Below are 72,089 nucleotides of genomic sequence, written 5' to 3' on the forward strand. Positions count from 1 at the left end.
GCCATGGTTGGTGAGTAGCATGTGCAAACTTACTAATATACAGGAAAAACTCTTTGAACATCAACATCCATGATAAATCTCATTGTTACCCATTGATGATATAAAAATAGACAGGAAACAACTAGATAAAAAACATATTAAAAAAAATATATACAGAAGGTATTTACACTATTAAAAAACTATGAAAAAACTACTACAAAATGAGAAATCAATAAACACAAAACCCACAAAAGTTGAATATGAAAAAATTTCAAAAATAGGGGAATACCAAAAAGATTCCGAAAACAAACCTGCGATCAAAGAGGAGCACTATCCTAATCATTTTTTTTGAGCAGGAGCATGAGAAATTTTTTTATGGGCAGCAACCTTTGATTTCTTTTTAGGAGGAGCTCGCTCACGTTTTGACAATTGAGGAGCAAAATCGGAGTCATCATCGTCTTGAATAACAGGACATTTGCCCTTATTCCTATTAGCTACAGATTTCAATCCCATTTTAGAACTTTTCTTTGGCACAGGGGAAGGAGAAGAGTTCAACTATGGGGGTTTTATTTAAAAAATAAAAAACTGAAAAGAAATTGAAAATAATAAAAAAAAAAAGAAGAGAAAAAGAGAGGAAAATGATGTAAGGTATGATTGATATAAGTTATCAATGGAGGTTATAAGATATTTAAAAAAAAAAAAACTGAAAAGAAATGAAAAATCAAAGGAAAAAATGAAAATAGAGAGGGAAGTGATTGATGGTTGATTGAAGAGGGATACGGGAGATGCACGTGTCATATGCATGGGGGGAGTGTGCATGTGGTATATATGTAATAAAATAAAGAGAAAATGTAAAAATGTTGAGGTAACCGTGTGTAAGTATTTATGTAATAAAAATTCTATTTTGTATTTTTGGTGTAAAAATTTCTAAGTTATATTTTAGAATTTCGATAAGTATCTAGTCATCAAGTATAAATTATTATCCACGTGTCATTTTTTTTATGGGATAAGTTGAAGAATATCTTTTTTTTTTTTTTTTTTTTTTTTTGTATCCATTAACTAAAAATACTCTCATATTATATTTTATTAAAATATACTCACTTTTATAAGTGATTTGCCCAATATACTCTCATTTTCTACTTAAATCTAGCATATAATTTACATTAACCTAAAAGGTTTAATGGGGACATTATCTATAAAAGTGATTATATTTTAAAGAATGTGAAAATAAAAGTAAAAATTAAAACAAGTAAAGTAAAGTGGGTATACAATGCAATTTCATCTCTTTTTTTTTATTGGTATATTAAATTAATTTTTAAATAAAAATAAAAATTTAATAACTTGACCAGGGACTATAATGTGACCATTGACTTGACACTTAACAGCTAGGTGCCTACAGAAGTTTTGAAAATATAACTTGAGTATTATTACCACCGAAAATTAAATTTAGAGTATTTATCTATACAAAGAATTAAAATTAAATATTTATGTTACAAATTACTCTAAAATATATATCTTCTTTATTAAATGATACGTAAGTGTGGACCATTCATTGATTCAACATGCATGTGAGTTTGTCCATTTCCTTTTCCTTACCTTTCATCTTTTTTAATAGAGCATTGCTATTAGGTTTAATGGGGACATTATCTATAAAAGTGATTATATTTTAAAGAATGTGAAAATAAAAGTAAAAATTAAAACAAGTAAAGTAAAGTGGGTATACAATGCAATTTCATCTCTTTTTTTTTTTATTGGTATATTAAATTAATTTTTAAATAAAAATAAAAATTTAATAACTTGACCAGGGACTATAATGTGACCATTGACTTGACACTTAACAGCTAGGTGCCTACAGAAGTTTTGAAAATATAACTTGAGTATTATTACCACCGAAAATTAAATTTAGAGTATTTATCTATACAAAGAATTAAAATTAAATATTTATGTTACAAATTACTCTAAAATATATATCTTCTTTATTAAATGATACGTAAGTGTGGACCATTCATTGATTCAACATGCATGTGAGTTTGTCCATTTCCTTTTCCTTACCTTTCATCTTTTTTAATAGAGCATTGCTATTAGACACCAGTGGTACCTAACACCTTTTCGACATGTCGCGTTGCGATTGACTAGCGATACTCCTTAAAAACTATTATATTAAATTATATGGGACCCGATACTTAATTGGACCACTAGCGATATTAACACATAGGAGGGTGCTAGGCACCACTGGTGCCCTTTAACATTTCTCTTTTTAATAGAGCAAACGTAAGATACCTTTCCTTTCATTGATTGCATGATGCAGGTGTTGGAAAATTGTTGTGCTCTAATAGAAATATATCAAACCAACAAGATTACAACTCAATGACAAAAATATAGATTAAATAATACTACAACACTAAACAAAATATACACATAAAATAAATAATATAGAGATGAGGAGAAGAATTACAACTCAAAGCAATAAGCTACACATAAACACAATATATAAATAAATAGCATATATATATAAGAAATGCGAGAGCAATCTCAACACCACATACACCACAAGTGTATAATAGGAGAATCACCAAACTTGAACAAGGTTTTACACCTTTGTCCAAAAGCTTATTTCCCCCTACCACAAGCACTTAGGGAAAAGAAAAAAATGGAAATAACTTTCTGGATTTATCAAGCCTAAAGTGTTTCTAGCAATGTGCTCTTTTGATAGAAACTTGTTCACTCTCAAAGTGAATTTAAGACCTCTATGTATAGTGTTTTGAGGATCACATATGAAAATCAAAGTCTCTTCACCACATGACTGTTACCAACACTTTAATTGGTGTTTAATGGGAGAAAAACGTTGGACAAGAGAACTGGAAACATGCTTAATCAATTTATGTACGTTTATGGACGTTTTCAAAAACTGATTCCAGGTGTTCGTAAAACAACCATAAAACAACATAAAAATAACTGTTTCCAAAAAAAAAATTAAAATTTGGTTTTTGTAACTTCTCTCCGAATTAAATCTTTCTCCAACGTCTCAATACTCATTTAAACGATATAATTGAGTATTGTAACAGTTTCTAACAATTAGAAACTTATCCCATTGCTCCATAACTTCCATATGTAATAACTCACTTAATTACATATAATCCTTAAGTTATTATCTATTTTTCAGATTTGTAACTCCTCATATGTTACAACTTTTAGTGTATTATTATACTATATATGATATAATACAACCTCCAACACATAATATATATTAATCTCATATTAATATATAATATGTTACATTTAAATATTTCAATCTATATTATATTATAACAAATAATATAACAACAGGTGGAATAGTAATTATTGTGAGTGTGTACTACTCTTAACCCACACACTATGGAAGAGGCACCAAACTAATGAAAACGTTGAGGCCTTTCTTAATAAGAAGGACTAATTTTTTGATGACAGCGATAACTCTAATGAGTGTTTTAGTGATTTTCTTAGTGACAATGTTAATTTTGGTGACTTTTTCGATATTGGCAGCAACTCCAACGACTTTTCGACACTGATAATAATTCTGATGAATTTTCTTACACTGACTGTTGACTTTTCAATCGCCGGTGACAATTCTGACGATCAATGTACTTTCATTTGTTTCTAAAGTTTTATTAGAAAAATATGAAAGGGATTTTGATATTTTTTTTATGATAATACAAGTGACATATTCTATATATATGTTAAGTTTTTTTATTTTAAATGCATATTTTGTTTATTAAGTTTTCTTACTTTAAATATGTCATACTTTTTTTTTGAAAGTGATCTGAATCATACTATGACAATCGTTGATGCATAGGAATTTCTCATCATAAGTTAATTATCTAGCCAAAGATATACAAACTCAGAATTTGAATCGCTACAAACAAAATGACTTATATAAGACTAAGTTATCTCAGAAATTTAGACAAAATAACTTGAGACCACCTTCAAGAAACATCCGATCTAAATAACCAATTTGACCAAAATTACATATAAAATAAATAAATAGAGAAAAGTGAATTATCACTATACAAGGATAATGTATTGAATTTTTAAATTAAGATAAAACACAATTATTATTTTAACAAGAAAAACTTATCTTTGAAGGTTTTTTTATTAAGGTTGTCACCATTGTATCGAAACTAATTTTTTATTACCAACTATTAGAGCTAAGTCTTTAAAGGAATATACTAGTCAATATAACTTGCACTATATATAAAATTTGAGAGATTACAAATTCAATAAATTATAAAATACCAATTAAGATTAACTATTTTGCCAAAAAAGATAACAAAACTAAATTAGCTTACAAGTAAAAGATAAGAAAACAATGAAATAAAATAATAGAAAGAAAATTCTTCTAAATTTATTAATATAAAATTAAAAAAACAAAATCCAAATTTATTTGTAAAAATCTGTAATAGCACTTTTAGAAGTTGTATCAATGAACCATCGAGCCAATAATATGCGGCAAACCAACCAAATAATATATTATAAAATAGCCAAAACAAAATGGCACAAACTAGCTAAAAATATGGCACAATCCAACCAAACTCAAAAAAACAAACCAAATATAGAACTAAATAATCAAACAAAAAGAATACTCACATGTTGTAATATATAAACGCTTAAATAAAAAAAAAATATCTATTCTATATAAAGTGTGCCTGTATAACAGAATTCTTAATTTATGAGAAATTCATGAGTGACTTTTTATTTATATTAAAAATAAAATAGTTTATTATTAAAAATAAAATGATTTATGAGAAATTCATGGGTCCCTCACTTAATAATTATTTTCAAAATAATTAGTAATTTTACCTTTTAAATTTTCGACATTACTAATTTTACATTTTAATTTAGCTTTTCAATATTTTTCAATTTTCCTATAAAAAACACTCATTAAAAGAAAAAGTTATATTTTAGCACATACAGTGTAATTAAGAAGCCATAAAATTTATAATTTCGTCTTCTTTTAAATAAAAATAAAAGTAACTTAAAGTATTATTATAATTATGCTGCTTTGTACTGTTGGGTTTTATGCCCTAAATAAAACCCATTTCAATATAATCAGATTTACTTATTAATATAGATCCGAAATAACATTTAATGTTGCATGGTTCACATGATTTATTTCATGATTATATGTACATAATGTATAAATTCATCTGAAACCCTTTTCACATACTCGATCCTGTTTATTGTGCGGTCAACACATTGGAAAGTAAACATGACTATGTGAATAAAGTTTCCTAGATTTATCAGACATAGGGTTTTACTGATATGATAATCTACAACAGAGTTTACTTGCATTTGGAGAAGTGCTATGTTCTTTCCAGAGCATTGGTTAAAGTAAAGCTCAGGTTGGATGCATGGAGTATGCATCGGAAGGGACCGATATTGAACTTTGACTTAGATTTATTAAACTTACCGTAATATCTATTCAAGTCAATATCGCCTAGTTGATCCTAGATCAAATGATCTTCATCCTGTTATGACTAGGCTCGATCTCGAGAGGCTATTCGTGTTCTTTGATTTGTTAGTTAAGCGTACTTTTGGGTCAGGGTGATACGTACATTTTGGGAACACGGTAGTGCAATTGAGTGGGAGCGCTATCATAAACACGAAATCTATAGCTTCTATCTGGCGAATAGTAAGTAAAGGATGATCTCCTTCGAGCTTGACCAAACAAAAATAAATGGTGGAGATCTCATTTCACATAAGCTAAAATATCATTTATACGGGGTTAAGTGTTTTAAGGATTAAATACATTGTAGGGTGTAACGGTCATCTAATCCCCTTACAGTGTAGATCATTCATATAGAGGATCATTGATCAAATTAGGATTATAACAATGGATAACTAATGATGTGTCTATATGGTGGAACATATAGAGCATTCTATATACTGAGAGTGCAATTCTAAGTTCTATGCGTGGATTCAATGAAGAATTAATAAGTTAGTGAATTTTAGTAATAAATTCTTGATTTGCTTATTGGAAGCTCGGTTATATAGACCCATGGTCCCCGCACTAGTTGAGATAATATTGCTTGTAAGACTCATATAATTGGTTTTGATTAATCAATTATAATTCTCAAATTAGACTATGTCTATTTGTGAATTTTTCTCTAAGTAAGGGCGAAATTGTAAAGAAAGAGTTTTAGGGGCATATTTGTTAATTATGATACTTTGTATGGTTCAATTAATAAATATGATAAATGACAATATTATTTAATAATTATCTATAGTTATTAAATAGTTAGAATTGGCATTTTAATGGTTGAATTAGAAAATTGGCGTTTTTGAGAAAATCAGATGCTATAAAGATAAAACTGTAAAATTGCAAAAAGTGAGGCCCAAATCCACTTGTATAGGGCCGGTCACTTTTGTAGGGAATTCAAAATGATATTTTCATTATTTTAATGCCAAATAATTCAAACTTAACCCTAGTGGAATGCTATAAATAGATAGTGAAGGCTTCAGGAAAATTACACTTCTGATTCAGAAAAAAACTGAGCCTCTCTCTCCCCCTATCTTTGGCCGACCTCTTCTCCTCTTTCATTTCATTGAAATTTCAAAATTCTTAGTGTTAGAGTAGTGCCCACACACAGCAAGTGATACCTCAATCATAGTGAGGAAGATCGTGAAGAAAGACTTTCAGCAAGAAGGAGTTTCAGCACTAAAGATTCAGAGAAAGAGATCCAGGTTCAGATATTGATAATGCTCTGCTACAGAAAGGAATCAAGGGCTAGATATCTGAACGGAAGGAGTCATTATATTCCGCTGCACCCAATGTAAGGTTTCCTAAACTTTATATGTGTTTATTTCATCGTTTTAGAAAGTTCATATTTAGGGTGTTAATCAACATACTTGTGAGTAGATCTAAAATCCTGGTAAAATAATTTCCAACATGTACATGCTGCAACAAAAAGGAATGTCAATCTTATTAATTTCTCCATGTTCTAGCTATTAATGCAAACTAGAAAAAGAAAAACATTTACTAAAACCTACCAAAACTTATCATAATTAAACCTGAGGCATTAGATGCAAAAAAAAAAAAAACAAATCAGAGAGTACATTACAGCACTGTTTTTGATCACGTGCTCATAAATTAGAAGCACGTTTAAATATATTAACGAAATAGTGAATAACATCCAAATTTCAGAGTTGACGAAAAATCTACAACTGAATGAGGTAAAGACTACTACAATATTTACTTTATAAAACTTTTGTTTCAATATCTTACTATTATTAACACCATTTGGATGTAGAAAAAATATTTTTAGATTGAGGCGGCAATAAAAATAACTGATATTGTCCAGAGTTTTTATTACATGTCATGTGATGCATTTCATAAAAAAAATAGATTTATACAATCGCAATGAAAAAATTATATGTGATAAGCCAACATGCGGCCAGGAAGGATTTCCTACACCACGGTATATTACAAAAAATATATGATGTTATTGAAATTAAGTTAAAAATAATAATAAAAAAAGATACTAACAATCTTATTATGCATTTTACAGTGCTATAACATATGTTGAACTTGATGATAATACAAAGAGCCTATCTGCTGTCATGTTCGCAGATATTGTGGAAAAAATATTTTCATGTACTGCTGCCCAACTAATGAAATATACTGCAGAGGTGTAGTTTTAAAAAAATAAAATAATTTTACATGCCTTTCATAAGTTGATTTTTTTAATTATATAAGTTATGCACACCACGTCTAATCATCTTAAATGAAAATACATCATGGTTTGCAGGAACACCGCTGCTTTGTCGACACTACCATATTCAATTTATCAACGAAAAAAATGGACAATATAGATGTATGCGGACCCAGCTAGAATGAAAAGTGCAAAATACAAAAATTACACTATAGTCTCTATCGAAGCAAATGAAGATTGAAATCCACCAATGACTACCATTAGTTTTCTTATCTACAATTTTTAGACAAATGCTATCTTCAATTATCAACAATTTAGAGATTGATTTTTAATTTTCTTTTTATCTTACACCCATTTAAGTAATGTTTCTTTAATTATTGGAACTGATTTTTAATTTTCTTTTTATCTTACACCCATTTAAGTAATGCTTCTTTAAGTATTGGAACATCAATTTTTAATTTATTTTTGGATTAACTTAAAAATATATTTAAATCTTCAAGCTTTCTTAAACACTAATATATTGCATTCGGTATTCACTTTTAATTGACAACATTATAAACTATAATATTTAGATACACATAATAATAATCTCACCTAATAACTAATAATATTTTTTCTTTAATTTTTAATTGTATCACTTTCAACTAACATAGAAAAAAACTAGCATAAAATTTAGTATAATATATATATATATATATAACATATCATATATGTTAAAGAACAAACAATTAAAGTTAATACATTTAATTAAAATAAAACTTAATCTAGAAACTAAAATTTATATGGAACAATAATATGACTAATTAGTCAAACCTAACAAAATTGGTAGGAAAAATGAGTCACTAGAAACCACCACTTTTTGAATACATCAGATTCTTCAACTACGATTCTTCAACTTCGATTCTTTCAACTACTATAACGGATCAATCATATTAAGCAGATTGTTTAATAAAAAACCAATCTTCTATAATAACCCAAAAAAAAAAAAACATATATAGGTAATAAATTTTGAATAACTTTTATACTGTTATTATACTGAAGTTCAGTTATTGACCAGAAGGTAATACATGTCTTACAAAAGGAATATAAATCAGCTCAAAGAATATAAATAATTAAATTGCATTATTTAATGTGGTTTAATTAACTCGTTCTAATTAATTAAAATTGATATAAAAATTTAAACTCGCTGACTATATAAGCATACACGAGATAAGAATAATAACTATTGACAATATAGTTGACGAGACAATATGTCAATCTCGGAAAAAATAGAGCATCCTAATAAGATCCTACAAGACGAGACATCAAGAAGCTTGCAACTCATTGACCCACGTATTTTATAGAGAATATAAATACATTCACTGATCTCGCTCTTTATATAACAAAGTAGCTACCTTGTAAATAACTCTATGATATATATACTTAGCGTTTTCTCTTATAAAAACAGATAAAAAGAATAACTCACATTTAACGAGAAATAACATTTTTAGTCAGCATATATAACGGTTTAAAGGATAAAGACAAAAAGTAGTTGGGTAGTTATTAGATATTATCCCATGTGCATATAAATGAAATGTAGGGAGTGTCCATGTTTCATGAGCAGTTGTAAGTGAATTATAGATCCTAATAAAAATAACTTTCATCTTATACACCTATAAATAGAAACAAAATTCATAGAAAAATGGGCGGCAAATTAAGAGAAAATACTATTATTCTTACCTTTATTAAACATTATACTATGTATTAAAATAAATATTCATACTAAAAAGGACTCGTGTAGTATATATGTAGATTTTAACTACAAAATCACGTAAAATATCTAAAATTCATATTATTACTATTATTAAATTTTGTAGTAAATTTATTAGCTAAAAAATTATATATTTAGGTGTCGTTTGGTAACACTTTTGTTTTTTAGTTTTTTAATCACAAAATGAAAGTAAAATTTTTGTTTTTAAAAAATTTATTTTTGAAAAACAAAAATGTGTTCTGTAACCAACTTTGTTTTTTAATTTTAAAAATAGAAAACAAAAGTGTGTTCTGTAAAGGTTATTTTTATTTTTATTTTTTTATTTTATTTAAGTCGGGTCTAGGTCCGGGGTCGGATTCGGGTTCAATTCAGAAGCCAGGTTCAACGCCAGGGCCGTGGGAGGGAATTTGGGTCCGGGTCTGATCGTAATCCAAAAGATTGATTAAGAAAAAAAAAACAGTTTAAAAAAATATTGAAAGTGATTTTTTTTTGTTTTTAAAATTTTGATTTCTAATTATAAAATTGAAAAGTAAAAACAGTTTTATAGAACATGTTTTTGAAAAATATTTTAACTTTTCTACTTTTAAAAACAGAAAACTGATTAAAAAAGTGTTACCAATCCTACCAAACCATATGACTCTAACTCCACTTTCGGCCATAATTAAATATCCAACTTAGCATTTCCTCTTAGAAAAGTACGTGGCAATTATTGTTAGACGTAGGATGATAACAATTTAGCTATATATATATATATTATAAGTTGTTTGTATATACTACTCACTACTCAACTCAACCATGGCCATGGCCTCACTGAAAATACTCGAGGAAACTCATGTGGCTCCATATAGTGTCACCACCACCACCACCAACTTCACTCTCCCATTAACCAGCTTCGACACCTACTGGTTCAAATTCCCACCAGCCCAATGTCTATTTCTCTATTCTCTTCCCAAAGACACTACATTTTTCTTGAACTCTCTTCTCCCAAAACTCAAACACTCACTCTCTCTCACACTCCAACACTTTCTACCTCTAGCCGGAAAGCTAACATGGCCTCAACATTCCCCCAAACCAGTAGCTCTCTACACACCGGGCGACGTCGTTTCACTCACAATCGCCGAATCCAATGCTGACTTTGACACCCTTTCTGGAAACAAACCCTTCCATGCCTCAAAGGTTCGACCTTTGGTTTCTCCATTACATGTTTCGGAAACAGGGGTTTCGATAATGGCTCTTCAAATCACTGTTTTCCCTAATAAGGGATTTTGTATTGGCCTCACTAACCATCATGGTCTTGTAGATGGGAAATCCGCCGCTATGTTTATGAAATCGTGGGCTTACTTAACTAAAGAGAATAATCCGCCATTGTTACCGGAGAAGCTTACACCGTTTTATGATCGGACCGTTATAAAAGACCCATCTGGGTTTGAAATGAAGGTCTTGAATTATATAATAGGGGACAATCCTGGATCAACGTCCTCAGATTGTAGAAACAACCCAAAACTGTTTGAATTTGAATCGTTTCAAAGCTCTGATCTTGATGAATTATATAGAGCCATTTTCGAACTAAGTCGATCAGATATAGATAAACTCCGTCGAAAGGTGTCAAATTCAAATCCAAATAACCTTCATTTATCCTCTGTTGTTCTTACTTACGCTTACATATTCGATTGTTTTCTCAAAGCAACAAATGAAGATAAAACTAAAAGTAAAGTCTTTATAATATTGGCGGCCGATTACCGTAATCGTTTGACACCTCCGGTGCCGGAAAATTACTTGGGCAATTGTGTGGTAGCCAAGATCAATTTCGACGACATGAGGGAGCACGTGATCGGTAAGGAGAAAGAGGGGGTGGACTCATTCACTGCTATTGTGATGATAGTAAGTGATTTAGTGAAAAGTGTGGGAAAAGAAAAGGATTTATATTGCGAAATAGAGAATGAAATAGTGACTTTCCCGGCGACGGAGTCTGATAATTCTTGCCACGTTGGAGTAGCTGGGTCGCCGAGTTTGGGCTTTTACAATACAGATTTTGGATGGGGTCGTCCTGAAAAATTTGTTGTGGTTTCTATAGAGAATGGTGCCATTTCAATGGCGGAATGTGGAGATGGAAGTGGTGGCATTGAGGTTGGTTTAGTTTTGAAGAAGCATCAAATGGATCATTTTGCTTCCCTCTTCCACAATGGTCTTTCCCATAATAATAATATTGTTTGATTTTGTTTACTACAATCTAAAGATTATTATTTTGATGGAGTTCACATCTAAAGGTGCATCTTATTTTTCGGCAAACCATCACAAAATAACTAATTTCAGGATGAATTTCAGGATGGGTCAGCTCCTGAGAAATTTTTACGAGAAGTGTGCGAGTGAGAATAAAACACGCTAAAAAGACTCATGTTAGTTTATAAGGTCAGTCATTAGTGCATGAAGCAGCCAGAGTAACGTATTTTGATTTTATATATTGATCGATTTTTGTTACTTATTTGGATGAGTTACTTTTAAAGTTTTAGATTCAGTCTAATATTGTTGTATGTGTTTTAATGCTTTAAGATACATTTAAATTTTATTTATTTTGTTAGTTTTTGTATTACCTTATTTAAACTTTAATTAAAAAATATAATGAGTTAAATAAATTTTAAGAAACTACAAAATAATTTCTGAACAAAAATAGTTTAGGCATTTTTTTTAATATATATTATTTTATGATGTTATTTAAGATACCATTTTTATTTTAGAAACCAATCAAAATAGTTCTATAAAATTAGTTTATTTAGAATTCAATAAAAATATTTCTTTTAAGAAAAATGAGAAGACATTAAATTTATCTTCAAATAATTGAGTAAGGAAAGAAAAAAAAAATGATAGAAAAAAAAAAATTAGACACGTGATATGTTGGCATCAGAGCTGACAAAAAATGAGCCCAATACCATTTTGATAAAATTAAAAAAAAATGGCCTATTTTTATGTATATATATTTTTAAAAAATATATATTACATCATTTATATATAAGTGTAATTTTCAATAAAATTAAAATACTACTTAGTAAAATAAATACATTTTAAACTAATATATCAACACATATACTTAAAAAATTCAATATATTACTGAAATATTATAGGTCTTGCATTTTTAGATGCAAAAGTATTAATTAAATTTACATAGTTAAGTTTTGCATTCATATCCTTTTTAATAGATAACATAGTTAAACCACTCAATCTTTCTTAAGACATGGTTGATTGGAGATAATATTTGATCAATGTCAGTTTGGAAAAACTTGTTCAGTATGCGCAACAGTGACATGAATAGTTAGCAAAATCCTATAAGTAATCCAAGCATTTGGATAACTACCATCCACTTCTTTTATGTAGCTCAACACATCAATAACTCTTTTAGTTTTCTTTTGGTAAACTTGGACGCAACATATATAACTCTTGGTATAGGTCATCACTGTCAAGATCTGAAATCGCACCATTCTTCATTAAGTTTGTAAGACTGATACAAAATCTCTTCAAATCATCGTTCGTCATGCACAAACTTTAATTTTTCAAAATTAAACAAAAGTCCAAAATTTGACTCAAAATTTTGAAATTTCTCAAATCTATATTAACAATAATTATCTTTATTAGTTAATATGGTATTAATAGTAAAAGATAATTTTAAATAAACACCATGAAAGTATGCATACATGTTTTAATGATGAAATAGCTTGATCAATTATGTAGAGAAAATAGTCAATTTTAAAGGACTGTTTTCCTGATTGTGTCACCGCCTCATTGGCACTTTCATCGAACTGCTATTTTCTATAAATTTTTTGTTTTTCCATATATACAGGTTCAACTTGTATCATACTTGCAATTTCAGTAGCTTTAGTCATAGCCTCCTCAAAACCAGTTTCTCAATACTTTTCAAGAAATAAAAGTAGAATCTTTAACTCTTTGATAGCAACATCAATTTGCATTTATTCACTTTCCAGGATCTTGCTAATATTATTAACAGTAAACAACGAATCATACCAAATAACCATGATCAACAAGAACACGAAATTCTGAATATTATATGCTGCTAAAGTCTCAGCATCATTTTTTATTTTAGCATCTTCATATTGCTTTCAGCCAAGTAAATTTCTTTGGATCCATAAAATATTATTAAATGGATCTTTGAGGATATCATTGATTTGTCTTTTCCTTTTATTGATTGCATGATGCAGGTGGAATAGTAATTATTGTTAGTGTAATCCCCTCGTAGCCGACATACTGTGGAAGAAGCATCAAATTAATGAAAACGTTGAGGTTTTTTTTAATAACTATGGCCCCATTCAAGTTAGAAGGTATAGTTATTCCAAAATTAAGAAAATGACAAACTTATTCACTCAAAAATTAGGCCAAGGAGGTTTTGGTGATATCTACAAAGGAAACTTGGATGATGGCTCTCTTGTTGTAGTGAAGGTTTTGAACAAATCCAAAGATAAAGATGGCGAAGATTTCATGAATGAGGTAGCAACCATAAGCAGAACTTCCCATGTCAATATTGTCACTTTGTTGGGATTTTGCTTTGAACGTTCTAAAAGAGCTCTAATATACGAGTTCATGCCCAATGGATCTCTTGAGAAGTTTATATTTGATGACAATACAACTAATGAAAACAGTCATCAGTTGGATTGGAAAATATACTATCAAATTTCACTCGGCATTGCCAGAGGACTCGAGTATTTGCATCGCGGTTGCAACACAAGAATCTTACATTTTGACATGAAACCTCATAATATTCTTCTTGATGCTGGCTTTATTGTCCCCAAAATTTCGGATTTTGGCTTCGCCAAAATTTGTAAAAGAGAAGAAAGTATTGTTTCAGTGTTAGGTCCAAGACAGTTGGATACATTGCTCCTGAAGTTTTTAACAGAAGCTTTGGAAGCGTGTCACATAAGTCGGATGTTTACAGTTATGGAATGATGGTTTTAGAAATGATAGGAAGAAGAAAAATTATTAATGTGGAAGCTAATAATACAAGTGAGATATATTTCTCACATTGGATATATAAGCGCCTTGAGATATATGAGGATATTGGATTGAAGAGAATTGTTAATGAAGAATGTAAGGAATGCAGCTTCGATTTGTTGCCTTATGTAACCTAAGTTCTTGGACAGAACTCTAACCCAGTAACCAACCAACTAAGAAAACAGAGTAATCAAACAATAACTTGTAAAAGTGTATTGAATCTTATTGAAAGAATCAAGATTGTATTTACATATATACACAAGTGTCTTCAAAGAATAGGCTAGCTGAAACTAGTATTAACTAATGCCTTATATACACGACATTAGTTAGTTAAAACAATTAGAAAAGTTAACTAACTCTTATGACACCTAGACAGTTAAGAAATAACTGTCAACCACTAACAGTAAATGACAACTATCTCACAGATTTCCACCTTAGTTGTTGTTTAAGTTGGCCTCATGGTAGTGATTAAGCTAGCTCAGAAATTCCAAGTTGATCTCGAAATTTATTGAACTTTGCTGTGGTCACTACCTTTGTGAGTATGTCTGATGGATTACCCTCAGATGCTATCTTCTCGAGCTTTACTTTGCCTTCTGCAAGTATATCTCTGATGAAGTGTAGCCGAACATCAATGTGCTTGGTCCTCTCGTGATACATCTGGTTCTTGCTTAAGTGTAAGGCACTTTGGCTGTCACATGAAACTGTGATACATTTCTGATCGATATTCATTTCCCTGCTCAAGCCTTTAAGCCAAATTGTTTCTTTTATTGCTTCTGTACAAGCAATGTATTCTGCTTCAGTTGTAGACAATGCAACTATAGATTGTAGATTGGCTTTCCAGCTTATGGCACACTGGTTTAGGGTGAAAATGTAACCAGTTTGTGACCTTCGAGTATTTGCATCTCCTGCATAATCAGAGTTGACATAGCCCTGCACTTCTTGCTTGAATGACACTGATTTGTACTTGAGTCCCATGCCTAATGTTCCCATGACGTATCTCATAACCCATTTAACTGCATTCCAGTGCTTCAGACCTGGATTTCCCATGAACCTACTGATCACACTTAAGCTGTGGCAAAGATCAGGCCTAATACATACCATAATGTACATTAGACTTCCCACTAGATTAGTGTATGGAATTGACTCCATTTGCTTCTGCTCCTCATCTGTGGTAGGTGACTGAGTTTTTGAAAGTTTAAAGTGTTGTGCCAAGGGTGCACTGACTGGTTTAGCATCAGAGAACCCAAATCGATGCAACACTTTTGAGATATAGTCACTTTGAGATAGAATTAGACTTTTATCATTTCTATCTCTTAGTATTTCAATCCTAAGAATTTTATTGGCTGGACCAAGATCTTTCATCTCAAACTCAGAGTTTACCAACCTTTTTACTTTCTTAATCTCTTCACTGCACTTGCTTGCTATTAACATCTCATCCACGTACAGCAAGAGATACACCACAGATCTAACACCTGCACTCTTGACATAGACACAGCAGTCATAGACACTTTTCTTAAATCCAGATTTGGTGATAGATTCATCAAATCTTTTGTACCATTGTCTAGGAGAGTGCTTGAGACCATAGAGTGATTTCTTGAGTAAGCAGACATAGTCTTCCTTCCCCTTTTCTTCATAACCTTCAGGCTGCTTCATGTGGATTTCCTCATCTAATTCCCCATGCAAAAAGGTTGTTTTTACATCCATTTTCTCCAATTCTAAGTCATCCAAAGCTGTCAAAGCTAATAACATTTGAATTGAGGTGTGCTTTACCAATGGTGAGAATATCTCAGTATAATCTATACCCTCTCTTTGTGTAAATCCTCTTGCTACCAGTCTAGCCTTAAACCTGGCTGAATCACACCCTGGAATCATGTCTTTGTGCCTGTAAACCCACTTGCAGCTGATAATTCTTCTGTCTTTTGGTCTTCTTACTAAAATCCAGGTTCTGTTCTTCACTAATGAGTCCATCTCATTATCCATACTAGTTCCCTATTTCTTACTATTTGTACAATTCATGGCCTCCTTATAAGACTTTGGTTCATTGTCACCCATTTCTGCAACATTTAAGGAAAAATGAACAATGCATGCATAACCAAATCTAGTAGGAGCCTTTGACATTCTTTTGGCTCTATCCCTAGCCAACTGGTAATGCTGCAACTCTGTGTCAGCATCGGTTTCAATTTCTTCAACATGTTCATCTAATTGTGTACCCGATTCATCATCATCTTCTATCTCAGACTAATGATCTTGTTGTTTAGAACTTGAACCAAGTTCCACCTCAAACCTGGATCTCTCTGAACACTCCTCATTCCCAGACTTTGTTGCAGATTTCAGTGTATCCTTGTAGACAGAACTTTCATCAAACACAACATCCCTACTGACAAAGTATCTTTGATGATTACCTGGTTCAATGCTCCACATCTTATATCCCTTAACACCCTCTGGATAGCCCAAGAAAACACATTTTCTAGCCCTCTGTTCCAATTTGTCAAGTCTGATGTGAGCATATGCTATGCATCCAAAGGTTTTCAACCTGTTGTAGTCTGCAGTATGTCCTGTCCACACCTCAATTGGTGTTTTGAAATCTATTGCAGATGATGGGAACCTGTTGATCAAGTGGCAAGCTGTCATGATTGCTTCTGCCCAGAAATCTTTTGGTAACCCTAATTGAATTAGCAAGCATCTAACTCTCTCCAGAATGGTCCTGTTCATTCTCTCAGCAAGACCATTCTATTGAGGGTTTCTAGGGACAGTTTTATGCCTTGCTATTCCATTCTTTCTGCAAAAATTAGTAAAACCATCTGCACAAAACTCTAAACCATTGTCAATTATAAGTTTCTTAATCTTTCTTCCATGTTTCAAGTAAAGTTCTCCATTCTTTGAAAGTATTGAAAGCATCATTCTTATTTTTGAGTATATGATCCCAAACATACCTAGAATGATCATCAATAAAAGTCAAAAAATATCTAGCTCCTCCTCTAGAAATTATTTTTGAGGGTCCCCACAAATCTGAGTGAATGTAGTCTAGGGTAGATTTTGTTGTATGTAAACCAGTTCCAAACTTAATCTTAGTAGATTTACCATAAACACATTGTTCACAAAAATCTAAGTCCTTGATTACATTCTTTCCAGGTAAACCTCTATTGCTTAGAACTTCTAATCCCTTTTTACTTACATGACCAAGTCTTTTATGCCAAAGAGTAAAGGAATTTTGCATTTCTCTAGAAGCAACAGAAATCAGATTTGAGGAAGAGTTACCTTTTAAAATGTAGACACCATTCATTATAGCACCTGTCATAATGATCTTTTCACCACTTTGAACATTAAGAACACCATTTTCCACCTTGAAATGAGGTTCTTCTTTATTTCTGGTACATGTCTAACTTGTAACAACTCATTTTTGATTCCACTTGAAGACTGAACTTTTACTGATCCAATTCCTACTATAGCACATGATCTGTTATCACCCAATCTCACTGTTCCCCCATCGATTTTTCTGTAGTTAAATAACTGACTTCTGTCTGGACAAACATGAAATGATTAGCCAGAATCAATGATCCAATCACTGTCATCCCAAACACCAACTACATTAGCACTTCCATGTTTCTGGTGATGGTTATTTCTTTGATTCATATTCAGGTTCTTGAGTTTAGGACAATCTCTCTTAAAATGAGTAGTCTTGTGACAAATGTAATATTTCCTTTTATACTTTCCTTTCTGTTTCCCTTTCTTTTGATTTTGGTTGTACTGGTTCTCTCTTTGATCAATTCTTCCTCGAACAATCAACAATCCTTCTCCAGGTTGTTCTTCCCTTAACTCAGATTTTCTTTTCAATTCTTTTGACATAAGAGCGCTTTGAACCTCTTCCAAAGTCAAAGAATCCCTCCCATACATCATAGTATCTATGAAGTGTTCATAGCTTTTCATGGGAAGTGAGTTAAGAACAATAATTGCTTGATCTTCATCCTCTATACTGATATCAATATTTTCCAAATCAAGAATGATTTTATTGAAATCATCTAGGTGATCTTCAATCCCTTTTCCAGGTTGCATCTTAAAAGAGTACAACTTTTGTTTCAAGAACAATCGATTTGCAAGGGATTTGGTCATGTACAAACCTTCGAGCTTCGTCCAAAGACCAACAGCTGTAGTTTCTTTTGAAACTTTCCTCAAGAATTTGTCACCAAGACTCAAGATTATTGCACTGTGTGCTTTCTCCATGATCTCGATCTTTTCTTTCTCAGTCTTGTCTTTGATCTTCTCAGCTCCAAGAAGAGCATCTCGAATTCCCTGTTGTACCAGTAATGCTCTCATCTTTACCCTCCATAATCTAAAGTCGTTCTTCCCTGTGAATTTCTCTAAATTGAACTTGGCACTTCCCATAATTTCCCTGGATGTTCTTCACGCCTTGTCACGCTTGGCCTTCCTTGAATCAAGCCTAAGAACCCGTCCAGCTCTGATACCAAACTGTAAGGAATGCAGCTTCGATTTGTTACCTTATGCAACCTAAGTTCTTGGACATAACTCTAACCCAGTAACCAACCAACTAAGAAAATAGAGTAATCAAACAATAACTTGTAAAAGTGTATTAAATCTTATTGAATGAATTAAGATTGTATTTACATATATACACAAGTGTCTTCAAAGAATAGGCTAGCTGAAACTAGGATTAACTAATAATGCCTTATATACACAACATTAGTTAGTTACAACAATTAGAAAAGCTAACTAACTCTTATGACACCTAGACTGTTAAGAAATAACTGTCAACCGCCAATAGTAAATGACAACTATCTCACAAAGAAGATAGTGTGAAAGTGAAGAAGACGATAATAGTAAGTTTGTGGTGTATTCAAACTAATCCTTCAAATCGATTAGCCATGAGTCGAGCTATTGAAATGTTGGAAGGGAGTGTTGATTCTTTGGAAATTCCACCCAAACCAATTTTGTATTCACCTCCAAGGTCACCACCCCTAGAATCCTCTCAGATATTTGTATAATTGTAGATACTCTTGTGTTAATTGTAAAGTCTGTGCTTGGTTGGTAAGTAGGATTAGGATGAGTGAGTGATTTTTCATTCTACAATAACAACACTTGAATTAACTATATCATCCTTATCCTTCCTCATTTCTTTTTTCTTGTTTTTTTCCTTATTAGCAACACTTCGTGACTTTCGCTTTTTTTTTTCTTTTAAAGTCTCGCTCCTTCTATTGTTAGTTTTAAAATAGAACCTCATGTATTTTAGCACACTGTTAGATATTTTATATGAATAATATAAAATATATGAAAGTGTATATAAAATGTGGAATAAACGGATATATACACGATATAACTTAAGGATCGAAATACCTCCAACTATTAATTCTTTGAGCTTTAGTTCCACACAAGCTTTATCTGCAAAAGACACTAATTGATGTGGGTAATTCGGCTTTCAAGTTCTCTCTACTCTCTTTAGATGGATTTACTGTGTTTTACAGAATGAGTAGTGAGCTCGGGGAATGAGACCCTATATTTATATAGGTGAGACATTCCATCAAAGTACCTAACACAATTAATTGTCAGAATATTTTGACAATTAATTCTGAAAATTAAATTAGATAACTTAAATATTAAGTAATTAAATATGACCATAATTAGAATATTTTAATTAATTAATTATATTTTTATAAATCAAATCAAATATTTTATTTAATTTGTTACCATATACAAAATATTCTAACACACTTTACCCTATTTTTTAACCACACTTTTAAATTCTAAGGACCAGTTCTTACTGGTCCAAAAAGAATTGAGCCAATCCAAATCAATAACCTTGGTCCAAGATTAAGTAAACTAGTATTAATTGCAGATTCAACTGCGGAAGCCGAATATATAGCAGCTTGTGAATCGGCTAAGGAAGAGGTTTGGTTGAAGAAATTTTACACTATTTTAGAAGTAGTTCCAGAAGTAGAAAAACCACTGGTGCTCTACTATGACAACAGTGGAACAGTGACCAAGTTCAAGGAACTAAGGAGCCACCAGAGAGACAAACACATTGATAGAAAGTACCATCTACTAAGAGACATAGTAGACAGAGGTGATGTGACGGTCTTGAAGATTGTGTCAAACATAACCTGACAGATCAATTCACAAAGACGCTACCAACAAAATCTTTTATAGGTCATATAACTAATATGAGACTAAGAGAGGTGCCCAATTTACTACAAATATATTTTTTATTATTAAATAAATAGTTGTACATTTTGATATATGCTTGAATGTTAAATTATTAATATTATTATTAAATAATTTATATTAAATATCAAAAAATTCCTTATTCATATATGAGGTCGTGACTTGTAACTGTACAGTGTACTAAGACCACTTAGCTATGAATAAAACAGTCACTAATATATTAAAGTTATAATGGAATCTTTAATCAATGGTTGCTCGTATGGTTCACTAATGCTCGTTCTTCGGTGCAAGTAATCTCGATTCAGATTATGAATGTAGTATGACATCAAAGTGAAGGTGTTGTATATAATAGAGATTATATATAACAGTGACCGATATAAATGAAGTTGTCTTTATCTAACATGTTGTTTACTATAAAGACCTAATTCATATCATAACGATGATCAATAGTAGATCGACCTAAATCATGAGTAATCATAAACTAATGTTCATGTTATTAGTTTCTTTGATTCACTCGTTAAAGATTCTCAAAGAAGATGATTCTTACAACTTTTATTTTGAGAATCTAATAATGTGGATGGCTAGGAACATGATCTACAATTATGAAATTATATATATAATTTTTATTTTTTTTTATAAATATGTGTAGATTAGATTGGAGTGATTACTTTTACATGTCAAACAATATTCAATCCGCACAAGTGTAAATTTTGAATTTTCTAATCCAATCCAATCTGCACTTTGCGGATTAGATTAGATTGGATCGTGCAGATTCAATTGGATCGACTATTTTATGAACACCTCTACTCATTATTCATTAACTAAAATAGGGAGTGAGACTTGAAAAAATGAGTTCCAACTATACAAAAAATGACTCTTTATAATAGAGAATGGATAGAGAGCTCTTTAAATATAGGAAGTTGTCCTTACTTTTTAATCAAAACTACTATTATTTTTTTATATTCTATAAAATTAATTTATATTTGACAATTTTGAATTATAAAATATTATTAAAATAGTTAAATATTAACTATAGTAAAAAAATATAATTAGAGCAACAACAATAAAAATAGCTCTCTATTTTAACTTTTTAGTTAGCAAAAATGAATGTAACTAATAATAGAATGGTGCCCCCTTAAAGATGTTCTTACAACCTCTATCCAACAATTGCTCTAACAAAATTGACTTAACTTCACAAATAATTTCAAAAAATAACAAATACAACATAAAGAGAAATGTTAAGGAGTACCATAAGATATCAAACACCACAAAATATACATATCATTATTGATACAAATTAATATTAGATCTCTACAATTTTATTTAATAAATAATATAAGAAATTGTTAACCAATCACAACTCGCTAAAGTATGATGTTGAGAATAGTATAGTTCGTGACACACACCAATCATGTACTCTGTTAAGGTCCAACCTTGAGCATATAGGCGAGCTAAGCTTGTGACTAAAGTTCACCTATCTCCGGGCCCAAAAAAAAATTTCTTTTCAAAATATAAATTTTTTTACTGATTTGAAAAATAAGATATTTTTTTTCCTAAATAAGATTCTAAAATATTTTTTTTTATCACCCACTAAATTCCAAGGCCTGCAGTGACTCGGCTTTTATGACTTTTCAAACAAGCTGAAGCCAAAACCAAAATAAATGTAACCTGTCAACAACTTTCACCATGTTCAACTTCAATATGAAAATCATCATCATCATTTTACATTTCCTATCACTTCTAATATTCTTTAACCTTTTCATTTCTTCATATTACTCAGTAGTTGAAGCTGCAGACCCTTACTACGAATCTTGCATAGTCCCCAAAACTTGTGGAAACCAAACAATAACCTTCCCTTTCTTCATTCAAAACCAACAACTAGGAATGTCAATGGGGCGGGTCGGATCTGATCCGGCTATGATCCGACCTGATCCAGATCATGTATGGATCTGCCCCGCCCCGCCCTGCTGGATCAGATACTCGGATCGGATCAGATCCGACCCGCCTTATACGGATCGAATTTAATCCGACCCAACTTTTTTTTTTTAAAAAAAAAAAAAATTATTTTATATCTAAATTTATATTTTTTTTTCCAAAAATTATTTTTTAACTAATAATGCATCATTTTATACATTTATTTAATATAGTATAAAAAAATAATACAAAAACATAAATATGGTACTTTTAATTTTTTTAATAAAAATATGACATAAAAGTAGTATAAAAAAGTAACAAAAATAAAATTCTATAACTCCAAATATTATTCTTAAATTTGTAATTTCAACCAAAGAAATATACAATTTAAAATTTTAAAATAGTCAATCTAGGATCTACTTAAAGAATATTCTTAATATTTACGTGTCTCTATCTCTGGTCGTATGAGATTACTCTCTTTAAAACAAAAACAACTAATATATATAAAATTGATTTAACAAACCAGATTAGCCTGGAGACCAAAATACAGGAGACAACTCAATCTAATATAACTAACTCCATGGTCTTTCCTCAGTGTAAGCTCCATAATCTCATCTTAATTATCTTTCTTAATTTTCATGGTATTAGATTTTTCGTTTTTATATAAATAAAACTAAGTTTAATTTAAACATTTTATCGAGCACATATATCTTGTTTAGCTGTATTCTACTTTTATTCACAAAGCTAAAAACTAAAATTTACTAGTTACCCAACATAGCAGAAGTGAGTACAAAAGTAGTTTAGCCATAGTGTAATTCAGTAAATTTGATAAGAGTGTAAAGAATCTAAGCTCACCTGTTTGAATCACGAGCAGGAATATGGCCATAATATGAAATGTAAAAATATTTGTTTAAAAAGTAAAAAAGTTTTTTTTTTAAAAAAAAAAGTATATATATTTAAAACGGATCGGGTCAGATCTGATCCGTAAAAAAATTAAGCGGGACGGAGCGGATCTGATCCAAGATCCAATAAGTATCCGAATAATTTGGATCAGTAATGATCCGTTGGATCGGATCACTGACCCGATCCAAATAAATGGATCTTTTTGCCATGCCTACCAACAACAACCTTACTGTGGTTACCCTGGCTTTAATCTCACGTGCGACTCACGTGGCCGCTCCATTATCAATCTCTCCTCCCAAAACTACGTCGTTTTACAAATCTTCTACCAAAACCACTCCATTATCGTATCAAACGCTGCGTTTTGAGATCTTGATAAAGACCAAAACTCATGCTTACCTTCTCTAAGAAGCTTAACTGATTTCTCTCATGGTTTCAAGATCGCCGATGCGAATGGTGATCAGAACAGTGTGGTTTTGCTGTATAATTGTCAATCTTCTTCGACTACTATGAAGAACAGGATTGGTTATTATGAGGAGAATCGAACGAATTCGGTATTGGCTTTTTATGAGAGCGAAGAAGATGAGTTGGCTAAGGCGTTGAGAATGTGTGTAGCCGGTCCGACGGGAGATGTGGTGGCGGTTAAGACGGTGGCGGGTTTGGTAGTGAAAAATAATGAATTGGGAATGAGAGATGTGGTGAGGCATGGGTTCTTGGTTAGTTGGTTAGCTAGTAACTGTAGTTTATGCTACAATAGTGGTGGGAGGTGTGGTTTCTTTTGGGATATTTATCATTTTAAGTGCTTCTGCCCAAGGGTTAGTTTTCTCATTAGCATTGCTACGTGACGCTTTATAATTGATTAGTAAATTTTTTATTATTTATTAAATTAAAATATGTCTTAATAAAATTAGTCATTATGAAAGTGTTTTTTTTTTCATAATGACTAATTTTTTAAAACACTTGTGTTTGCTTTATGAATTCAGAGAGAAAAGAGATGCATGGATTCGGACTAGGAATTGGACTTGCACTAGGTAATACTCCTTATTTAGTCATTTTTTTTTCTTACTCTTAGTATTATTGTTTAGAGAAATGCTAATGGGTACTATGGTGGACAGTACTTTCTTATGTGTTAATATCACTAAAGGTTCAATTATAAGTATTTGGTCCCATATAGTTTAAAGTAATAACTTTTAAAGAGTATTGCTAGCCAATCAGAAAATAACACGTTTATAAGATATTAAGCACTACTGGTACCTAATAACAATACTCTAGTATTTATTACGTATTTGTGATTTGTGAACTTGTGGTCCTAATAGTACTAGCTAGTATTGTAGTGACATGTGTTCATTTTCTATTTATTTCTAAAATTTACATCCTGTAAAATTTGTTAAACTAATAATGTACATCATATTAAAATTTATAAGATAATATCACTTAATATACTTAATGCGATCATAATGGTCATATAATGTAAATCTATGATCATTTTCAGATTATAATAACCGTTTATAGTTGCAAATGTAATATATAATTAATCATTTTTGCGACCATATGTACAAGAAGATTATTATTTTGCTAATATTTATTTTGTTAAGTTATTTTACTAATAAAACTTTTATAAAGAATATTTTTATAAAACACTTTCATATTCTTTGAATTTGTTTTGACATTCTTTTTAATCCTTATATATTCATATTTAATCTTAAAACACGCTTTATAAATGAAAAAAATTATTACAAAAGATATATAAGCAATTAATCACTTTAATTTGTTGAAATTTCTTTGCATCCATAAAATATATATCTTTTATATTAAATGATATGTAAGTGTGGACCCATTGATTGATTCAACATGCATGTGAGTTTGTCCATTTCATTTTCCTTAACCTTTCATCTTTTATAATAGAGCAAACGTTAAATAGGTTTCATTTCATTGATTGCATGATGTAGGTGGAATAGTAATTATTGTGAGTGTACTACTCCTAACCCACACACTATGGAAGAGGCACCAAACTAATGAAAACGTTGAGGCCTTCCTTAATAACTATGGCCCCATTCAAGTTAGAAGGTATAGTTATTCCAAAATTAAGAAAATGACAAACTCATTCACTCAAAAATTAGGCCAAGGAGGCTTTGGTGATGTCTACAAAGGAATCTTAGATGATGGCTCTTTTGTTGCAGTGAAGGTTTTGAACCAATCCAAAAGTAGAGATGGGCAAGATTTCATGAATGAGGTAGCAACCATAAGCAGAACTTCCCATGTCAATATTGTTACTTTATTGGGTTTTTGTTTCGAAGGTTCTAAAAGAGCTCTAATATACGAGTTCATGCCCAATGGATCTCTTGAGAAATTTATATTTGATGACAATACAACTAATGAAAACATTCATCAGTTGGATTGGGAAACTTACTATCAAATCTCACTCGGCATTGCCAGAGGACTCGAGTATCTACATCGCGGTTGCAACACAAGAATTTTACATTTCGACATCAAACCTCATAATATTCTTCTTGATGTTGGTTTTGTTCCCAAAATTTCGGATTTTGGCTTGGCCAAAATCTGTAAAACAGACGAAAGTCGTGTTTCAATGTTAGGTCCAAGAGGGACGGTTGGATACATTGCACCTGAAGTTTTTAATAGAAATTTTGGAAATGTGTCACATAAATCTGATGTCTACAGTTATGGAATGATGATCTTGGAAATGATAGGAGGAAGATCGAATATTAATGTTCAAGTTAATAATACAAGTGAGATATATTTCCCACATTGGATATATAAACACCTTGAATTAGATGAGAATCTTGAATTAAAGAGAATTGTTAATGAAGAAGATGGTGTGAAAGTGAAGAAGATGATAATAGTAAGCTTGTGGTGTATTCAGACCAATCCTTCAAATCGACCAATTATGAGTCGAGTTATTGAAATGTTGGAAGGGAGTGTGGATTCATTGGAAATTCCACCCAAACCATTTTTGTATTCGCCTTCAAGATCACCACTCCTATAATCTTCTCAAACATTTGTATAACTGAACATACTTGTGTTAATAGTTTCAATACGAATATATGCATTAGATATTGTTGGAAATTTTCTCATTGCACTTTGAATAAGAGGATTTCAATACTTGTGGTATATTTTTTTTAACAATGTATCATCAATTTGACATTTCATTAGAGATTTTCTTAGATCTACTAAATAAAAAATAATTTTTCTCCCTATGTTAATTGTTTAGTAGATGGATTGAGAGGAAGATGAATGTAGAATCTACAATGGACAGAGAGAATAGTAAATCTGATTTATGTTGTTTGTAATAGTAATAAAGGTAGAAAGATGGAGAGAAAGTTAATTATTAAAACTACCACAGTATCATTTTTAGTAGAGTTTTTTGCGGCAAAACCTTTTCACTTGTATTTCACCCTCCAAGTTCAAATTTTGGCGGTAAAACCCTCCAAATTACTGAGCTAGTAGCAAATTTAAGGTGTCATTCGGTTAACTGTCACTATAGGCTGCTTATGTGTACACCTTGTACACATGACACATTTATAATAGTTACCTAATATTAGTATTAAAAAATTATTTTTAAAATTAAATAAAATTATAAATATAAAATAAATTATTTTAAAAAATAAAAAAAAATATTATAAATTTGGAAATAATTTATATACTTTTAAAATAATAATATTATGTGTACCAATATAAATTTGACATATGTACAAAAGTGTACACATAAGTACTTTATATTGGCAATTAACTATGAAAAATGAATGATATCTTGAATTTGCAAGCAATTCACTAGTTTTGGAGAGTTTTAACGGGTACAAGTAAAGTAATAGTTGAGAGAATTTAGCCGCAAAATACTCTTTTTAGTATAAAGATAATTTGAATATTTGGTGTATTTATTTTATCTTTTACTTCTATCCTTCATAAAATAAAGGAAGTGGAATTTTAAGATTTGGAAGGAGAAAGTCTACGTCCACTTCTCCCCACCCTCTCTTTCTCCCTCCTACCAGATAATGGAATTAACCACCCCTTTCAACTCTCTCCACCCACCCACCCACCCATTCTTTCTACCAAACATAGTGTTAATATCTAATTTACATTTATATGTTTCACTGCATAATAAAATAGGAAAATTTGAAAAACTATACTTTAAAAACTCTAATATTTTATGCTTAAACTAATACATTTTAAAATAAAACATATATGACACTTTTATAAAAAACACAAGAATAACCCTCAACCCAACCGAACCCTCAACCCCCTCACCCCCACTCCGACCACGAGACGACCCAGCCCCCTCACCCCCACTCCGACCACGAGACGACCCCCTCCTCCGACCGAGACGACTCCGAGCGGAGACCCACAGCCCCGATCCGACCGAGACGACTCCCACCGCCCCGACCCACATAACCTTCAATCTCAAATTTTAACCCACAACACCATCGGACCCAACCCACATAACCCATCAGACCCCCACCCATCGGACCATCAGACCCCCACATAACCCATCGGAGCCAACCCACATAACCCATCGCACCCCAACCCCATGAGAATGACCATCGGACCCCAACCCACAACCCCATCAGACCCAACCCACAACCCCATCAGACCCAACCCACAACCCATCGGACCCAACCCACAACCCCATCGGACGGCATCGGACCAATAGGAGGTCCGATGTCTTCAACCTCAGATCTCAAAAAATCCAAAACTGACCGAGGAAAAACTAACCGTCGACATATTCACGACTGCGGGTGGTGGTCGTGCGTGGCGTGGTCGGGGGTTGCTGTCGGTGGTGGTGGGTGGTCGTCGATGGCCGGGCGTGGTCGGGCGCTGAAGCCGTGGTCGTGCGTGGTCAGCGAGAGGGAGAGAGAGAAGTTTTGATTTTTGTTTGGGATTTTTTTTTCAAATAGGAGGGGTATTATGGGAAAAAATCAAATGTAGTCATATATGGGCAATTTTAATAAATATAGATTTAGGGAAATAATTTTAAAGTGCTTTATGGATAGTTTTTCAAATTTCTCATAAAATATATGGTAGATAGCAACATAAAATTATCTCTAATAGGAGATGTAACGTTGAGCTATATTTGACATAAAATTGGTTTTCGATATTTCTATATCAAATTTTATTATCGTGTTTCATTACATAACCGTAAATATTAACGTAAAATTTAATATATCATTTAATGTAAAATTTATTAAAAATATAAAGTAATAATAATGTAGAAGTAAATATATGTGGGGTTTATACCTTTAACGAGTTAAACATTTTTGTTAGTTAAAATTTGTTTGTTAAATTCTGTTAAGTTGGTTGGTTTGTATACACTTATACTGGGTTTTATACATAAAGACCAATGTTACTATTCAATAGGAAGATAAAATAGTGAGAGTGAGTGTCATTGTAAAGGCCTGAGTTGTTCAAACTCTTGTCCCTTGAGAGAGCCATTTCAGTAAGAGCAAGATTCCATTTTGTGCATGTTTTTGTCACGGTCATGTATCAACTCTCAGCACCATCTTTAATCAATAAAGGTAAAAAGCTCAAGGCGGTTCTACCTAAGGAGTTTCTAACTTGTGATCGAACCTTGTAATCCAAAGTGTTCATACTCTGTTTTAACATTTTCTTGTTGTGCTTTTCTGATTTTAGTTTTCTTTGTTAGAGCAACTCCAAGGTAGCACTAAAACTTAGATTTAGTGTATAAAATCCATCCAACGTAGCACCAAAGTTTACAGCATATATACCGTGTGGCTACAGTAGATGGTATGTTAGAAAATTAATAATATACCCAAGATCTATTTGTATATAACATAGAACACAATAATAAGATATAATAATTAGGTATGTGTACCTGATTGATCCATAGCAATTATCTCTGTTTGATCCACAGCAGTTACTTCAATTTGATAGTGCAATACTATCAACTAAGTCTTCCTCCCTAGATCTCTAAATCAGAAGCAGTTTATTTTATCTGATTATCAAAAGGTATACAATTGTGATGAGACAATATGTATTTATAGAGTTAGGGAGGACTTAGCTACAAAACCCTAGTTGGACTGGGCCTGCTCATCAAAGGCTTCAGTTAACTAGAAAAGCCCACACTTTTGCTTCACCTAGACTTTACACACAGATGCTAAGCCCATTAACAATTGATCACCAACAACATGGGCTAACACAACAAAGAACTATCCAATCAACCCAAGTTTTAATAAAACCAATAAAATTTAATGTAAGCCCAAATAAAAGTCTAACATTCTCCCACTTGGGCTACATTGATTTTAATACATATATATTATATATCAAAATAATTTTGTTTGAAAACGACTCATGGGTTGAACAACAGGAAAACATTTGTGGCCACTTTAAAAAATGATAGTTCTCTGATAGCATCTCAACATACCGGTCCAATTTAACCTTTGATAATGAACTATGACAGTCATATTGTTTTTAACTCAACAAAAGACATTCATAATCACAAATACCAAAGTATTAAATCGACATGGTCAATAAGTCTAGTAGTGTGGTAAGGAATTATGTTCAACATGTGATCAATTTAAAATAACATAATATCCTTATCAGTCCTCAATTTCACTGATACCGTGATGCTTAATAAATAAGCCAGTGAAATTAAACATACACCACTTAAAATAAGTTAGTGTCACTAAATATGCTTAAAGAATTAAGCCAACAACATATCATTGTCAATAAGCAAATAAATTTAAAAGACAATGATCACAACAATATGAACCACATGCTTTCAATTCAATCATTCTCGAGAATATAACAAAACATAATTGAAAACATATCCATTCAATAATAAAAAATATTGAAACAAAAAAATGTAGTTCATAACTTTATTCAGAAAATTATAAATAATAATTTCTAAAAACAAACAGAAAACAAAACTCCCACTAACCCAAAAGATCAAAAGATTCTAAAATGCCCATATTAACATGTTTATTAAACAACACGGCACTTAACCCTTTGGTTAGAGGATCAGCTAACATCGACTCGGTCTTGCAATTTTCAATGACAATGTCTCCTTTCTTGACCAAGTCTCTGACAGTGAGATACTTTATTTCCATATGTTTAGAAGCACTACTAATCTTGTTATTCTTTGAAAAGAAAACAGCAGCATTATTATCACAATAGATTAGCATAGGTGTGGAAATAGAATACACCACTCGTATCTCCGAAATAAAATTCTTCAGCCACAAAGCTTGCAAAGATGCCCCATAACATGCAACAAACTCAGCATACATAGTAGATGATGTGATCAAAGTCTGTTTGACACTCTTCCAAGAAATAGCAGCACCTGCCAAGGTGAAAATATAGCCAGAAGTTGACTTCAAATCATCTACACAACCACCAAAATCTGAATCTGAATAACCAGCAACTCGAAGATTGTCAACATGCTTATACACAAGCATAAAACTCTTCGTTCTTTGAAAATATCTCAAAACTTTCTTGGCTGCAACCCAATGATCATGGCCAGGATCAGATAAATATCTCCCAAGAACATTTACTACGAAAGCTATGTCAGGTCGAGTGCAAACCTGAGCATACATCAAACTCCCTACTACACTTGCATAAGGGATGTTCTTCATTGCTCCTCTTTCCAAGTCGTTCTTAGGACATTGCTGCTTAGTGAACTTGTCCCCTTTCAGAATAGGAACAAAACCGGCTTTACACAAATCCATGTTGAACCTTCTGAGCACACGATTAATGTAAGCTTCTTGAGATAAGCCAAGAACTTTTCGATTCCTGTAACGATGGATCTCAATCCCCAAAACATAGGATGCCTCTCCAAGATCTTTCATATCAAAATTGGAAGACAGAAAATTTTTGGTCTCATTTAGTAGTGACAAATCACTACTTGCAAGTAAAATGTCATCTACATAAAGAACAAGAAAAATATAACGACTCCCACTGATCTTCATATAAATACACTGATCAAACTTGTTCTCTACAAAACCAAACGATGTCACAACCTTGTCAAACTTCAAGTACCACTGGCGAGATGCCTGTTTGAGACCATAAATGGATCGTTTCAACTTGCAAACTAAGTGTTCTTTTCCATTCTCCTTGTAGCCTTCAGGTTGAGACATATAGACTTCCTCATTCAATTCTCCATTCAGAAAAGCAGTTTTAACATCCATTTGATGCAACTCTAAATCAAAATGCGCAACTAAGGCCATAATAATTCTGAATGAATCTTTAGTGGAAACAGGTGAGAAAGTTTCAGTGTAATCAATACCTTCTCTTTGAGTAAAGCCTTTAGCCACTAAACGCGCTTTAAACCTTTCAATCTGTCCCTTTTTATCCCTTTTAGCATTTAAAATCCACTTACAACCTATTGGTTTAAAACCATCAGGTAATAAAACTAGCTCCCATACACCATTTTTCTTCATGGAGTCGATCTCATCATCCGTAGCTGCTAACCATTTTGAAGATTGTGGACTATTAAGTGCTTCACTAAAAGTGACAGGATCCACAAAATGATCAATATCATATTCTCCTTCTCCAAGATAAACAAAATTATCATGACACTTTGTTGACTTCTTTTGTCTCTGAGATCTTCTTAGAGGAGGTACTTCTGGAATAACTTCTCTTTGTTGATCATTGTTTTGAATAACATCTTCCACAACTGGAATTTCTTCAATAACAGGATTCTCATTAACAATAGGAGCTTCATCATTAATAGGCCCTTCATCAATAATAGGACCTTCATCATCTTCGATATCGGGAGCAATGTATTCATCAACAATGGGAGCATTACCAACTGGAGTAGGATTGAGACTACTATTATCATCTCTTGAAAATGACACAGGAATACAAATTCCTTTAGATGACTCCCCCATTTCAAGAGATGTTGAAGGAATTTTTTTAGCAACATCAAATTCCAGAAATTTAGCAGTCTGCGATTCAACAATTCGTGTACCACGAGTAGGACAGTAAAAGCGATAGCCTTTCGAGCGCATTGGATAACCAATGAAATAACAGCGATTTGTTCTCGGATCTAACTTTTTCAAATTAGGATCATAAATCTTTACTTCAACTGGACAACCCCATACACGAAGATGATTCAGACTAGGCTTCTGCCCAGTCCACAACTCAAAAGGGGTTTTGGGAACAGATTTACTCGGAACACGATTTAAAATATAAGTTGCAGTCATAAGTGCTTCACCCCATAAAAACTCTGGAAGATTTGTTCTACTCATCATACTTCTAACCATATCCATGAGAGTGCGATTTCTCCTTTCAGCAACGCCATTTTGCTCAGGTGAACCAGGCATAGTGTATTGAGCAACTATACCAATTTCTTGTAAGTACTCTGCAAAAAGCCCCATGTGTTGTCCAGATTCTATATAACGACCATAATATTCTCCTCCACGATCAGAATGAACAACTTTGATGACTCTTCCTAATTGTTTCTCAACCTCATTTCGAAAAATTTTGAGTTTATCAAGGGCGTCAGATTTTTCTTTAATTAAATAGGTGAATCCATAACGAGAAAAATCATCGATAAAAGTGATAAAATACTTATTTCTGCACAACGTGGTGGAATAAGGACCACTGATGTCCGTGTGGATAATTTCCAATAAAGATTGACTGCGGTTTGCAGTCTTCTTTCTTGTTTTAGTCAATTTTCCACGAGTACAATCAACACAAGTATCCCAATCAGAAGCATCAATAGGAGGAAGTATTTCAGATTTAATTAAACGATCAACCCTTTCTCTGGAAATATGACCCAATCTTTTGTGCCATAACAATAAGGATGTTTCCTTAATATGAGGTCTTTTACCCACAGTATTCACAACATTAAAAGAGGAATCTAAAGGAGCCAATGACAACTTGTAAAGACCATCAGAATAAAAGCAATTTCCAATAATTCGAGAGTCAAGCATAATGTCAACATTATCATTTGCAAAATGAAAAGAATATCCTTGTTTAACCAAAAGCGGAAGCGAAACTAAATTCCTTTTAAAAGTAGGAACATAAAAAGTATTGTTCAAAATAATCTTAACACGAGAATCAATAGGAACATCAACTAGATTAGATTCAAAACAAACACATACTAATGGATTACCTGATTGTGCTTGCTTCTTTTCTAACCAAGTCTTAAATTTGTGACAGTCCGTTCTCCGATGCCCCAATTTTTCACAAAAGTAACACTTCACATTAGAGTATTTGGACTTTCCATTGTTATTCTTCTGTTTATTCTTATGCTCCTTACCATTACCATTCTGTTTAGTAGCACCATCATTTTTATTCTTGAATTTTCCTTTTCCTTTGTTGGGCTTGAGGTGAGAAACATAGTTAGCAGATTCATTCTTCTCCCTTTTAAGCTTGCTTTCTTCAGCTACACACTGGAAATTAGGTCGCTGATAGTTCATGTTTGATTTTAAGTGTTGTAGGCTGTCTTGATAAGGCTGAAAGAGGCAGGAAGATCATGAAGAGCTCGATGAATAATGAAAGAGTCAGGAAGAGGAATATTACGATCTTTCAACTTGGACCGAATATTCACCAATTTCAGAATAAAATCTCTCACTCCTTTTAATTTATCATACTTAATGGTTGTCATTTCATCCATTAGATGTCCAGCTTCAGCGTTTTCACCAGTGTCATATAGTTTTTCTACAGCATTGAAAAACTCTTTGGCATTTGTAGTGTCTGGCAAACCACTCAATAGATATTCAGGAATGGATCTTTTCATAGTAAGAAGACTAAGAAGACTTGACTTTTCCCATTGTGCATGATGAGTTCTCTGGGCAGCTGTACTTGAGTCAGTAAGATCAGCAGGTTTTTCTTCTCGTAGGCACAAGGCCAAATCCATTATGCCTAAAGTAAATTCCACATCTCGTTTCCATGTCTTGTAGTTGGAAGCATTCAAAATATGGATGGAAGCATTATTGTTGTTCATAGAAAAGGAGACTGAAAAATTCAAAAAATTAAAACTTGAATAAGCAATATGAGCAATGTATTAGAAAATATTGTAGAATCAACTGGTCATTATAAACTCCCCTTTGGGGTGAGAATATAACACACACATGATCTACCTTCATGAAGTTAACAACAAAGAAAAAATACATATCATTTAAGAATTTTATTACCTTTGGGCAAATAAATTTCTTAAAAATATGTATTAATTCAAGCAAAAAAAAAAATAATAATAAATTTATATATTTAAATTATTACCTTTAGGCAAATAATTAAAATATATATATTTAATATTAACTCACTTCATGGAATGTGAACTAATATATGTAAATACTACCTTTGGGCAAGTAATTACACATATAGTCAACCAAAAGATATAATATTTTCTTCAACATGTGAAATTTGGTGATAAAACAATCTTTGAAGATTAATAATTTTCAACTAAATTTCCAAAAGAGATATATAATTGCTTTTATTATATTGATAATCAAAAAATAAAGTGTCCACCATAACACATTATTTTTGTATCAAACAACCAAGTTTTATAATTTTAGAACAACAAATAATCAAAAGATGTGAATATGAGAAAATTGGTAGAGATTACATAGTCAAGATAAATCAAATAAGAGAGTGACTATGTCTGAAGGAACGAGAAGAAACCCAAAAAAATTTCTATGATCGATAGATTTCGAAAAATCATCAAAAAATATTTTTAATAATTTTTTTAACTACATAATTATTATTAAAATAATAATTATTATTAAACGGAGTCAAAAAATTAATTAAAAATCATAGAAAAATCAGAAATTAAATTTTAAGCACGCTGGAAAAAAAGAACGTCGAAAAACAACATCCCACGCGGCCCCACGCGCCCCCACGCGCCGCCTGCGCGAGTGGGCTTTGCGGCTGGGAGTAGGGCTGAACATCGGGCGGGTTTACCGGGTTTCGGGTTGGCGGGTTTCGGGTTCACGGGTTTCGGGTTCAAAAAATTGAAACCGAACCCGGACCCGAATAGGGCATGGGTTGGCGGGTTGGCGGGTTGGCGGGTCACGGGTTGACGGGTTTTGGTTGGTCGGGTTTAGCGGGTTGGCGGGTTGACCCGGTCAACTCAGTCAACTCGGTCAACTCTTTAAAAAAAATTAATTTTTTATTCAAATAATTATTTTTTTTTATTTTTTTATTTATTAAATTAAGCATATATAATATAACATTTTGTTCATAGTATCTAAGAAAAAAAATACATAATCAATCTAACCAACAAACAAACAACCTATTTATCAAAGATTCAAATCAAACTTCATATTCATGTTCATGAATCATGATAAAAGTGAAAACTAAAATATTTCAAAATACATCCATATCCAATATCCATAATCCATAAAAATCTAAAGTCCATATTATATATATATATATATAAAGAGTAATAAAAGAAATATATATATATATATAATATATTTATAAACCGGGTTGGTGGGCGGGTTCGCGGGTTCAACCCGAAACTCGGTACCCCTAAAATCTCAACCCGCCAACCCACCCGAAGGGTACCGAATACCCAACCCGCCCGAAACTTTTTTAAAATTTTTTTTTTGCGGGTTCACTAGTTCGGGTTCGGGCGGGTTGCTCGGGTTCGGGTCAAACCCGTTCAAAATGTTCAGCCCTAGCTGGGAGTCCTTCTTCTTCCTCCAGCCGGGTTGGAGGCGGGTCATGTGACCCGGTTCGGCCCAGTCGGGTCTGCTCGTGTTTTCCGGCCAAAAAATCGACGAAAACACCGGATTTTGCATGGGTTTAGTTCGGGAATCGATTTCTAGTCAATCTATGTCTCTAATTTCGGCTATTAATTGCTAAAAAAAAAAATAGATCTAAAGAAAAGCTATCCAAAAAATAAAGAACATAAAAAAAATTATTTGGATATCAATCTTGATCAAAATACAAAATTAATCATTGAAGAACATTCATAAACAATTAAGAGATATCTATAATCAATTTTAGATTAAAAAACAATAAAATCAAAACACACAAATTATAATTTTATAATGTAATTATATAAACCCTAAAACTTTAAAGTTAAAATTCTCATAATATACATAATGATTTCATGCATATAATATATCAATAGAACGAGAATTTAATGATATACAAAACTCCTAAAGTTTTAAGATTTAAAAAACAAAAAATTCAACATAAAATAATAACGAAATTAATATGTAATTATGGATAATTAACATATACAAATTAATTATACTAATTATAGGTTCTAAATCATATACAATAGGCAATCTGATACCACATGTTAGAAAATTAATAATATACCCAAGATCTATTTGTATATAACATAGAACACAATAATAAGATATAATAATTAGGTATGTGTACCTGATTGATCCATAGCAATTATCTCAGTTTGATCCACAGCAGTTACTCCAATTTGATAGTGCAATACTATCAACTAAGTCTTCCTCCCTAGATCTCTAAATCAGAAGCAGTTTATTTTATCTGATTATCAAAAGGTATACAATTGTGATGAGACAATATGTATTTATAGAGTTAGGGAGGGGACTTAGCTACAAAACCCTAGTTGGGCTGGGCCTGCTCATCAAAGGCTTCAATCAACTAGAAAAGCCCACACTTCTGCTTCACCTAGACTTTACACACAGATGCTAAGCCCATTAACAATTGATCACCAACAACATGGGCTAACACAGCAAAGAACTATCAAATCAACCCAAGTTTTAATAAAACCAATAAAATTTAATGTAAGCCCAAATAAAAGTCTAACATGGTATATATGCTGTGGCACTGTAGCTACGACATTCTTTTTTTTTTTAATTATTATTATATATTATTTAATTTATATTATAGGTATTGATATATATTATTATTTGTATTTATAAAATTAAAAATGTTATTTTTACAATACACTCCCTTAAAATAGATCAATCGATGCAATTCTATTTATTGTATCTGGGATAATTTTTTAGCTTAATTTTTGTATAGTCGTCTATATTATAGTTATTTAAGACATCTTACAAAATTTCAAAAAATTTGAAAAAATTTAACATGCCGAAAACAAGGTTCAAACTGCCTATTGCACACGAAACTCTTTTATTTTATATGCGCGTGAAATAGACTGTTTAAATCCTATTTTCGGCGTGTTAATTTTTTTTTTTGAATTTCTCAAAATTTTACAAGATGTCCTAAATAACTGCAACGTAGACGACCATGAAACAAATTAAACTAAAAAATTCTCTCATATGCTGAAATAAAGAGGGGTGCATCGGTGGATCCTTAATGTATTGTAGAATTTTAGATTATTTTTTTTATGGTCATGTACATAATAGTTATTTAAAATATCTGGTAAAATTTCAAAAAAATTTAACACGCCAAAAATAAAATTCAAACTATGTATTGCGCGCGTCTCTTTTATTAAGATGGGTGCATTGTAAAAGCACATTTTAATTTATTGTGTGTAAATTTAAATATGAATACTATAATTATTTTTATTTTATTAAAAAATTAATATAATAATAATGAATATTTTTTTAGGATAATTTTTGGTGTTGTGGTTGGAGTAAAAATATTTTTTGACACCAAACTTAGTGATAGTGTGACACCAAATTTGGTGAGCTCGTTGAAAATGCTCTTAGTCTTTAATTTCTGTGTGTTTGTTATGCTCTTGGAGGGTGATTGAATCACCACAATATAAAATTTAATAATAAAATAATAATACTAATAGAAGTCATTTAATACAAAGGAACATGTATAATGGTAAATATAAAAGCACGATATTTATTGTGATGCATATTTTCTATCATGCTATATTGTGATTTATATTTGGATCACTTTTTGTTATGTGACAAATTTACATTACAATTGAGCATACTATTTGAGTAGACTTTTTATAAAGTGAGCTATATTTTGTATTTTTATTACTTATTTGCATCTTTATTGGAGATGCTCTTAGTATCCAAAATTTTGCGTTTGTAAGGGATATAAATTTAATGATATTTTACTAGTGGCATAAATACTTAATGTTTGTAAAATTTTAATTTATCAATTTTTTCTAATTCTTCTTTTAATAAATTCAAAGTAGAGATTGTACTGATAAAATTAAATAAAAATTACAATTTTACTAATATTTAGTACTTAAGCTGCTAAAAAAATCATTTAGTTTATGCTGCTCACAAACTCTAATATTTGAATATTCATGCCAAAATTATCCCTAAAATATATAAACCTTTAGGGTGTTCGGTCCATCAATGCACCCCTCTGTTTCGGTATCTGAAAGAATTTTTAGTTTAATTTTTTTTATGCTCGTCTATGTTGCAGTTATTTAAGGCATCCTGTAAAATTTGAGAAATTTAAAAAAATTTAATACACCGAAAAATAGGATTCAAATAGTCTATTATACGCTAGACTCTTTTAGTTTATACGCATGTGAAATAAATTGTTTGAATCTTATTTTCAGCATTTTAAAATATTATGAATTTTTTAAAATTTTACAAAATATCTTAAATAACTGCAATATAAACAACCATAACAAAAAATGAGACTAAAAATCTCACAGATGCATGGAGAAACCCCATTCTTTAGAATTTTCCAAACCTTTATCCAGTGGAAATCTACTCATCAACATCTATTAGGAGACTTTTGAAAAACCCAACAAGTGAAGTCCTCACCGACAAAGACAGCTACCATAACTTTTAACTTCATCTATTAGATTCATTATAATTATTCTCTCATCCAAGTCAACCAAAAATAATAAGTCTTTGTGACTCTTACTCTTACCCAAAAAGTAGTACAATAATTCAACTACACAAACAACTAACCACTCTTCTCCTCTTTTGCATTAAAAAATCCTTACCCCATCTTCAACCTCAACAATGTCTTCAAAAATTCCTCTCTTCATTTTCTTATTCATTTTAACTCAAAATTCTCTTCTTCTTCTAACCTCAGCTCAAGCAAAGAAATCTCTTCCAAAATGTCACCCAATCTTATGTGGAAGAAATCAAAATCAGATGAGCCCATTCAACAACAAGATCATGAGCCCAGAATGTGGGGCCCTAAAATTGAATTGTTCTCAAGATGGGCCAAGGATCCAATTGAAAAAACAAGGCCATTGGTTTAAAATTGAGAACATTTCTCAATCTCAACCACAATCTTTAATCTCTATTGATATCAAAGATTCACTACCCTCAGATTTGAGTGAAAGTTGTAAATTAATGAATCAATATTCTCTTCCTAGCCCTACTGATTCATCTCATTTCTCTTCTTATAATTTTACAGCTGAGGTCACTTCAACACTTTACAATTGTACCCCTAATATTGGGTCTATTGCCAAAGATTTTGTTAGGACTGATTGTAAAGGGTATGATTTTTACTACAAGCCACCAAATATGAGTTTTCCTTACCAAAAACAATGCCCAAATGTTACTCTTCCTTTTTATTCACCTTTTATTCCTTTTACTTTACATTTGAAAATAAATCCTTATTGTTTTGGATGTGATTTGGGAGGTGGGAAATGTCACAATAGTACTACTCAAAGTCAATTTCATTGTACTTTGTTCCCTCAAAAAGGTAATTTTTTTTTTTTTGGTCTAATTATTATTCTGAATTTATATACAAATTATCATATTTCATTGTTATTTTTATGTGGGGATCTGGCTTTATTTGTTAATCAATACATTTAGCTATGTGAATCTGAGCATTTTGATTTTTGTTTCTTCTTTTCAGGACCAAAGAAGAAAAAGCTAAATTTAGGAGTGGAAGTAGGTAAGAGTTCTTCTCAATTGAATTAGTGATTATTTTAGACATTTTCCCATTTCTATCCCATGTTTTTTTATTATTTTTCAATTTATATTTATAGAAAAAAAAATCCATTACATTCTCATTCTTCATCAAATAAGATAGATTGATATAGTAATAATAAAATTTTTATACTATTTATTGCTGAATCATATGAAATTTTACTTAATTCCATATATAATATAAATAGATAGAACAATACGTATGAACAGAGAAACAAAGAGAATTTTTTTTTTAAGTCGGAATTTGCAATGGGTACCAAAGGAAAGGGGTGGTTGATAAATGAAGATTTTTGGTGTTTTTTTCTCTTTAGAAACACCTTGTGTGAAATATTAATAAACATATTTATAAGGGGAAAAAAATATGTATGGGCATTTGAGTTTGGAAAATAAAATTGGGCAAAGTAATAGCTTCTCTGTTTTGGTAAATATTTTGCAATGTGAGTTTGTCATTTTTCTTTCTTTCTTTCTTTCATAATGCAGCTATTATTTTTGGTGGAATTGGTACACTTGTGATTATGCTAATATGTTGTTGGAGGACATTTTGTTGGAAGAAACATAATCATGTTCATCAAAGTATTGAGGCATTCATAAAAAATTGTGATCCTCTTCAAGTTAGAAGATACACGTATTCCAACATCAAAAAAATGACAAACTCATTCAAAGAAAAGTTAGGCCAAGGAGGTTTTGGTAGTGTCTACAAAGGAAAATTACTTGATGGGCATCTTGTTGCAGTGAAGATGTTAAATGAATTCAAAGCCAATGATGGAGAAGATTTCATGAATGAAGTTGAAGCAATAAGCAGAACTTCCCATGTCAATGTTGTCCGATTGTTAGGGTTTTGCTTCGAGGGCGCGAAAAAGGCTCTCATTTATGAGTTCATGCCTAATGGCTCTCTTGAAAAATTCATTTATCATGAAAATGAAAGTGAAGAGAATTTTAAGTTGGATTGGGAAACATGTTATGGAATCTCACTTGGCATTGCTAGAGGACTTGAGTATTTGCATAGAGGTTGCAACAAGAGAATTTTACATTTCGATATTAAGCCTCATAACATTCTTCTTGACGCAGAATTTGTGCCCAAAATCTCTGATTTCGGCCTTGCCAAAGTTTGCACCCGAAAAGATAGTTTACTCTCAATGTTGGGTCCAAGAGGTACAATTGGGTACATAGCTCCTGAAGTTATCTATAGAAACTTCGGAGCGGTTTCTCACAAGTCTGATGTGTATAGTTTTGGAATGATGATTTTAGAAATGGTTGGTGGGAGAAAAAACATGAATGTTTCAATTGATAATAGTAGCGAAATATATTTCCCGCAATGGATCTATAAGAGACTTGAGGCCGAAGAACTCGGCCTCAAGAGGATTATGAATAGAGAAGAGAATGTAAAAGTGAGGAAGATGATTATGACAAGCTTGTGGTGCATACAAACCGATCCATCGAGTCGACCAGCAATGAGTAGAGTCATAGAAATGTTGGAAGGTAGCCTTGAATCATTGCAAGTACCACCGAAGCCTTTCTTGTGTTCTTCACCAAGCTTACCAAGCTCATCACCATCTTGTTCTTCTAACACATTTGTATCTCTACAAATCTCAAACATATGAATGAAAGCACTTGGTAGTTATTTAAATTTTAAACTCACTATTAATAAAAGTTCAATGAAAGACAAAGGGAAAGGTATTTTCTATTTTTTATTTTTTTTATAAACCGTCCTAACAAAACCGAAAAAACTAACCAAATCAAACCAAAATTCAAACCGTCCAATTAATATATCAACATCTCCAATATCCTAGAATATACTCTACCAACAAATTCAAATTTTGGAGCTCCATAGTGAGGCCTCGACAATCTCATAATCTCTCAAGAAATTGAAGTTGCTTACCATCTAGTTGATCCTATTCAATTCCAAACACGAAACCAAAGAACCCATACATAAAGCTAAGAACAGCATCTCGAGAATTAAAAGAACACACTGTTAAGAATCTTTATTGAACTTGATTATAGTTAGTACATTATGAGCTTAATTGAGTATTTAATGAATGAAAGTAAGGGATATTTATAGCAAACATACCCCTTAGTACACTAGAACTAACCAATTAACTAACTCAGTTAGTCAATTAACAATATTAACTAACTGATCATTAAGGGCTCGTTTGAAACGCCGTATTAAGTTGTATTGTATTGTATTGTATTATATTGAATTGGATTATATATCATATTTTTATATAATACTATGTTAAACTTTAATTTATACTAAAATATTATATATTTAGGTGTCCATAAAAGTTAATACCACATATAATTTTACATAAAAATATTGCATAAAATAAAATTTAATATAATACAATACAATACGACCTAATACGGCGCTCCAAACGAACCCTAACAATTTATTATAAGAGCCTACCTAGACTAATTGCAAAGGCATACAAATACAACAATTCTCCACCTTCCCTTTGTAATTACTTGACTTAGGCACACAAACTTTTGTCAATCAGTAGGGGCCCGTTTGGAACGTAGGACTGAATTACATTAGACAGACTAATTTGTCCAGTCCAGTATTTGAACATGTAGAAACTCTGAATAATTAATTAAATTACTGAGGTTATTTTTATAATTAATTTTAATATTGTGTATATAATTATAAATTCTCCAGTATAATTTTGTTTTTTTTAGTTGGATTGATATTAAAAAGACAAATAGTTAATTTGTGTATATATGATAACGTAATGTAAATTATTAACTATAATATTTTTGGTGTAGTGATTTTAAAAAAAATAAATAATATCTTTAGTAGTTGTATTAATTTAGATTTATCTTAAGATCAAGGATTCAAGTTCCCATAATGTCATTTTTCCTTTTAAACATATGCAATTTTTTTTTTTTTTTCAAAAAAAAAAAACAAATTTAATACGCTTATGATTAAGTTAAACTACAATTTTATTATTAATTATAATTTTTTTATTTTATGTAATATTACATAACTACAAATTCTCATATTTAAAATATATATATATATAAAAAAAATAATTTGTGGCATAAATACTTAAATTCAACACCCAATTATAAATAACTTAAGTTATATTTTCAAAACCTTACTACTCCATAAATATAAGCAACCTAGAGTTTAAGATGCATGTTTACTATTAAGCAATTGGAATCAATAATAAATGAGTCATTCTTTTATATTTGTTTAGTTAATTTATCAAATTTAAGAAAATGAGAACTTGATTAAATAAAGGAGAAAAAAAAAGAGAGAATTTTCTCCACTAATTTTCTAAGGAATACCATTAACGCGATTACTAAATTGTAATTGTAATCAGAATAATCAATGGAAGAAATGAATCGGTTTAAAATAGAAAATAATTTGAAACGATATTTTATTATGTCATTTACTAAAGTGTGCGAAAAGAAAACCAGAATCATATTATTTTGTTTACATAATTGGGAAAGGTAATCGGAATGCTGACAAAATTGTCATAATTAGAACATGTCATTATTTTCTGTTCATAGATTTTTAAATGGTATATTTCTCTTTTTTTATTTTTAATTAATAAAATTAAAATTAAAATAAATTAAATTAGGAAAGGGAAATATATTCTCTATAAAAATTGGGGGAGAACCTTTGTTTTCTCCCTAATTTGTGTGGGTTACACTACTTTCTTCCTTTTTAAAATTTAGTAAACAATTGTATGAGAATCAATACCATAACATTCATTCTTATTCCCTTTTAAGTAAACATGTCATAAGAGTAATGACTTTTATTTATTTTTTTAATATTGAATTTATAATGATAATTTTATCATTTAAAATATGGCTTATTCTATAGTTTAACTCAAAAGAGTAATTTAGTTAATTTAAGCATTCCGATTATATTCCCTAATAAAATAAACAATATAAATCACTATTATTTATTTTCCAAACAATTTTAATAAATAATATATTACAACTATTAATACAGATTATTTTTCATTTATTCAGGTACATTTTTCTATTAATTTATTTCAATTCAAACATGAATCTAGAATGTGCTTAATAGATGTCTCCTCCATCAAAAATAATAATCTTTAGATTGTAGTAAACAAAATCAAACAATATTATTATTATGGGAAAGACTATTGTGGAAGAGGGAAGCAAAATGATCCATTTGATGCTTCTTCAAAACTAAACCAACCTCAATGCCATCACTTCCATCTCCACATTCCGCCATTGAAATGGCACCATTCTCTATAGAAACCACAACAAATTTTTCAGGACGACCCCATCCAAAATCTGTATTGTAAAAGCCCAAACTCGGCGACCCAGCTACTCCAACATGGCAAGAATTGTCAGACACCGTCGTTAGAAAAGTCACTAGGCATTTCTCTATTTCGCAATATAAATCCTTTTCTTTTCCCACACTTTTCACTAAATCACTTACTATCATCACAATAGCACTGAATGAGTCCACCCCCTCCTTCTCCTTACAGATCACGTACTCCCTCATGTCGTCGATATTGATCTTGGATACCAGACAATTGCCCAAGTAATTTTCTGGCACCGGAGGTGTCAAACGATTCCGGTAATTGGCGGCAAATAATATAAAAACTTTACTTTTAGTTTTATCTTCATTTGTTGCTTTGAGAAAACAATCGAAAATGTAAGCGTAAGTAAGAACAAAAGAAGATAAATGAAGGTTATTTGGATTTGAATTTGGCACCTTTCGACGGAGTTTATCTATATCTGATCGACTTAGTTCGAAAATGGCTCTATATAATTCATCAAGATCAGAGCTTTGAAACGATTCAAATTCAAACAGTTTTGGGTTGTTTCTACAATCTGAGGAAGTTGATCCAGGATTTCTTGTCCTATAATTCAAGACCTTCATTTCAAACCCAGATTGGTCTTTTATAACAGTCCGATCATAAGACGGTGTAAGCTTCTCCGGTAACAATGGCGGATTATTCTCTTTAGTTAAGTAAGCCCACGATTTCATAAACATAGCGGCGGATTTCCCATCTACAAGACCATGATGGGTAGTGAGGCCAATACAAAATCCCTTATTAGGGAAAACAGTGATTTGAAGAGCCATTATCGAAACCCCTGTTTCCGAAACATGTAACGGAGAAACCAAAGGTCGAACCTTTGAGGCATGGAAGGGTTTGTTTCCAGAAAGGGTGTCAAAGTCAGCATTGGATTCGGCGATTGTGAGTGAAACGACGTCGCCCGGTGTGTAGAGAGCTACTGGTTTGGGGGAATGTTGAGGCCATGTTAGTTTCCGGCTAGAGGTAGAAAGTGTTGGAGTGTGAGAGAGAGTGAGTGTTTGAGTTTTGGGAGAAGAGAGTTTATGAAAAATGTAGTGTCTTTGGGAAGAGAATAGAAGAATAGATATTGGACTGGTGGGAATTTGAACCAGTAGGTGTCGAAGCTTGTTAATGGGAGAGTGAAGTTGGTGGTGGTGGTGGTGACACTATATGGAGCCACATGAGTTTCCTCGAGTATTTTCAGTGAGGCCATGGCCATGGTTGAGTTGAGTAGTGAGTAGTATATACAAACAACTTATAATATCTTTATATATTAAAAGTGTCTATCTAACGGCAATTCTTGGTTTAACAGAATATACTTTACAAGAATATTCTGTTAAATTTAACCCAAAAACAATCGTCCACCATTTTTTGAATCGTGACTGTCAAATCTACATATTCTCTCTCTGAAAACTCTCTCTCTGAAAACTCTTTTGTTTCTCTTAAAATTCTCACAATCCAAAATCCCAGACATCGGTCTGGCTTTGATCCGGGGATTAAATTGAATCGTCGATCCTTTTCTACAGTTCCTCAGGAAAAGCCTTCGCCTCTTTCTCTTTTTGCGTTTGGATTTTGGTGTGATTGAATAGTGGTTTGTGTTTGACAACCGGGAAAACAGGTGAAGCGGGATTCTGTAAAAACGACGGCGGCGACGACGGATCTGTTGGTGGAGAGTCGGAGTAGCTCTGACTGTCTGGTAGGCCTGGAGTGTTTGCCTCTGATTGTTGTAATTGTATTTAGGTTGACGCGTTTGAGCACTGCAAAATTATTTATTTATAATCAATTTGCGTGTTCTTTTCTTCATTGTGATTTATTTGATTTTAAAATTATTTGACAAAATTTTACTTCTTGGGATTGGGATATCATCAGATGATTATCTCCCTTGAAATGTTAGCTTTGTCATGAATACTTGGTCTATTTTGACCCACCTTTTGACAAGTTTCAATTACGATCAAATTATATTAATATTATTTCGACTTGTAGATAGAAAAACGGCTTCACCTACCTTAATTTTTTTAGTATTCTTTAATTAAGTGTGTAGGTCCACTAATCTTGTTTAGGGTTCCTACTGATCTTTACCTTGCAATTGTTAGCTCTTTTTGCATCTTAAAGATTGTGGAGTTCTGCTAAAATTCTGTAGAAAACAAATATATTTTATTTTAGTGAAAAACCATGATGTTGTTATATTGATTTATTATATTAGTTGGACTTTAATTAGATGAAATTCATTGTTTCAGTTTCTATTTTCGCTCTTTGAAACTCAATTTGGTATGGACATGAAAATTTGACTTTTGTTTGATATCATCTAATTATTTTTGTAAGTTTTTATGGTTCCTAGATTTCTTTGTAGCCATGAGAAACATTTGTCTTACTAGCAAGTTCAAATTCTGTGCAGGGAAAACTATGGCACCCCCCTCTCAACACCTACTCGAATAGGCCTTGCTGGTTTGGCTGTCATGGGCCAGAATTTGGCACTCAACATTGCAGAAAAAGGATTTCCAATTTCTGTTTATAACAGAACTACCTCCAAAGTTGATGAGACTGTTGAAAGAGCAAAACTAGAAGGTGACCTTCCTGTGTACGGGTTCCATGACCCCGAATCTTTCGTTAACTCAATTCAAAAGCCACGAGTCATTATCATGCTTGTCAAGGCTGGGGCACCTGTTGACCAGACTATAAAGACCCTCTCTGCTTATGCATATTTTGTAACAGTGAAGCATTCGCATTTTCATCTTTCAAGTTTTTAAGGAAATAGCATCACAAAATAATTAAATTTTAATGGCAGGGTATCATTTGCAGATTCACAACAAGATTATGATTCATCTGTACTGTTGAACGACCATTTTGATAGCCCACTTGGTTCTCCAGGCACCAGTGATGTGTTGGTGGGTACACAAAACAAAAGTTTTTTTTTTAATTGTTACTCTTTTTGGCCTGATGGTAACAATTGCTTCATCTTTTTTTGTGCAGCATCAATACGGGAATTGTTGAAACTTATTACGGACTCTGGTTGAGTACCTCCTCAGCCTATTATATTTCTTTTTAATGGTGCTGAGGAACTTTTTATGCTGGTAAGATGTTTTATTGGATCAATTCCACAACTGGAACTATGACTCACCCTTATAAGTTGTAACTTTATGCTCATTGTACATATCATAATGTCTGATGGTAATTATGATGATTTCTCACATGGTTTTATGATGACTCATAAGTGGCGTGAGACCATTGACGCTTTTATAAATGTGGAAGCATTTGGGATAGGCGGACCAGGTAGAACACCATCAAATCAATACCATTCTCAATAATTGTAAAATATAAAAGTGTGCACATAGTTCGTTCCTACTACATGTGCATAATTAATTCATTGGCTGTCCTATATTTCTCTTCTTTAAATTGAGTGTTTGTAATAAGAATACAGAAACCACTTTCCATTTCTAATGCAATGTCAATCATATTGATATTGGATTTGGACAGGTTAAACCTGGTTTCTCTTCATACTTTATTTGTATCAATTGTTTCATTCTGCATATGATTAATAATTTGGATAATGTTAGGGAAAGTGGAATGAAATAGTGAAACAACTGATTTTTCTTAGAAAGGTCAACAACTTTTAGATGCTGCATCATTTTTTTTTACTTTTATTACTAAAATTGCAGATTTAGTTTGTCAATCTGGGATGACTGCTTCTCCTGTCAACTTAAAAGGTATTTTATTTCTTTTTACAGTATTTTCATTGACAATTCTTCAATTGCCATGTGTTAAAGAATTTATTATATTTGAATGGTTTGTTTACTAATACTTCTGAAAAATAAAAGATTTTTAATTTTTTTTTCTTCTAATAGCGGCTATCTAAGGGTTATTTATGAGAAATGAATCATAAAGTTTTGAAATTGACTTTTTGTGGAAATTTGTATCTATGAACCTAATCAGTCTTAATTGTGCTTAATTTTGTTATATGTTGGAATTTGTTGTTAACTGCTCTTCTTTTATTGATTAGTTGTGTCTGGTGGAGAGCATGTTGATGTGAATATAGGAGCAAAAGTGACACCAAAAGTGCAGTCACTTATTCTAAATTCTTATAAGTTATCAGCATATTAATGATTTCTGTGCTATCATTTTTGTGGAGCGTGTCGTCTCTCCTCATTTTTTAATGCTTAATGTTTATGTATTTCTTCGTGTTAATGTATGTTCAACTACTTCTAATGTTGACTTGAGCCTTTGGGTAAACTTATTTACTAGGTAATTTTAGTAAAGCCAATATTGCAAAGCTTCCACTTGGTAATTACTAAACGAGTTTGTCTCTTTGCCTAATATTCAGTTCCATGTAATTATTATTTGTAAGAAGAATCCATAAATATAATGATATACAATTTACTTTTATAAAACAAATGTTCATATAATCATGCATTTAGTTACCAACCTCTAAATTGTTATCATCCTACGTCTAACAATAATTGCCACGTACTTTTCTAAGAGGAAATGCTAAGTTGGATATTTAATTATGGCGGAAAGGGGAGTTAGAGTCATATGGTTTGGTAGGATTGGTAACACTTTTTTAATCAGTTTTCTGTTTTTAAAAGTAGAAAAGTTAAAATATTTTTCAAAAACATGTTCTATAAAACTGTTTTTACTTTTCAATTTTATAATTAGAAATCAAAATTTTAAAAACAAAAAAAAAATCACTTTCAATATTTTTTTAAACTGTTTTTTTTTTTCTGAATCAATCTTTTGGATTACGATCAGACCCGGACCCAAATTCCCTCCCACGGCCCTGGCGTTGAACCTGGCTTCTGAATTGAACCCGAATCCGACCCCGGACCTAGACCCGACTTAAATAAAATCAAAAAATAAAAATAAAAATAACCTTTACAGAACACACTTTTGTTTTCTATTTTTAAAATTAAAAAACAAAGTTGGTTACAGAACACATTTTTGTTTTTCAAAAATAAATTTTTTAAAAACAAAAATTTTACTTTCATTTTGTGATTAAAAAACTAAAAAACAAAAGTGTTACCAAACGACACCTAAATATATAATTTTTTAGCTAATAAATTTACTACAAAATTTAATAATAGTAATAATATGAATTTTAGATATTTTACGTGATTTTGTAGTTAAAATCTACATATATACTACACGAGTCCTTTTTAGTATGAATATTTATTTTAATACATAGTATAATGTTTAATAAAGGTAAGAATAATAGTATTTTCTCTTAATTTGCCGCCCATTTTTCTATGAATTTTGTTTCTATTTATAGGTGTATAAGATGAAAGTTATTTTTATTAGGATCTATAATTCACTTACAACTGCTCATGAAACATGGACACTCCCTACATTTCATTTATATGCACATGGGATAATATCTAATAACTACCCAACTACTCTTTGTCTTTATCCTTTAAACCGTTATATATGCTGACTAAAAATGTTATTTCTCGTTAAATGTGAGTTATTCTTTTTATCTGTTTTTATAAGAGAAAACGCTAAGTATATATATCATAGAGTTATTTACAAGGTAGCTACTTTGTTATATAAAGAGCCAGATCAGTGAATGTATTTATATTCTCTATAAAATACGTGGGTCAATGAGTTGCAAGCTTCTTGATGTCTCGTCTTGTAGGATCTTATTAGGATACTCTATTTTTTCCGAGATTGACATATTGTCTCGTCAACTATATTGTCAATAGTTATTATTCTTATCTCGTGTATGCTTATATAGTCAGCGAGTTTAAATTTTTATATCAATTTTAATTAATTAGAACGAGTTAATTAAACCACATTAAATAATGCAATTTAATTATTTATATTCTTTGAGCTGATTTATATTCCTTTTGTAAGACATGTATTACCTTCTGGTCAATAACTGAACTTCAGTATAATAACAGTATAAAAGCTATTCAAAATTTATTACCTATATATGTTTTTTTTTTTTTTTGGGTTATTATAGAAGATTGGTTTTTTATTAAACAATCTGCTTAATATGATTGATCCGTTATAGTAGTTGAAAGAATCGAAGTTGAAGAATCGTAGTTGAAGAATCTGATGTATTCAAAAAGTGGTGGTTTCCAGTGACTCATTTTTCCTACCAATTTTGTTAGGTTTGACTAATTAGTTATATTATTGTTCCATATAAATTTTAGTTTCTAGATTAAGTTTTATTTTAATTAAATGTATTAACTTTAATTGTTTGTTTTTTAACATATATGATATGTTATATATATTATACTAAATTTTATGTTAGTTTTTTTCTATGTTAGTTGAAAGTGATACAATTAAAAATTAAAGAAAAAATATTATTAGTTATTAGGTGAGATTATTAATTATTATGTGTATCTAAATATTATAGTTTATAATGTTGTCAATTAAAAGTGAATACCGAATGCAATATATTAGTGTTTAAGAAAGCTTGAAGATTTAAATATATTTTTAAGTTAATCCAAAAATAAATTAAAAATTGATGTTCCAATACTTAAAGAAACATTACTTAAATGGGTGTAAGATAAAAAGAAAATTAAAAATCAGTTCCAATACTTAAAGAAACATTACTTAAATGGGTGTAAGATAAAAAGAAAATTAAAAATCAATCTCTAAATTGTTGATAATTGAAGATAGCATTTGTCTAAACATTGTAGATAAGAAACTAACGAGAGAAATACAACCATTAATTCCAGCGAAATCAACTGGAAAAGAAGACCTGCAATGATCTAAACAGAAATATACGGAAAAAATCAGAAAAACTAGGAAGAAACTAAAATTACACAATTGTTTTCAGTTTTATTCGATCAAAACAACTCCCTCTAATATCGAAATCCAGATTCATGAAATGTAGATCTGTAACAAACAGATCTGGAGCTCCCCCCGAATCCAAAACAAGGTATGATGTGAAAATTTAAAAAAAAAACCTCATGAATAATATATCTACGTTATATATAGTTGCATTTTGGTTGATTACTGGTTTCCAATGTGGAATATATTTTTTTAAAAAAAACAATAAGAAGAAAAAATTTGAATTAAGGGACAACAAGTTACGTATAAGTCTGTTTATTTTTTTGTTTTGGTTGCATTTTCGTTTTATGATTTTTTATATATTATGCAAGTAGCAAAACTATAATAAAACTACTAAATAACTGTAAACAAACTAAAATACAGAAAAAACTCTTTGAACATCAACATCCATGATAAATCAAATTGTTACCCATTGATGATATAAAAATGGACAGGAAACAACTAGACAAAAACATATTCCCAAAAAAAATACATACAGAATATGTTTACACTATTAAAAAACTATGAAAAAACAAATACAAACTGAGAATAGATCAAATGAAGAAACTGAAATGAAAAATAATAAAACATCTGGAAAAAAAAAAAAGACAACAAAATGAAACCATTTTTAAGACTAAACAAACGAAAATAAAAAACCCATAAAAAGAACAAATAAATTAAACTAAAAAAAATAGAAGCCCTAAAAAACTAAACAACCAAACGAAATGCTAAAATAAAAAACCTAGAATAGTAAAATCGAAAAACACAAGACATACAAATGGCAAATACGAACAAATTTCAAATAGGGGCGAAACCAAAAAGAAACTAAAATCAAAACTTATACCGAAGACTATAACTCCATCTTGATCATTTTTTTGAGCATCATCTTGAGGAATTTTTTCATGGGCAGCCACCTTTGATTTCTTCTTTGGAAGATCTCGTCCACGTTTCGACAATGGAGGAGCAAAATCAGAGTCATCCTCCTCAACAACAGGTCGTTTACCCTTGTTTCTATTAGCTAAAGATTTCAACTCCATTTTAGAATTTTTTTTTTTTTTGAACAGGGGAATGAGTTGATGAAGAATGAGTTACAACTATATTTATATATAGATTAAGAAAAAAAAAAGGGAAAACGGTTAATGAGAATTGAAAAAAAATTTGAAGAACAAAAGGAAGAGGGAAAATGGAGTTGGGATTGTCGAGATGTAAGTGTTCAGCTATGGAGGTTACTATTTTTTTAAAAAAAAAAATTGAAAATAAATGGAAAATAAAAGAAAAAAGAAGAGAAAAAAGAGAGAAATGATGTGGTGAAATAGTAATAAAATGTAGAAGATGAGTAAAAAAGTTGGTTTAGCCATGTATAGGTATTTATGTAATAAATTTATCATTTTAGATTTTTGGTGTAAAAATTTCTATATATTACAAAATAATAATAATAATAATAATAAATGAACTCCAAATATTTTACGTGGTTTTGTAGTTAAAATTTACATGCTACACTTAGAGATATTTATTTTAATACATAGTACAATTCTTAATAAAGGTAAATAATAGTATTTTATCTTAATTCGCTGCCTATTTTTCTATGAAATCTCCCCCTATTTATAGGTGTATAGGATCATAGTTATATTTATTATGATCTATTTACTAGCAACTGCTCAAGAAACGTGGACATTCTCCACGTTTCATTTATATGCACATGGGATAATATCTAATAACTACTCAGCCATCCTTTATCTTTATCCTTTAAACGGTTATGCTGACTAAGAATATTATTTCTCCCTAAATGTGAGTTATCCTTCTTATCCGTTTTTATAGAAAAAAAAAACGCTAAGTATAGATATTCTTCTTCTTGCGGTGTCATTTATATCGTAAAGTTATTTGCGAGGTGGCTACTCTGTTGTGTAAAGAGCGAGATGAGTGAATGTAGTTATATTCTCTATGTATAAATACGTGAGTCAATGAGTTGCAAGCTCCTTAATGTCTTGTCTTGTAAGTTCTTATTGTATACACTATTTTTTCCGAGATTGACATATTGTCTCGCCAACTATATTATCAATAGTTATTATTCTTATCTCGTGTATGCTCATATAGCCATCGAGTTTGAATATTTCTATCAATTTTAATTAATTGGAACGAGTTAATTAAACCGCATTAAATAATACAATTTACTTATTTATATTCTTTGAGCTGATTCTTATTCCTTTTGTAAGACCCGTGTTAACTTCTGGTGAATAGCCGAATTTCATGTATAAAAGCCAAAATTCATTATCTATATCTTTTTTTTTTTTTTTTTTTTTTGTATTATTATAGAAGATTGGTTTTTTATTAAACAATCTTCTTAATATGGTTGCTCCGTTATAGTAGTTGAAGAATCGGATGTATTCAAAAAGTGGTGGTTTCCAGCGACTCATTTTTCCTACCAATTTTGTTAGGTTTGACCAATAAGTCATATTATTGTTCTATATAAATTTTAGTTTCTATATTAAGTTTTATTTTAATTAAATGTATTAACTTCAATTGCTTTCTTTTTAACATATCTGGTATGTTATATATCTATATATATATATTAGTAAAAAATTACGTGCGAGGCACGTATACTAAATTTTATGTTAGGTATAATCTACTTTATTTAAAAGTGATACAATTAATAATTAAAAAAAAAATTAGTTATTAAGTGATTATTATTATGTAAATCTAAATAATGTAATTTATAATGTTGACAATTAAAAGTAAATACTGAATGCAATATATTAGTATTTAAGAATGCTTGATAATTTAACTGTAATATGTTCTTAAGATAATTCAAAAATAAACTAAAAATTAATGTTCAAATACTAAAGCAAACACAGCTTAAATGTGTGTAGAATAAAAATGAAAATTAAAACTTAATCTCTAAATTATTGATGATTGAAGATAACATATGCCTAAAAGTTGTGGATAAGAAAAATAAAGATACTCTTAATGGGTGGACTTAGAGACAATAAAAGCATATGAAAAAAGTAAATAATTCATCTTTGTATCAATCAATGAAAACTCTAAATATAAACGACAAATAAAAGAGACATAGGGACAATAATAATAATAAAAAAAATCAACACCCTCAATTGACTCCTTAGAGGAAAAAAATATACATTTACAAATTCTTAATTGATTTCCACATATAATGTCAACCTGAAACATCATCTTATAAAAAACTCACTGGTAAAAATTCTCAAAAAATTATGCAAAGGGAGAGAGTGAGGGTCTCGGTATCGAATTCAAAACCTGCAATAATACGAATAATTAATTAAAAGTGAGGGAGAGATCCGAAACTCTCTTGAGCTGACCAAATTCATGTAGTCAAGTAGAGACAAATTCACAATATGGGTTTTAGATTGGCAGGGCATGAAGAATGAAAAAACTGTAATATGAGTTGAGACATAAGAATAAAGATGATGAAGAATAAAAACTATATATGCTCGCTATTATTCCATAACTTTCCATACAAAATTCAAATTTCTTAGCACTAACCAGATTGAATTTTTCTTAGTAATATTCAAATTATTAAAAATTATACAGTTGAAATGAACTACAGCATGAAATGCCACAAAGGCTTCATGTGTCGGGTCAAACTTCAAGATTATTGCCTCTAACACAGAATGTAATTGATCAAAAAGTGAAGAAAAAAATGAGCATTGTCAATTTAATAAAAAAGCTCTTAATTTAACGATTGATACACATGTAACAAATCCTTTAAATGAAATCTAATCAATGAAATTGTACCAAAAAAAAAAAGGCAAATACCTCCATAGCGAAAATTGAATTAACAAAATAGAAATTGCAGAATAAGGAGTGGCTGAGAAAGGAAGAACCATACTTGCGAAACCCCCAAAAATAAATTATAAATCAAAATTTTACTATCATAAACACAAGCTTTTTGAACATCCCTAATCAAAATCGAATGAATATGTGGAAAGTAATTACCTTTGGGCAGCACTTGGCGCAGTTAGAGCAGAAAATCAAGTCGATTGAATCTTTAATTTGGGCGAATGTGCTGGTCTCGTTCATCTAAAATCGTTCACCTGTCGTCGACTCATTGTAACGCCCTAATCTATAGGGACGCCACGTGTGTGATTTTATAAACTAGTTTAATACTAATAGAATAATTAATTATTAAAAACCGTGATAATATTAAAAACTTGACTAAAATAAAACACTAAAAATGGACATTATAACGGCATAAAAAGTGTGTTCCGGGAATCCCTGTTGTAAAAAGTTTTGCTAAAGAAATATGTACGACAACCATTTAAACATAAAATCAAAATACACAGCAGATACAAACAATGCCTAAAACAACTCCTGGCAACTCGGCACGCAGGCGGCGAGGTCAATATGTACATTCTGGAGAAGATCGCCACCTCATGGTTGATCTAGCTTTTCTTTGCCTTTACCTGCACCACATAGCACCCGTGAGTCACAAGGACTCAGCAAGAAAAGTAATAATAACAATCATATAGCTTATTATTCGAATATTGTCATTTATACACAATAAAAATCAAACCATCACACTTTGTTCATAAGATGAAATCCAAATCACTACTGGCATCTGCCACGAATAAACATTAGTATACAGATATTTGGTAATACAAAACCATTATACCAATAATGGAATTCATATTCATTTAATCATATAAATAATATATATGTTACCTCATAAAGCAACCATCTTCATGACATCATGTTGCCTAATTAGGCAAGTCGATGCTTTAATCTGATGATCTTGTATTGTATCGCCTAATCGTGCAAGCCCATGCCATAGCTGGCACCCATATGTCGCATAACCGCATCACCTAATCGGGTGAGCCTATGCCCAAAAACCTGCACCCATATATCATACAATTGCATCACCTAATCGTGAGCCCGTGCCACAATACGGCACCAATATATCGCATCGTCTAACTAGACGAGCTCGTACCTACGCCGGTACTTATCATGTCAACGACGCCTGTACTTACGCCCAGTACGTCGCCAGGAAAATTGCATCACCTAATCAGGTGAGCCCGTACCTACACTCGGTACTCATCATATATCACTAACGCCCGTACTTACGCCCAGTACGTTACCAGGAAAATTGCATCACCTAATCAGGTGAGCCAACATATCACATGCATAATATTATCACATTATCAATACTCAACCAATCAATCTTTTCAATATATAACAATATTAACTATATCTCAATATTAATCAATTCATAACAATACTAATTGTATTACATACAATGTACTATGCAGTACAATATACTTTTCAATATATAACAATATTAACTATATCTCAATATTGATCAATTCATAACAATACTAACGGTATTACATACAGCGTACTATGCAGTACAATATACTTTTCTATATATAACAATATTAACTATATCTCAATATTGATCAATTCATAACAATACTAACGGTATTACATACAAAGTACTATGCAGTACAATATACTTTTCTATATATAACAATATTAACTATATCTCAATATTGATCAATTCATAACAATACTAACGGTATTACATACAAAGTACCATGCAGTACAATATACTTTTCTATATATAACAATATTAACTATATCTCAATATTGATCAATTCATAACAATACTAACGGTATTACATACAAAGTACTATGCAGTACAATATACTTTTCTATATATAACAATATTAACTATATCTCAATATTGATCAATTCATAACAATACTAACGGTATTACATACAAAGTACTATGCAGTACAATATACTTTTCTTACCTTTAATCCAGGTTCATACATTTCAATCAATCCAAGTGGAGAACTATCCTCGATGATCCCGGCCCTATGTCACAACAACGATAAACTAATAAGTGTTTATCCTAAAACACTGCTTATATTCACATAAGACAATCTAGGGTTTTCTACCAAACCCCGCGGTATAAATACACTAAAATAAAACTTATATTTAAGCTCTAAAACATACACCATATTGTAGAGCTCGTCTCAAGCTTCGAAACGGTACATAGAATATCCAAAACGGACACCCGAGTCAAAAGTTATGACAAAAATACGATTTCTAATCTCTTAGGAATTTCTATAAACTGTGAAATACGAAAATTTCAATTTTCGCACTCACCGAAACACTACCAAAACTTATCCAAATGACTCCAAACTTTACAGGGTGCATGTATGCCATAAATACTACCATCCTTACATAACAGAAATAAAAATCGACCCCTTAAATGAAAAACGCCATTAGCGTTCGGACTAAGCTTTAAAAAGTTCCAAACTCGATTTCTAACTCAAAAATCACTTCTAATTCAACAAGAAAATATCGAAACTAGTCCCATGACTACCCGAGAACAATTCTATAAGGTCAGAACCTTCATAACTATTCTAATTCACAAAACCCCTATACGAAACCAATTGTTTTTAAACTTAAAACGAAATTAAACCATACCTTAAGCTTTCCCTCTTCAAAGATTTGCTATCCTGCTACTACCAGAGCTTAGATCGCTAAGTTTTGGATTGAAAATTGAAGAAAATAGATATAAGGGGAGAAGGTTTAATCGAAGGAGGGAGAACGAGAGTTTCGTTCGTCGAACTGTTCTGTTTCACTGATAACTTAATATATATATATATATAAGTTAACTTACGTTAACTTTATATATATATAAATAATATTATAATAATATAATAATAATAATAATATAATAATATATTAATAATAATAATATAATAATATTAATAAAAATTTTATTATTAATAGTTATTTTATAATTTCTTAGCCATTAAGAAATTTCTATTTCTAAGGTATTTAGCCAACTTCGAGTACTCTAAAATACCCCGATATTTCTAAAATCAACTTATCCCAATAATCTCATCAATATTTCTAACTAAAACTGTTGTGACATTTTTGGCCTCCAATCGGGTCTCCAGGGTCGCCAAACTTGAAAATATTTTTATTTCACAAATAACTCATATTATATCCACGTATTTCAAATAAATCCCCGTAATTAACAAATTACGCTTATATATCCACTTATTGAGTCTCCGGGGTCGCCGAACCTGAAATATTTTTATTCCACATATAGCTCATATTACATTCACACATGCTATATAAATCTCCGTAATTAACAAATTACGATTATTTACTTACTTATAGCAAAATTTAAATTTTATACTGAAATAGATTAGTAAGATCATAATCCCACTAATTACCTGATTAACTCATAGTACAATATAAACTCTAATTATTTACCATTAGGCTTATCGGGATATTACAACCATCCCCTCCTTATAAAAATTTCGTCCTCGAAATTTATTTAAACAATTCGGGATATTACCCCCATATTTATGATTCTAATTCTCAAATTGCTGCTTCTATCTTACTGTTTTTTTTATAGCACTTCCTTAACTAGTAGAATTGTCTCATTTCATCTTTCTAGTCCAAAACCGGACAAGATATTTTTCTCATATAATAAATTTGTACGAAGTTTAACATCGTCACAACTCGAACATGGGTCGAGTCGATTCATATTTTCTCAACATGGAGACATGAAACACATTATATACTCGGACAACGCGGGAGTTAAGGCTAGCTAATAGGCTACCTAGCCTATTTAATCCGATGAACATATATATAATATTTCTCTTGTACCACACTTATTAAGGTACCTAACCAGTGGTACATTTAATTATCACTTTTTAAATAAACACCTCATAAGGGAAGATATTATTCTAAGATATTCTAACCTTTATCAAATATGCTCACAGTATATTTCTAATATTCTATTGATCTTCGCAGGTTACCCACCTTTCAAGAATAAAGCATTATACTATTTTCGCTTTAACTTCCATGGTTCTCAATAATCTTCTTTAATTCTTAACATCATAGCCAAAAATATCAACCTTGGAATTTTACAAGATTAGACTATTCCTTTGTATGAATTTTGTATTCTCATTTATAGTATAAATTGTCTACAACCGATAGACAACATATTAACTACGTATGTCCAATCGTTACTACTCGGTCAAAATCATAAGATCCCATAGTACATAATTCATAATTATGTCTTTCTATTCCTTCTATGAGATCTCCTAAGCTGATCTACTGACTTAACTTAGTAACAAGTTAAGTATTCATTTCTGATAGATATTAAATTAGAGCACTTCTTATTTCCACCCACTTACTTGTCTCAATACCTTGTAAATTTCTGCTTATTAACACATCACTTCCTCTTAATAATTTCTGGAACGACTACCGATTTTGCATCCTAATATGAATCTTTCTAGCGTACTTTGTCCTCACTCATACACTTCCCGGGGTGACTCCCCGAAGGATTTCCCATCTTGAGATTACCCCAACTTAAATATGCTTAACTCCAAAGTAAACTCATGGTGGGCTATCAGAAAGTAGATGCTTCTTTGTCGTTCTTAATTGTATTTCTTGCTTTCATTCTTTCATTAATAAAATTCAATTGCTATCACTCCCTTCATAAACCTCTTGCAATTCCTCATCGGTTTTTGTTCACTTAAACTCGAGGAATTCCCATCTTATTGTCAACTTAAATCTTGTTCATCTCCACTTATTTTAACTTGTATCAATTTCCCTTGAATTGACAGAACTTTTAATTAATTTTTTTTTTCCAATCCTTTACGATTAACCACCATTATAAAGTAATTTGATTAAACCTATACAGTAGAGGCAACACTGCTCATACCAGGTACCCACAACTAAACTGAAAATACCCATTTCCCGAATTCTCAACTAATAACAATTAATTAAAGATCATTCCTTGATCCTGAAGTTTCTTTTCATCATCACCACTAAGGTTTCACTCCCTGATTCATATGATACCATTGCTTCTCTGCAATCATCACTATCTTCATACTTCGTTAACCACTTTAAAACTTATTCTACACTCAATTATATAACTCGTTGTTTAATAAACAACCTACTTTGTGATCCAACATCCACCAATCACTCAATTACATGTCTATTAAATTGCATCTCAATTCATAAGCTTTTCTCCATTCTAGGTGAGTATGCCTTTCCATAATTGCACAATAAAGTAATCTTTTCCAAGAATGTCAATGGTCTCCTTATATACCATATTGACTATCTAGTCAATTATAAAGTACTCTCCATCATTACCGTATCACCTTAAGTAATTTAGGTAATCTTCTTTACCTTAGTGATACCACTACTCTTCCTGATGTTCTTTTATACGTTACCTCAGTAACGTCACTGCTTCAAGCCTCCATTGGGCCCTCATTCCCACGAATTAATGGCTTTTATACATGACTGCATCACTCTAGCTGTTTCCTGGACTGACGGCTTGTCCCACGGACCAATCCAAGTGTTTCTAACGTGCTTTGCTCTTACTCGCACGCTTCATGGGAAATTTTCTTAAATGAAACCACCCCAAGTCAAGGACACTCAACCATGGAGTTCCGTCATGGTGAGCTACCAAAAAAAGATGCTTCTTGCTAACATAGGTAGTCCCACTCCTACATAATCTCAAAATTACTACACAATCGTCACCTTTAATTCATCTAGGATTCCAGAAAATACTCATAAATTGTCCCACCTTTGGTAACGCTAGATCACTTCTAAACAAAAGATTTTGTTATTTGAATCAATTAGATCGATGCCTCCATTGACTACTCATTTTCTATATTCCACTAGGGAATATTAACAATTTAACTCATATTGTCATCCTTCTAATCTGTCTACCCTGTTAAATGGGTTACCACTAAATAACATACATGCACAGTTCATTCAAATTTCTTGATGTCTCTAACTAAATGTATAATGTTTAATATCAATAGCAATTATAATATTGCCCATAAATTCTAACTTGAGTCGGCCGAAGGACCGATATCCCTGTCCCCTTGAGTCATAACCATCACTTGGGCAAGACCCGTACACTTTTCTCCTTTAACATAAGTCCTTCTTAACTACGTGTAGGTTCTTTTCAGATGACCCACTACCCCATAAAAAAAAACAAGATATGGCTCTAAATTGGCTCAAATGGCGCCTTTTTGCATCTTGAACACTCAGGATAAGGTCACCATCTCTTATACTCACTTTGACCGCTATCATGGTCACCCTAGAACCTTTCATTTTATCCCATAATTTGTGGTTCATTTAGTTTTTGCTTCTTGATCTATTAGTAAGGTGGCTTCATATATTCCACCACATCTAGTGGTACAACAGGAAGTCTCGGTAGTATAAGAACAGACACAAGATGAGCCTGCTATCTTTTCAAATCTTAGATTTATTTTTTTTTCTCCTTGTCGTCTAACCATGTCCTGTATAACAGAATTTACATGTTCCCAGCATTATGGTCATAAATAATTCTCTTCCATATTGTTTGCCCTGAGCCCAAATAGCTCGCTAATCAGACAATTTGATTGCCCTTACTGTATAACTTATCACATATTTAGTCCACGTCTTCTAACTATTTAAAACTCAAACGGATATTAATATCAATATGCATATACCATACACATATTCTTATAAAAATTATCATTATGCTACTTTCCAACATACTTTATAATAGCCTAGGCAGGTAATCCAATAGCAATTAATATAAACACTTACTATACCATGAGTTGACCTGTCCTCGCAGCAAATGTACGTATTCGACCAGTCTTCAGGACCTTTAAAACCATGGCTGCTCTGATACCAAGTTGTAACGCCCTAATCTATAGGGACGCCACGTGTGTGATTTTATAAACTAGTTTAATACTAATAGAATAATTAATTATTAAAAACCGTGATAATATTAAAAACTTGACTAAAATAAAACACTAAAAATGGACATTATAACTACGCATAAAAAGTGTGTTCGGGAATCCTGTTGTAAAAAGTTTTGCTAAAGAAATATGTACGACAACCATTTAAACATAAAATCAAAATACACGGCAGATACAAACAGTCTAAAACAACTCCCGGCAACTCGGCACGCGGGCGGCGAGGTCAATATGTACATTCTTTGGAGAAGACTGCCACCTCATGGTTGATCTAGCTTTTCTTTGCCTTTACCTGCACCACATAGCACCCGTGAGTCACAAGGACTCAGCAAGAAAAGTAATAATAACAATCATATAGCTTATTATTCGAATATTGTCATTTATACACAATAAAAATCAAACCATCACACTTTGTTCATAAGATGAAATCCAAATCACTACTGGCATCTGCCACGAATAAACATTAGTATACAGATATTTGGTAATACAAAACCATTATACCAATAATGGAATTCATATTCATTTAATCATATAAATAATATATATGTTACCTCATAAAGCAACCATCTTCATGACATCATGTTGCCTAATTAGGCAAGTCGATGCTTTAATCTGATGATCTTGTATTGTATCGCCTAATCAGGCAAGCCCATGCCATAGCCTGGCACCCATATGTCGCATAACTGCATCACCTAATCAGGTGAGCCTATGCCCAAAAACCTGCACCCATATATCATACAATTGCATCACCTAATCAGGTGAGCCCGTGCCACAATCTGGCACCAATATATCGCATCGTCTAACTAGACGAGCTCGTACCTACGCCCGGTACTTATCATGTCACTGACGCCTGTACTTACGCCCAGTACGTCGCCAGGAAAATTGCATCACCTAATCAGGTGAGCCCGTACCTACACTCGGTACTCATCATATATCACTAACGCCCGTACTTACGCCCAGTACGTTACCAGGAAAATTGCATCACCTAATCAGGTGAGCCAACATATCACATGCATAATATTATCACATTATCAATACTCAACCAATCAATCTTTTCAATATATAACAATATTAACTATATCTCAATATTAATCAATTCATAACAATACTAATTGTATTACATACAATGTACTATGCAGTACAATATACTTTTCAATATATAACAATATTAACTATATCTCAATATTGATCAATTCATAACAATACTAACGGTATTACATACAGCGTACTATGCAGTACAATATACTTTTCTATATATAACAATATTAACTATATCTCAATATTGATCAATTCATAACAATACTAACGGTATTACATACAAAGTACCATGCAGTACAATATACTTTTCTATATATAACAATATTAACTATATCTCAATATTGATCAATTCATAACAATACTAACGGTATTACATACAAAGTACCATGCAGTACAATATACTTTTCTATATATAACAATATTAACTATATCTCAATATTGATCAATTCATAACAATACTAACGGTATTACATACAAAGTACTATGCAGTACAATATACTTTTCTTACCTTTAATCCAGGTTCATACATTTCAATCAATCCAAGTGGAGAACTATCCTCGATGATCCTGGCCCTATGTCACAACAACGATAAACTAATAAGTGTTTATCCTAAAACACTGCTTATATTCACATAAGACAATCTAGGGTTTTCTACCAAACCCCGCGGTATAAATACACTAAAATAAAACTTATATTTAAGCTCTAAAACATACACCATATTGTAGAGCTCGTCTCAAGCTTCGAAACGGTACATAGAATATCCAAAACGGACACCCGAGTCAAAAGTTATGACAAAAATACGATTTCTAATCTCTTAGGAATTTCTATAACCGTGAAATACGAAAATTTCAATTTTCGCACTCACCGAAACACTACCAAAACTTATCCAAATGACTCCAAACTTTACAGGGTGCATGTATGCCATAAATACTACCATCCTTACATAACAGAAATAAAAATCGACCCCTTAAATGAAAAACGCCATTAGCGTTCGGACTAAGCTTTAAAAAGTTCCAAACTCGATTTCTAACTCAAAAATCACTTCTAATTCAACAAGAAAATATCGAAACTAGTCCCATGACTACCCGAGAACAATTCTATAAGGTCAGAACCTTCATAACTATTCTAATTCACAAAACCCCTATACGAAACCAATTGTTTTTAAACTTAAAACGAAATTAAACCATACCTTAAGCTTTCCCTCTTCAAAGATTTGCTATCCTGCTACTACGAGCTTAGATCGCTAAGTTTTGGATTGAAAATTGAAGAAAATAGATATAAGGGGAGAAGGTTTAATCGAAGGAGGGAGAACGAGAGTTTCGTTCGTCGAACTGTTCTGTTTCACTGATAACTTAATATATATATATATATAAGTTAACTTACGTTAACTTTATATATATATAAATAATATTATAATAATATAATAATAATAATAATATAATAATATATTAATAATAATAATATAATAATATTAATAAAAATTTTATTATTAATAGTTATTTTATAATTTCTTAGCCATTAAGAAATTTCTATTTCTAAGGTATTTAGCCAACTTCGAGTACTCTAAAATACCCCGATATTTCTAAAATCAACTTATCCCAATAATCTCATCAATATTTCTAACTAAAACTGTTGTGACATTTTTGGCCTCCAATCGGGTCTCCAGGGTCGCCAAACTTGAAAATATTTTTATTTCACAAATAACTCATATTATATCCACGTATTTCAAATAAATCCCCGTAATTAACAAATTACGCTTATATATCCACTTATTGAGTCTCCGGGGTCGCCGAACCTGAAATATTTTTATTCCACATATAGCTCATATTACATTCACACATGCTATATAAATCTCCGTAATTAACAAATTACGATTATTTACTTACTTATAGCAAAATTTAAATTTTATACTGAAATAGATTAGTAAGATCATAATCCCACTAATTACCTGATTAACTCATAGTACAATATAAACTCTAATTATTTACCATTAGGCTTATCGGGATATTACACTCATCGTTATTGATTGAAAATCAAGTCGATTGAAGCTTTAATTTCATAAGTCAGGCATAGAATGGTTGAAGATGATTTTGATTTTCATCTCTCACCTTCTTCCTCGTCATTTTGAACTTCATGCGATATACAGTGGCTTCATGTGATATAAATTGGGAATTCTATGAGTTGGCATGCTATAAACTGTGTTTGAGATTTGAAAAAAGAAAATTATAGATAAAAATAAATTGGGGATTTAACCCCGTTAACCTCAGCAAAAAAAATTGTTATTTTTTAATAGAAAACTTTAATCAAAATTTGGGGATATACAGTTTGTTAGAGAGATATGCGGTTGTTTTCTTTTTAAATGGGTTGTGATTATCAAATATTTAATATCAATTCAAATATTAATGAGATTTATTTTATTATATATAAATAATATTTTATTATTTTATTAAATAAAAATAAAAAGTCACCCATAAATTTCTCATAAACCAAGAATTTCAGTTATATAGGCACAATTTATATAGAATAGATATATATATATATTGAGTAATCCTTTTGTTCTTATTATTTACTTCTATATTTGGTTTGTTTTTTTGAGTTTGGTTGGCTTGTTTGTGCCATATTTTTAGCTAGTTTGTGCCATATTTTTAGCTAGTTTGTGCCATTATTTGGTTAGTTTGCGGTATATTGTTGGCTCAATGGTTTGTTGATACAAATTTTAAAAGTACTATTACAAATTTTTACAGATAAATTTTAATTTTGTTTTTTAATTTTATTTAAATAAATTTGGAGATATGATATTTATATTATTTTATGTCATTATTTTCTTATCTTTTACTTGTAAGCTAATTTAGTTTTGTTACCTTTTTGACAAAATACTTAATTTTAGTTAGTATTTGATGATTTATTAAATTTGATTAATTTCTCAAATTTTATATATGGTGCAGGTTATATTGATTAGCATATTTTTGCCTTTAAGACTTAGCTCTAATAATTGATCATAACAAATTAGTTTCGATACAACAGTGACAATCTTAATCAAAAAAAGCCTTCAAATATAAGTTTTCTTGTTAAAATAAAAATTGTGTTTTATCTTAATTTAAAAATTCAATACATTATCGTTGTATAGTGTGCTAATTTAATTTTCTCTATTTATTTATTTTGTATGTAGTTTTGGTCAAATTGGTTATTTAGATCAAATGTCTCTTGAAGGTGGTCTCAAGTTATTTTGTCTAAATTTTTGAGATAATTTGATCTTATATAAATCGCTTTGTTTGTAGTAATTCAAATTCTGACTTTGTATATCTTTAGCTAGACAATTAGCTTGTGTGCCGGAAATTCCATTCAGATCACTCTAAAAAAAAAGTATGACATATTTAAAGGAGTAATTTGCGGCAAAACCCCCTTATGTTTTAATTTTTATACACTTAACCCCCTTATCTTTATTTTTGGTGGCAAAATCCCCTTATATTTTTAATTTTTATACACTTAACCCCCTTATCTTTTTTTTGGTGGCAAAACCCCCTTATATTTTAATTTTTATACACTTAACCCCTTATCTTTTTTTTGGTGGCAAAACCCCCTTATGTTTATTTTTCTTTGCAAATTTGACACGCCAGTTAAATATTACCGCTAAATATCATCTGGATGACCACTGTATACACCTGTGTATATGTAACGGTAAAACCTCGAAGTGGATACATTAGTTATCCAGTTAGTATTTAACGGTAATATCTAACTAAAACTTTAAATTTGCAAAGAAAAGTAAACTGAAGGGGGTTTTGCCACCAAAACAAAAGATAGAGGGGTTAAGCGTATAAAAATTAAAACAAAAGCGGGTTTCGCCACCAAAAAAAAAAAAGATAAGGGGGTTAAGTGTATTAAAACTAAAACATAAGGGGGTTTTACCACCAAAAAAAAAGATAAAAGGGTTAAGTGTGTAAAAATTAAAACATAAGAGGATTTTGCCGCAAACTACTCTATTTAAAGTAAGGAAACATAATAAATAAAATATGCATTTAAAAAAAAAAAAAAACTTAATATCACTTGTATTACCATAAAAAATTATTAAAATCCATTTTATATTTTTCTAATAAAATTTTAGAAATAAATGAAAGTACATTGATCGGCGGATTTGCCACCGATGATTGGAAAGTCAATGGAGTCAATACTAAAAAATTTGTCGGAGTTACTGTCAGTATCAAAATGTTATCAGAGTTATTATGTATTTTTTTAACAGAGTTATTATGTATTAAATTAACTAAAATGTCGTCATATTTCTACCTTAAAGGCTTAACTCTAATAGTGTGTCATAATAAATAGTTTTTTGGCTAGAGGTAAAAAGTGGGTCAAAAGTGTTGGAGTGTGAGAGAGAGTGAGTGTTTTAGTTTTGGTAGAAGAGAGTTCAAGAAAAATGTAGTGTGTTGGGGAAGAGAATAGAAGAATAGAGATTGGATTTGTGGGAATTGAACCACAAGGTATCGAAGCTGGTTAGCTCCTCTCCCAAGTGAATTATTGATCTTTTTTATATTTTTGTAATGTTTTGGTGATATCGGATCACTCTTTTAATTGTGTTGATTTCGTGGTCAAAATGAATCATTGTGGTCGGGAGTTGGCCATGAAACTAGCTGTGCGGACAGGGCCGGCGCTAGGTATAAGCGGATTAGGCTTGCGCCTAGGCTCACTCATTTTATTATTATTTTTATATAACAAGGGCTCACTCATTTTAAGGGCTCAATAAAAATATACCTTTTTAAAATATACATATTTTTTAATAATTTTTAAAAATATTATTTATTTTTATAATAAGAGTCCAATTTTTTTTTTATTTTTTGGTCTATGGTCTATTTTAACTCAGGGCCAGTCTTATGTGCAGATGCGGATGATCGTGCTTAAAAAACTAGAAAGAGAAAGATAGATGGAGGGAGGTGCAAAGAGTAAATGCAGTGGACGGTGTCTTCGAGCTTGGTGAAATGGGGATTGGAAGAACAAGATGAGGCATAAAGAGAAGAAAAAAAAATAATTTGTATGATTTTAAAATAATTATTTTAGTTTTAAATTATTTTTAATTAAAAATTATAATTTGAATTGCTCCGGTAATTTCTCCCATAATTTTTATGTGAGTTGCTATGTAGATTTTGGTTACGATTTAAATTGCTCTATTCTTTCGTAAAAAAAAAAAAAACCAAAATATATTACCTAATTTTATACAATACAATTTTAAAAAAGAAAAACACTAAAGTAAACAAAATCAAACAACATTATTATTCTAATTGAGACCATTGATAAAAATGGAAGCAAAAAGATCCATTTGATGCTTCTTCAAAACCAAACCAACCTCAATGCCTCCGCTTCCATCTCCACATTCCGCCATTGAAATAGCTCCATTCTCTATAGATACGAAAACCACCTTCTTTGGCCGACCCCATCCAAAATCTATGCTGTAAAGTTCCAACTTCGGCGACCCAGCTACTCCGACATGGCAACAATTCTCCGACGAAGTAGCTATTATCCTCGATATCACTTCCTCTGTTTCGCTCTGTAAATCCTTCTCTTTCCCCACACTTTTCACTAAATCACTCACCTTTTCCACAAGAACAGTGAATGTCGACTCCTCCTCTCTCATGTCGTCGTAATTTGCCTTGATTACCACGCAATTACCGAAGTAATTTTCCGGCACCGGAGGTGTTAAACGATTCCGGTAATCGACGGCGAAATCTAAAAAGACTTTACTTTTAGTTTTATCTCCATCTGTTGCTTTGAGAAAACAATCGAACATGTAAGCGTAAGTAAGAACAAAAGAAGATAAATGAAGGTTATTTGGATTTGTCACCCTTCGACGGAGTTTATCTATATCTGATCGACTTAGTTCGAAAATGGTTCTGTATAATTCATCAAGATCAGAGCTTTGACTTGATTCAGATTGAAACAGTTTTGGGTTGTTTCTACAATCTGAGGACGTTGATCCAGGATTCCCTATCCAATAATTCAAGACCTTCATTTCAAACCCAGATGGGTCTTTTATAACAGTCCGATCATAAAACGGTGTAAGCTTCTCCGGTAACAATGGCGGATTATTCTCTTTAGTTAAGTAAGCCCAGGATTTTATAAACATAGTCGCGGATTTCCCATCTCCAACACCATGATGGGTAGTGAGGCCAATACAAAATCCCTTATTAGGAAAAACAGTGATTTGAAGAGCCATTACAGAAACCCCTGTTTCCGAAACATGTAATGGAGAAACCAAAGGTCGAACCTTTGAGGCTTGAAAGGGTTGGTTTGAGGAAAGGGTGTCAAAGTCAGCATTGGATTCGGCCACTGAGATTGAAACGACGTCGCCTGGTGTGTAAAGAGCGATTGGTTTGGGGGAATGTTGAGGCCATGTTAGCTTTCCGGCTAGAGGTAAAAAGTGTTGGAGTGTGAGAGAGAGTGAGTGTTTGAGTTTTGGGAGAAGAGAGTTCAAGAAAAATGTAGTGTCTTTGGGAAGAGAATAGAAGAAGAGAGATTGGACTGGTGGGAATTTGAACCACAAGGTATCGAAGCTGGTTAATGGGAGAGTGAAGTGGGTGGTGGCCGTGAATGGAGCCACATGGGTGACCTCAAGTATTTTGGTTGAGGCCATGGCCATGGTTGAGTAGTGAGTAGCATATGCAAACTTACTGTATATATACAGAACTTAAAGGCTTGGTTGAGGCCATGGCCATGGTTGAGTGGTGACTAGCATGTGCAAACTTACTATATATATATAACTTAAAGTCACATATGTTAACTAACTATGAGGGGTTACTTATAAAAAGTATTGTCTAATAATAATGCCCGTATTTATAGAAAAATGTTAAAAAAACACGGCGTTTGGTTGGGAGGAATGAAAATATAGGAATATGAATGGGAATGGGAATGGGAATAGGAATGGAATGGAATAAAATTTAAAATGGACAAAAAAAATTGATAAAAAAATAATTAATTTTTTTTTCTTGTTACATTGGAATGGTCATTCCTTCCATTTTAAAATGGAATAGCCATTCCACCAAAATGGTGGAAAGAGCATTCCATTGGAATGCCATTCCAATACTTTAAAATGCAACCAAACAAAGGAATGGAATGAAAATTATTTCCTTTCCATTCCATTCCATTTCATTACCTCCAACCAAACGCCACCTGTATACGATTAATTAACGATATTTTTTAAAAATTATTTCTTTAAATTATATAAAACTCGATATTTAATTATATTAATAATAATATAATATCTAAAAAAATATTCTATATAAATCCAAATTGTTATCATTATTATTGAAACAATGAATAAGAAAGAATAAATAAAATATATATTTTTTTTTTTTAAGGAATAAATAAAATATATTGAAACAATGAAAAAATAGAAAATATAGTACAGTTCTTTCTATATAAATCCAAATTGTTATCATTATTATTGAAACAATGAATAAGAAACAATAAATAAAATATATTGAAACAATGAAAAAATAGAAAATATAATTTCTTGAAAAGCTAACCTTACCAACTCCAGGATTATAGATATATATATATAGATAGATTGTTATCATTGTACGGATGATAATAATTGTTACCAACTGCTTTGAAAAAAGGAAGTAAACTATGCTCAATTATTATTTTTGGTTGTTGAGTATATTGATTATATTGTTGTAATCTTAACACAAATAATAATTTTTTTAAAAAAATTTTAAACATAAAAATATAATTTCTTACAAAAAATAATAATACCTTATGTAAGTCCAAAAAAAAAATCAAAGAATTGGACCCCATCCGCCCAGTCCAATCTCATTATTACAATATCATGTAGAAATCCAATAACTCCACCTAATTTGTTAAAAAAAAATAGAAAAAGGGTAAATACCGTTTTAGACTTTCTGTTTTACAAAAGTTACTAATTGGACCCTATATTTTGTTAAATGACAAAATGGACCCTGTATTTTTTAAAATAGTACAAATAGGACTCTGAATTGATTTTTTGTCAAAATAAAGTATAATTATAATTCGATCTAAAAGTGCTATGACAAAACTGTTTACATTTTTTGTATCTGTTCGTATTAAGCATTGTCTTCAAGTTGGTTGTATTAAAAAAAATGTCATCAAAAATTAAGCTCAGGGTCCTATTTTTACTATTTTAGAAAATACAGGGTCCATTTTGTCATTTAACAAAACACAGGGTTCAATCTATAACTTTTGCAAAACACAGGGTCCAAAATAGTATTTACCCTAAAAAAAAGCAAATTAAATAGAAATTTCTCTTTACAGTTTTGTGTTTGGTATATTATATATTATTAATTTTAATATATTATTTGTATTAATATTTATCTATACATTAAATAAAGGAATAATTACATAAGCATATTTTTTGTAAAATATTTACATTTTTACGTTCAAAAAATATTTTTTTACATTTTTACGGTTTTCCAAAAAAACACGAAAACAACATAAAATCAACAAGAAAACTACATAAAAGTAACATGAAAATAACATCAAAATAACAATAAAAAAATAACAAAAGATAACATACATATAACAAAAAATTAACAACAAATGAACAGTATTTTAACATAAAAAGACCGTATTTAATGTAAATAAAATCAAAAAAATCGTAAAAATGTTTAAAATTCCGTGAAACCGTATTTTTGTTATTTTTTTTATTGTTTTTGTGCATTTGTGAAATTAACCCTTAAATAAATTTCCATCTTAGTTTATTTTGCATTGCCGTGTTTGTTATTATTGTAAAATTTAAAAGAAAAAATTAGTGACATATAAATTATTTATCGATTTTGTTTATTATGATTTTTATAAGGACTTATTAAAAATTACAAATATAAATCAGGAGCCCAAAAAAGAAAAGAGAAATTGAAAAAGGAAGCCATAGCAAAAAATCAGATTGGTTCTCTTAATAAGTATTTTAATACACTTAATATAAAGAATTGTGTGAATGATATTGAGATTGAGAATCAATATGATATTACAAGTAATGAGAATGAAAAAACTTCAAGTGAGGAATAAAAATGAAGAAGGAAATCAAACAATGAATGAGAATGAAAAAACTTCAAGTAATATATTCAATTTTCCTTTTGATATTA

At 31.1% G+C, this 72,089-nt stretch overlaps 5 protein-coding genes and 3 pseudogenes across 5 annotated transcripts; 5 read left to right on the plus strand and 3 right to left on the minus strand.

Annotated features, from left to right (window-relative positions):
• The window catches only part of LOC133036501 (phenolic glucoside malonyltransferase 1-like), a 7,967-nt pseudogene extending 7,713 nt beyond the window's left edge, over positions 1 to 254 (minus strand).
• A 9,914-nt stretch (positions 255 to 10,168) lies between these two features.
• LOC115711919 (phenolic glucoside malonyltransferase 1) lies at positions 10,169 to 11,983 on the plus strand. The gene has a single exon (XM_030640114.2). It carries the CDS (start codon positions 10,213 to 10,215, stop codon positions 11,629 to 11,631), a length of 1,419 nt encoding a protein of 472 aa, XP_030495974.2. The 5' UTR covers positions 10,169 to 10,212; the 3' UTR covers positions 11,632 to 11,983.
• Positions 11,984 to 13,618: 1,635 nt separating this feature from the next.
• Positions 13,619 to 15,028, plus strand: LOC115711920 (LEAF RUST 10 DISEASE-RESISTANCE LOCUS RECEPTOR-LIKE PROTEIN KINASE-like 2.4; annotated as a pseudogene).
• A 9,051-nt stretch (positions 15,029 to 24,079) lies between these two features.
• Positions 24,080 to 26,779, plus strand: LOC115712394 (LEAF RUST 10 DISEASE-RESISTANCE LOCUS RECEPTOR-LIKE PROTEIN KINASE-like 2.4). Its single transcript, XM_030640664.2, has 3 exons — positions 24,080 to 24,215; positions 24,384 to 24,431; positions 25,350 to 26,779. Exons 2-3 carry the CDS (start codon positions 24,395 to 24,397, stop codon positions 26,402 to 26,404), a joined length of 1,092 nt encoding a protein of 363 aa, XP_030496524.2. The 5' UTR covers positions 24,080 to 24,215; positions 24,384 to 24,394; the 3' UTR covers positions 26,405 to 26,779.
• A 12,303-nt stretch (positions 26,780 to 39,082) lies between these two features.
• Positions 39,083 to 41,806, plus strand: LOC115714849 (rust resistance kinase Lr10). Its single transcript, XM_030643616.2, has 3 exons — positions 39,083 to 39,909; positions 40,066 to 40,104; positions 40,620 to 41,806. Exons 1-3 carry the CDS (start codon positions 39,216 to 39,218, stop codon positions 41,738 to 41,740), a joined length of 1,854 nt encoding a protein of 617 aa, XP_030499476.1. The 5' UTR covers positions 39,083 to 39,215; the 3' UTR covers positions 41,741 to 41,806.
• A 2,417-nt stretch (positions 41,807 to 44,223) lies between these two features.
• LOC133036507 (phenolic glucoside malonyltransferase 1-like) lies at positions 44,224 to 45,702 on the minus strand (annotated as a pseudogene).
• Positions 45,703 to 45,803: 101 nt separating this feature from the next.
• Positions 45,804 to 47,886, plus strand: LOC133036609 (6-phosphogluconate dehydrogenase, decarboxylating 1-like). The gene is made up of 4 exons (XM_061113150.1): positions 45,804 to 46,115; positions 46,815 to 46,984; positions 47,219 to 47,308; positions 47,390 to 47,886. The coding sequence occupies exons 2-4, from the start codon at positions 46,876 to 46,878 to the stop codon at positions 47,431 to 47,433; spliced, it is 243 nt and encodes an 80-aa protein (XP_060969133.1). The 5' UTR covers positions 45,804 to 46,115; positions 46,815 to 46,875; the 3' UTR covers positions 47,434 to 47,886.
• Positions 47,887 to 68,254: 20,368 nt separating this feature from the next.
• LOC115712386 (phenolic glucoside malonyltransferase 1) lies at positions 68,255 to 69,613 on the minus strand. The gene has a single exon (XM_030640659.2). It carries the CDS (start codon positions 69,611 to 69,613, stop codon positions 68,255 to 68,257), a length of 1,359 nt encoding a protein of 452 aa, XP_030496519.2.
• Positions 69,614 to 72,089: the final 2,476 nt, after the last annotated feature.

The sequence above is a fragment of the Cannabis sativa genome, chromosome 4 (assembly GCF_029168945.1).
Source record: "Cannabis sativa cultivar Pink pepper isolate KNU-18-1 chromosome 4, ASM2916894v1, whole genome shotgun sequence".
NCBI lineage: Eukaryota > Viridiplantae > Streptophyta > Magnoliopsida > Rosales > Cannabaceae > Cannabis > Cannabis sativa.

Bases quoted from the DNA above. Each gene is read 5' to 3' on its own strand.
- LOC133036609 (XM_061113150.1), top strand. From the start codon at position 46,876: ATGGGCCAGAATTTGGCACTCAACATTGCAGAAAAAGGATTTCCAATT. The intron at 46,985-47,218 runs GTGACCTTCCTG...TATCATTTGCAG, and splicing joins TGAAAGAGCAAAACTAGAAG to ATTCACAACAAGATTATGAT. The intron at 47,309-47,389 runs GTACACAAAACA...TTTTTTGTGCAG, and splicing joins CACCAGTGATGTGTTGGTGG to CATCAATACGGGAATTGTTG.
- LOC115714849 (XM_030643616.2), top strand. From the start codon at position 39,216: ATGTCTTCAAAAATTCCTCTCTTCATTTTCTTATTCATTTTAACTCAA. The intron at 39,910-40,065 runs GTAATTTTTTTT...TCTTCTTTTCAG, and splicing joins TACTTTGTTCCCTCAAAAAG to GACCAAAGAAGAAAAAGCTA. The intron at 40,105-40,619 runs GTAAGAGTTCTT...TTCATAATGCAG, and splicing joins AAATTTAGGAGTGGAAGTAG to CTATTATTTTTGGTGGAATT.
- LOC115712394 (XM_030640664.2), top strand. From the start codon at position 24,395: ATGCATGGATTCGGACTAGGAATTGGACTTGCACTAG. The intron at 24,432-25,349 runs GTAATACTCCTT...TGCATGATGTAG, and splicing joins AGGAATTGGACTTGCACTAG to GTGGAATAGTAATTATTGTG.
- LOC115711919 (XM_030640114.2), top strand. From the start codon at position 10,213: ATGGCCATGGCCTCACTGAAAATACTCGAGGAAACTCATGTGGCTCCA.
- LOC115712386 (XM_030640659.2), bottom strand. From the start codon at position 69,613: ATGGCCATGGCCTCAACCAAAATACTTGAGGTCACCCATGTGGCTCCA.